We start from the raw sequence: 72,089 nt of genomic DNA, 5'->3' as shown, positions 1-72,089 counted from the left end.
CTCTATATAAAGGAAGTGAAGACTTGGAGATTGAGAGAGACATCACAAGTTAAAAAGCGCACAAACTCTGCCAAAATTGTTTCTCAAAAGCACTTTGAATTTCTGCATTGATTTGATATATCTTAGAAATTCTAGAGAGTCTTTTATTGCATTGTATTGAGAACACCACTGATTGTATATCAAGTGTTCATTGTCAAACAATTTTATGTGTAATTTTGTTTGAATAGAAGTCTCTTGCTTTAGTGCTTGAGCATTGGAAGTCTCTTGCCTGCGTGTTTGAGCATTTGAGAAGTCTCATACATGATAGTATTGAACAATTGTAATCTGTGAGATTATTGATTTAGTGAAAATCTCCTTGGAAGTGCAAGGGGGACTGGACTACTTCCGGATTGTGGAAGGAACCAGGATAACTGCTTGTGTCTCTCTTTCTTTTCTCTGCTCTGTTCTTATTCCGCTGCATATCTAATTCTGAACATCATCAGAAGCATTCCTAACCAGCTTATGAAGAGTTATCAGAAGAAAGATTTTACAAGAGAAAAAGAAAACACAATTCAACCCCCCCTTCTTGTGTTTTTCTCACCTTCAATTGGTATCAGAGCTTGCTCTGTTATCATAGCACTTAACCGTGTTACAGTTCAAGATCTGAGAAAAACATGTCTGCTGAAGCTGAATCCACTACATCTACAAGATACACAAGTGTTGGTCATAACTATGACACTACTGAAAAGAAAACAGAGTCTGGAAAAGCTCCAAAGTTTAATGGAGATCCAGAAGAGTTTTCTTGGTGTAAAACCAATATGTACAACTACATCATGGGATTAGATGAAGAGCTGTGGGACATTCTTGAAGATGGAGTGGATGATTTGAATTTGGATAAAAAAGGAGCTGTTGTTGACAGAAAGATTCATACCCCTGCTCAAAAGAAGTTATACAAAAAGCATCACAAGATCAGAGGAATCATTGTTGCCTCTATACCTCGCACTGAATATATGAAAATGAGTGATAAATCCACTGCGAAAGCAATGTTTGCATCACTCTGTGCTAACTACGAAGGTAGCAAGAAGGTTGAGGAAGCAAAAGCTCTTATGCTTGTTCATCAGTATGAGTTGTTCAAGATGAAGGATGATGAGAGTATAGAGGAGATGTACTCAAGATTTCAAACCTTAGTATCTGGACTTCCAATACTGAAGAAAAGTTATGTTGCTTCTGATCATGTGAGCAAGATTCTGAGAAGCTTGCCTTCTAGATGGAGACCCAAAGTAACTGCCATTGAGGAAGCTAAGGATCTAAACACCTTGTGTGTTGAAGATCTTGTCAGTTCCCTCAAGGTACATGAAATGAGTCTGAATTAGCATGAATCCTCTAAGAAGAATAGATCTATTGCTCTACCATCTAAAGGAAAGTCTTCCAAAGCTTACAAAGCCAGTGAATCTGAAGAAGAATCACCAAATGGAGATTCTGACCAAATGGAGATTCTGATGAAGATCAATCTGTGAAGATGGCTATGCTGTTTAACAAGCTTGAGTATCTGGCAAGGAAGTAGAAGAAGTTTTTGAGCAAGAAAGGAGGTAACAAGAATTTCAAGAAGGAAGATCAAAAGGGATGCTTCAATTGTAAGAAGCCTGGTCATTTCATTGCTGATTGCCCTGATCTTCAGAAGGAAAAGTCAAGGAGCAAAACTAAGAAACCAAGTTTCAGCTCTAACAAATTCAGAAAGCAGATAAAGAAGAGTTTGATGGCAACCTGGGAAGATCTGGATAGTGAATCTGGCTTTGATAAAGAAGAAGCAGATGATGATTCAAAAGCAGCCATGGGGTTAGTGGCAACTGTATCATCAGAAGCTGTATCAGAATCAGAATCAGATTCAGAAGATGAAAATGAGGTATATTCCAAACTTCCTAGACAAGAACTTGTTGAGTCTATTAAAGGACTTTTATCACTGTTTGAACACAGAACCAATGAGTTGTCTGATTTAAAAGAAAAATATGTTGATTTAATGAAACAACAAGAGACAACTCTATTGGAACTAAAAGCTTCTGAAGAAGAACTTAGAGGGTTTAACTTTACATCTTCCACATATGAAGAAAGACTCAAGATTCTTTGTCAGAAGCTACAAGAAAAGTTGCCTCTATGATTTACAGCATTTACAAAAACAATGGCAAAGGGATTGGATATTCTGAAGGGAAACCTAAAGAATATAGTCTCAAAAACTATTGTGATTGTATCAAGGATTGATTGAAATCCACTTTTGTACCTGAAGGCTCTGTAGCTGATACTGTTGTTCAGTCAGAACCTGAAGCTTCTAGTTCTAAAGCTAAGATTATCTCAAAGCCACAGAATTTCAAGACTAAGGTAATGATAGAGTCTGATTTTAAGACTACAAAAATCAAGATTCTGAAGAGGTCAGAACCTGTGCCTCAGAATCTGATCAAATCAGAATTTTGTATTCTAAAGTCAAAGGGTCAGAAGAACAAAACAGTTGTTGCTTCTAAGAAAACAATACCCAAAGGTGTGAAACCTAGAGTATTGTATGATCAGAAGCTACCTAGCACTCAGCCTAAGGTACAAGGGAGGAAGAGTAAAACCTCCAGAGCTAACCCAAAAGGACCCATGAAGATATGGGTACCTAACTCTGAATTAATAAAAAATGCAGGTGTGTCTAAGGGCGAAAGAGAAACAAAGGTCTTGGTATCTAGACAGCAGGTGTTCAAAGCATATGACAGGAGAAAAAGCTTTGTTCCTTACCCTTACCATGAAAGATGGAGGAGAAGTGAAGTTTGGTGGCAACCAAACTGGAAAAATCATTGGTACAGGTACTATTGGTAATTCCTCTATCTCAATAAATAATGTTTGGCTTGTTGATGGTCTGAAGCATAACCTATTGAGCATCAGTCAATTTTGTGACAATGGGTATGATGTTATGTTCAGTAAGACCAATTGTACTTTAGTCAACAAGAATGACAAATCCATTACCTTTAAGGGAAAGAGAGTTGAGAATGTCTATAAGATTAATTTCTCTGATCTGACTGATCAAAAGGTAGTTTGCCTTCTATCAATGAATGATAAAAAATGGGTATGGCATAGAAGGTTGGGGCATGCTAATTGGACATTAATTTCTAAACTTAGCAAGCTACAACTTGTCAAAGGTCTGCCTAACATTAACTATCATTCAAATGCACTTTGTGGTGCGTGTCAGAAAGGAAAAATTGTTAAAAATTCTTTCAAATCCAAAGACATTGTATCAACTTCCAGACCCTTAGAGTTACTTCATATTGATTTATTTGGACCAGTTAACACTGCATCTTTATATGGTAGTAAATATGGATTGATCATTGTTGATGATTATAGCGGATGGACTTGGGTAAAATTCATTAAGAGTAAAGATTATGCATGTGAAGTGTTTAGCAACTTCTGCACTCAAATACAATCTGAAAAAGAATGGAAAATTTTGAAAGTCAGAAGTGATCATGGTGGAGAATTTGAAAACGAGCCATTTGAATCTTTTTGTGAAAAACATGGAATTTTCCATGAATTCTCTTCTCCTAGAACTCCACAATAAAATGGGGTTGTAGAGAGAAAGAACAGAACTTTACAAGAAATGGCTAGAACCATGATCCATGAAAACAATTTACCTAAACATTTCTGGGCAGAAGCAGTTAATACTTCATGTTATGTCCAAAATAGGATCTATATCAGACCTATGATGGAGAAAACTGCATATGAACTTTTTAAGGGAAGAAGACTCAATATCTCTTACTTTCATCAATTTGGATGTACATGTTACATTCTAAATACCAAAGACTCTCTGAAGAAATTTGATGCCAAGGCTCAAAGAGGAATCTTTCTAGGTTACTCTGAAAGGTCAAAGGCATACAGAGTGTATAATTCAGATACACATTGTATTGAAGAATCTATGCATGTTAAATTTGATGATAGAGAGCCTGGAAGTAAAACTCCAAAGCAGATTGAAAGTACTGCAGGTATAAATGATTCAGAAGATGCATCAGAGTCTGATCATGCTTCTGATTCTGAAAAGAATTTAGAAGATAAATCAAGTCCAGAAGCTGAATCAAGTTCACAAGCTCAACCCACATCAGAAGCTGAACCAGACTCAGAAGCACAAGATGAAAATGCTTCTGAGAACATTCAAGATAAATTTCAGCAAGTAGCTCAATCAAAATTCAAGCATAAATCATCACATCCTGAGGAGCTAATAATTGGAAGTAAAGACAGTCCTACAAGAACAAGATCTCATTTCAGACAAGAAGAATCTCTTATAGGAATGCTGTCTATAATTGAACCAAAAACAGTTGATGAAGCTCTCTCAGATGATGGATGGATAATAGCTATGCAAGAAGAGCTCAACCAATTTCAAAGGAATGATGTGTGGGATTTGATACCCAAACCTAGTCAGAAGAACATTATTGGAACAAAATGGGTATTCAGAAACAAGCTCAACGAAAAAGGAGAAGTAATCAGAAATAAAGCCAGACTTGTTGCTCAAGGGTACAGTCAACAAGAAGACATTGATTACACTGAGACATTTGCTCCAGTTGCAAGATTGGAAGCAATCAGGTTTCTTCTTTCCTATGCTATTAATCATGATATCACCCTATATCAAATGGACGTCAAGAGTGCATTTCTTAATGGTGTCATTGAGGAAGAAGTGTTTGTCAAACAACCACCTGGTTTTGAGGATGTTAAGCATCCTGACCATGTTTATAAGCTTAAGAAATCATTATATGGCTATCAGATTAATGCTAACAGTATTCCCATCTTTTGTGATAATATTGCTGCCATTTGTTTGTCAAAGAATCCAATTCTACATTCAAGAGCAAAACATATTGAAATCAAACACCATTTTATCAGAGATTATGTTCAAAAAGGAGTTTTAGATATACAATTCATTGATACTGATCATCAATGGGCTGATATATTTACAAAACCTTTAACTGTTGAAAGATTTGATTATATTAAGAAAAATTTGAACATGCATTTTATGTCTAATTAAAGCTTGCTTTCCTCTGAATAAGAAGTTTGGTTCTGAAGTCTATTCAGAAGCTTTTGATCCATCAGAAGCACTTAACTGAGATTCTGAGAAAAATGTGCTTCTGAAGGTGACGTCAGCACTAATACTTCAGAAGCTGTATTCTTTACTTCTAAATAGCAGGGTTAGTGGAATCCTTGGCAGTTACGTTTTAAAGACACCTGTCCCTCTAACCAAGGTTATTAGTCTGAAAAGTTATGACGTGGTCTATTTGTATTGGCGTATAACTAAAAAGGGCAATGATGTTTTATATGCTTTTAAATGTACTTTCACGCGCCCCCAATTTGTCATTAATGCTATGTTTGTTTGTCCCCTACCTGAATTGCAAACGTTTTACTAAAACACTTAGACAAACACACACTACTCACTTCACAACAAACACTCGTTTTTTTTTAATATTCATATTATCTGCGAAGTAAGCGCAACTCAACCAAAACCCTGTTAGAACAAATTATGTTTTATAATAAACCCTAATAAGTTTTGATGATAACAAGGTATTAAAAATTGTCAATTGGTTATTGCTAATATTTGTTCAACTGTACAGGACCATAGGCAAAGGTTTTAATTTAAATAGGTCTTGGAAGAACAAAAGAGAGCAAAGAAACCATCAGAAAGAGGAATCTAAAGCATCTGAAGAAAAACTGCGTCTGAAGCTTAGAAGTGCTTTTGAAGTTTCAAGGGTCTCTGAAATGATGACGTCATCAGAAGCAGAAGTCATCAGAAGCCAAATTTCACCGGAAGCTACAATTGATCAAAAGAGTGTTTCTTGGACATAAACCTTATCTAAGAGAACGAAAGATCAAAAGGGAAGTGGCAACGGTCATTTGAAAAGCACTGGGTGCTTGTCTTTTTTAAGAGTTGACAAAGTACAAATGTACAACCACGACCTCCACGAACTCTGAGTGTGTCCTCGCTACAGGACAAGATAACAGCTCTGCCTGCAGATTTGTTCCTTCAAGATAGGAATGAATTTTAAGTTAATTCTTTAAAGGACTACATCCAAATCAGGCAAAAGTTTAATGGTGAAAGATCAAAGGTTTCTCAACGACTCTATAGTGCAAGAAAATCTCAACGTCTCTCTACTCTCTCTATATAAAGGAAGTGAAGACTTGAAGATAAATAGAGACAGATCACAAGTTAAAAGCGCACAAACTCTGCCAAAATTGTTTCTGAAAAAGCACTTTGAATTTCTGTTTTGATTTGATATATCTTAGAAATTCTAGAGAGTCTTTTATTACATTGTATTGAGAACACCACTCATTGTATATCAAGTGTTCAAAGTCAAAAAAATTTCTGTGTAATTCTGTTTGAATAGAAGTCTCTTGCTTTAGTGCTTGAGCATTGGAAGTCTCTTGCCTGCGTGCTTGAGCATTTGAGAAGTCTCATACCTGATAGTATTGAGCAGTTGTAATCTGTGTGATTATTGTTTAGTGAAAATCTCCTTGGAAGTGCAAGGGGGACTGGATTACTTCCCGATTGTGGAAGGAACCAGGATAACTGCTTGTGTCTCTCTTTCTTTTCTCTGCTCTGTTTTATTCCGCTGCATATCTAATACTGAACTTCATCAGAAGCATTTTTAACCAGCTTCTGAAAAGTTATCAGAAGAAAGATTTTAAAAGAGAAAAAGAAAATACAATTCAACCCCCCCTTCTTGTGTTTTTCTCACCTTCAATTGGTATCAGAGCTTGCTCTGTTATCATAGCACTTAACCGTGTTACAGTTCAAGATCCGAGAAAAACATGTCTGCTGAAGCTGAATCCACTACATCTACAAGATACACAAGTGTTGGTCATAACTATGACACTGCTGAAAAGAAAACAGAGTTTGGAAAAGCTCCAAAGTTTAATGGAGATCCAGAAGAGTTTTCTTGGTGGAAAACAAATATGTACAGCTACAACATGAGATTAGATGAAGAGCTGTGGGACATTCTTGGAGATGGAGTTGATGATTTGAACTTCGATGAGGAAGGAGCTGATGTTGACAGGAAGATTCATACCCCTGCTCATAAGAAGTTATACAAAAAGCATCACAAGATCAGAGGGATCATTGTTGCCTCTATACCTCGCACTGAATATATGATAATGAGTGATAAATCCACTGTGAAAGCAATGTTTGCATCATTCTGTGCTAACTACGAAGGTAGCAAGAAGGTTAAGGAAGCAAAAACTCTTATGCTTGCTCATCAGTATGAGTTGTTCAAGATGAAGGATGATGAGAGTATAGAGGAGATGTACTCAAGATTTCAAACCTTAGTATCTGGACTTCAAATACTGAAGAAAAGTTATGTTGCTTCTGATCATGTGAGCAAGATTCTGAGAAGCTTGCCCTCTAGATGGAGACCCAAAGTAACTGCCCTTGAGGAAGCTAAGGATCTAAACACTTTGAGTGTTGAAGATCTTGTCAGTTCCCTCAAGGTACATGAAATGAGTCTGAATGAACATGAATCCTCTAAGAAGAATAGATCTATTGCTCTACCATCTAAAGGAAAGTCTTCCAAAGCTTACAAAGCCAGTGAATCTGAAGAAGAATCACCAGATGGAGATTCTGATGAAGATCAATCTGTGAAGATGGCTATGCTGTCTAACAAGCTTGAGTATCTGGCAAGGAAGCAGAAGAAGTTTTTGAGCAAGAAAGGAGGTTACAAGAATTTCAAGAAGGAAGATCAAAAGGGATGCTTCAATTGTAAGAAACCTGGTCATTTCATTGTTGATTGCCCTGATCTTCAGAAGGAAAAGTCAAGAAGCAAAACTAAGAAACCAAGTTTTAGTTCTAACAAATTCAGGAAGCAGATAAAGAAGAGTTTGATGGCAACCTGAGAAGATTTGGATAGTGAATCTGGTTCTGATAAAGAAGAAGCAGATGATGATTCAAAAGCAGCCATGGGGTTAGTGGCAACTGTATCATCAGAAGCTGTATCAGAATTAGAATCAGATTCAGAAGATGAAAATGAGGTATATTCCAAACTTCCTAGACAAGAACTTGTTGTGTCTCTTAAAGGACTTTAATCACTGTTTGAACACAGAACCAATGAGTTGTCTGATTTAAAAGAAAAATATGTTGATTTAATGAAACAACAAGAGACAGCTCTATTGGAACTAAAAGCTTCTGAAGAAGAACTCAGAGGGTTTAACTTTATATCTTCCACATATGAAGAAAGACTCAAGATTCTTTGTCAGAAGCTACAAGAAAATTGTGATAAAGGTTCTGAAAACAAACATGAAATTGCTTTAGAAGATTTCATAATGACTGGTATTGATAGAAGCAAAGTTGCCTCTATGATTTACAACATTTACAAAAACAATGGCACAGGGATTGGATATTCTGAAGGGAAACCTAAAGAATATAGTCCCAAAAACTATTGTGATTGTATCAAGGATGGATTGAAATCCACTTTTGTCTCTAAAGGCTCTGTAGCTGATACTGTTGTTCAGTCAAAACCTGAAACTTCTAGTTCTAAAGCTAAGATTATCTCAAAGCCACAGAATTTCAAGACTAAGGTAATGACAGAGTCTGATTCTAAGACTACAAAAATCAAGATTCTGAAGAGGTCAGAACCTGTCCCTCAGAATCTGATCAAATCAGAATTTTGTATTCTAAAGTCAAAGGGTCAGAAGAACAAAACAGTTGCTGCTTCTGAGAAAACAATACCCAAAGGTGTGAAACCTAGAGTATTGTATGATCAGAAGCTACCTAGCACTCAGCCTACGGTACAAGGGAGGAAGAGTAAAACCTCCAGAGCTAACCCAAAAGGACCCATGAAGATATGGGTACCTAAGTCTGAATTAATCAAAAATGCAGGTGTGTCTAAGGGCGAAAGAGAAACAAAAGTCTTGGTACCTAGACAGCGGGTGTTCAAGACATATGACAGGAGAAAAAGCTTTGTTCCTTACCCTTATCAGGAAAGATGGAGGAGAAGTGAAGTTTGGTGGCAACCAAACTGGAAAAATCATTGGTACAGGTACTATTGGTAATTCCTCCATCTCAATAAATAATGTTTGGCTAGTTGATGGTCCGAAGCATAACCTATTGAGCATCAGTCAATTTTGTGACAATGGGTATGATGTTATGTTCAGTAAGACCAACTGTACTTTAGTCAACAAGAATGACAAATCCATTACCTTTAAGGGAAAGAGAGTTGAGAATGTCTATAAGATTAATTTCTCTGATCTGACTGATCAGAAGGTAGTTTGCCTTCTATCAATGACTGATAAGAAATGGGTATGGCATAGAAGGTTGGTCAAAGGCCTGCCTAACATTTATTATCATTCAGATGCACTTTGTGGTGCATGTCAAAAAGGAAAAATTGTTAAAAATTCTTTAATATCCAAAGACATTGTATCAATTTCCAGACCCTTAGAGTTACTTCATATTGATTTATTTGGACCAGTTAACACTGCATCCTTATATGGGAGTAAATATGGATTGGTCATTGTTGATGATTATAGCAGATGGACTTGGGTAAAATTCATTAAGAGTAAAGATTATGCATGTGAAGTGTTTAGCAGCTTCTGCATTCAAATACAATCTGAAAAAGAATTGAAAATTTTGAAAGTCAGAAGTGATCATGGTGGAGAATTTGAAAACGAGCCATTTGAATCTTTTTGTGAAAAACATGGAATTTTCCATGAATTCTCGTCTCCTAGAACTCCACAACAAAATGGGGTTGTAGAGAGAAAGAACAGAACTTTACAAGAAATGGCCAGAACCATGATTCATGAAAACAATTTACCTAAACATTTCTTGGCAGAAGCAGTTAATACTTCATGTTATGTTCAAAATAGGATCTATATCATACCTATGTTGGAGAAAACTGCATATGAACTTTTTAAAGGAAGAAGACCCAATATCTCTTACTTTCACCAATTGGGATGTACATGTTACATTCTAAATACCAAAGACTATCTTAAGAAATTTGAAGCCAAGGATCAAAGAGGAATCTTTCTAGGTTACTCTGAAAGGTCAAAGGCATATAGAGTGTATAATTCAGATACACATTGTGTTGAAGAATCTATGCATGTTAAATTTGATGATAGAGAGCCTGGAAGTAAAACTCCAAAGCAGATTGAAAGTATTGCAGGTATAAATGATTCTGAAGATGCATCAGAGTCTGATCATGCTTCTGATTCTGAAAAGAATTTAGAAGATAAATCAAGTCCAGAAGCTGAATCAAGTTCACAAGCTCAACCCACATCAGAAGCTGAACCAGACTCAGAAGCACAAGATGAAAATGCTTCTGAGAACATTCAAGATAAATTTCAGCAAGTAGCTCAATCAAAATTCAAGCATAAATCATCACATCCTGAGGAGCTAATAATTGGAAGTAAAGACAGTCCTACAAGAACAAGATCTCATTTCAGACAAGAAGAATCTCTTATAGGAATGCTGTCTATAATTGAACCAAAAACAGTTGATGAAGCTCTCTCAGATGATGGATGGATAATAGCTATGCAAGAAGAGCTCAACCAATTTCAAAGGAATGATGTGTGGGATTTGATACCCAAACCTAGTCAGAAGAACATTATTGGAACAAAATGGGTATTCAGAAACAAGCTCAACGAAAAAGGAGAAGTAATCAGAAATAAAGCCAGACTTGTTGCTCAAGGGTACAGTCAACAAGAAGGCATTGATTACACTGAGACATTTGCTCCAGTTGCAAGATTGGAAGCAATCAGGTTTCTTCTTTCCTATGCTATTAATCATGATATCACCCTATATCAAATGGACGTCAAGAGTGCATTTCTTAATGGTGTCATTGAGGAAGAAGTGTTTGTCAAACAACCACCTGGTTTTGAGGATGTTAAGCATCCTGACCATGTTTATAAGCTTAAGAAATCATTATATGGCTTGAAACAAGCTCCCAGAGCTTGGTATGATAGACTAAGTAATTTTTTAATCAAAAATGATTTTAAAAGAGGTCAAGTTGACACAACACTCTTCAGAAGGACTCTTAAGAAGGACATTCTGATTGTTCAGATATATGTAGATGATATCATATTTGGTTCTACTAACGCATCTCTTTGCAAAGAATTTTCTAAGTTAATGCAGGATGAGTTTGAAATGAGTATGATGGGTGAATTGAAGTTCTTCCTAGGAATTCAAATCAACCAAAACAAAGATGGTGTGTATGTTCATCAGACAAAGTAAACCAAAGAGCTTCTGAAGAAGTTCAAGCTGGAAGATTGTAAAGAGATGAACACACCAATGCATCCAACCTGCACTTTAAGCAAAGAAGATACGGGAACTAAAGTAGACCAGAAGCTTTACAGAGGTATGATTGGTTCTCTGTTATATCTCACTGCATCTAGACGTGATATTTTATTTAGTGTATGCTTGTGTGCAAGATACCAGTCAGATCCTAGAGAATCTCATTTAACTGCTATTAAGAGAATCTTCAGGTATTTGAAAGGAACAACTAATCTTAGACTCCTTTATAGGAAATCCCTAGATTATCAGTTGGTTGGATTCTGTGATGCTGATTATGCTGGTGACAGGATTGAAAGAAAATCAACCAGTGTAAATTGTCAATTCTTAGGAGAAAATCTGATATCCTGGGCAAGCAAAAGACAAGCAACTATTGCTATGTCTACAACAGAAGCAAAATACATTTCAGCTGTAAGTTGTTGTACACAACTACTTTGGATGAAACATCAGTTGGAAGACTATCAGATAATTGCTAATAGTATTCCCATCTTCTGTGATAATACTGCTGCTATTTGTTTGTCAAAGAATCCAATTCTACATTCAAGAGCCAAGCATATTGAAATCAAACACCATTTTATCAGAGATTATGTTCAAAGAGGAGTTTTAGATATACAATTCATTGATACAGATCATCAATGGGCTGATATATTTACAAAACCTCTAACTGTTGAAAGATTTGATTTTATTAAGAAAAATTTGAACATGCACTTTGTGTCTGACTAAAGCTTGCTTGCCTCTGAATAATAAGTTTGGTTCTGAAGTCCAATCAGAAGCTATTGATCTATCAGAAGCTCTTAAACTGAGATTCTGAGGAAAATGTGCTTCTGAAGATGACGTCAGCACTAAAACTTCAGAAGCTGTTTTCTCTGCCTCTGAATAGTAGTATTAGTGGAAACGTTAGGAGTTACTTTTTAGTAACACCTGTCCCACTAACTTAGCAACGTGCCTGAAAAACCTCTGACATGGTCTATTGGTATTGGCGTATAACTAAAAGGGCAATGATGATTTTATTTAGTTTGAATGTACTTTCACGCGCCCCCAATTTGTCATTAATGCTGTGTTTGCTTGTCCCCTTCCTGAATTGGTAACGTTTTTACTTTAAACACTTTTACAAAAACGCACACCACTCACTTCACAACTTACACTTAAGTTTTCTCAAACTTTCTCTGCGAAGTAAGCGCATTTTTCTTCTCAAAACCTTAGAAACCCAAAATCTCCATAATCTATTCATGGCTTCTTCTAGTTCAAATCAAACCATCAAGATCAACACAAACAAATCATACGTTCTAAAGGAAAGAACTGTTACCGTTCCTTTGGAGAGACTGGATGTCCAAATTGAGAGTCCTGTGGATTTTGACTCTCTAAAAAGAAATGGTGTTGATATTCAAGGGTTCTTCAAAACTCAGAACATGCTGGAATTCTTCAAGATGCTCAACCTTCCTTCCTACATGAACTTGGTGAAGGACTTCTGGGTTAGGGCAGAGGTTTTCGATAGAAGGTCAGCAGAAGAAGAAGAAGAAGAGTTGATAAAGAAAAACCCTGAGCTGAAAGGGAAATCTAGACTGGAAATGGGTCTGAGACCGTTTAGAGGAGTGGAGATTAGGTCTTCAATGATGGGTATGGAAATCATCATCACTGAAGAAACCATCACCAAAGCTTGCAGATGTGAGAATGATGGTCTCTTTCAAAAAGATGCTGTCAAAACTCAGTGGACAGACAAGATCAATGCAGTCCTATACAATGGCAATCCTAAGGGAAAGAAAGCTGATTTGTCAACTGTTCATAGGATGCTTCTGAAGATTATGAATGATTGCATCTTTCAGAAGGGAGGAGGAACTGACTACTCCTCATTTGATCACAAGTTGGTACTATGCTGCCTTGCTACCTGCAAGAAGGTCAACATCCCAAAGTACATTCTACATCATATGTGCTGGGCTCTGAAGGAGAGTCAAAACAATTTAAGAAGACAGATTCCTTTTGGAAGGGTTCTATCTGAAATTTTTGTTAAAGGGAAGCTGTTAGAACATCTGAGGAACTCTGAAGTTTCTTCAGATGATGAGCTTGGAACCGTTGTTGGGAAGATAATCAATGGGAAGACTCTTCAATCAATGAATATTATCAAAGCCTTCAAATCAGATGAGAAGGATCTGAAGCCAGAATTTGTTGAATCAGAACTAATGAGGGATTTTTCTCCTATCTCCAGGGAAGATAATTCAGAAGTTCTGTATCAATTTATAAAAGCACACTTTGAAGATTCTGGAAAAATAATCAGCATTGCATCAATTCCTGAGAAAATGGGAGGAGCCCCTCTCAAGGTCAAAGAAAAAAGGTCAAGGATTATTAAGTCAGCAGATGCAGCCCCTCCTAAATCCAAAAGGTCTAAAAGCTGAAGACATTGTAGAGGATTTAGAAGGAGAAGAAGAGCCTCTGAAGAAAAGGGCTAAAAAGCCTCTAGATCTAGTGTCACCAATGTTTGTTGTCACTGAGGCTCAAGCACAAATGGCCAAGGAATATGCTGCCAATAAGATAGTTGAGAAGAAACGGTTGGCTGAGCAGTATAGGAAGGAAAGGGATGAGAAGCTGAAAGCTGCAGGATTTGCTGAGTCTGATCCTCAGGGTGCAGAGACAGCTGATGAGATAATGGCTTTGACTGAAGAAGTCAAAACAAAGACAGTCAAGGAAGCAACAGGTCTTTTAAAGGAGGCCTTAACGGATAAAGGACCTTCAGAAGCTTCAAGATCTGCATCAGAAGCTGCTGAATCAACTGCATACTCTTCAGGTAATCCATTAGAATCTCAAGCTCATGTCAATACTCAGACTCTAGACTCTATCCCCTCTTTCTCATCTAGTCCCTCATCCTCAACAGACTCTGACTTTATCCCTTTAAACCAAATAATTAGAAAGCCTAGAACCTTAACCAAAACTAAAACCAAAACCAAAACCAAAACCAAAGTCAAATCCAGATCAACCATAAACACTAATATGTCTTCATATGTAGATGAAACTATCAAAAACCTTTCAAAAAGGCATGTTGAAATTGCACAAAAATTGCCTTCTGATCATTGGTTTCAACCACCTATCATTCCACCTTTAAACATGCAATTACCAGAAACCAACCCAGAACCACAAAGAGCCTCTGAGGTAGTTTTAGAAGAAACTATGTCAGAAAACCCCCATCAACAACATCAACCATCTTCTCCATCTACACTACCTTCTTTAGAAAAACACTTAGGTGGTGAGATGTCTGACACTCCACAAAAAGCCTCTTCAGCAGCCCCTAAAAAGACTGCTTTAGAAAATCAACAACCATCAAATTCCCCTAAAACAAATGAACCACAAATTGAAACCTCTCATATTCCTGAACCTCACCCTAAATCAGAATCCCAAACTCATCTTGAAACTCTTCAACTTTATTCTGATCAACCTCAAATAGCTGAGCCTTCTAACCTTAACCAGCAAAATGCCTCTGACCAACCATCCACCTCAACTCAGAACATAGACTCTCATGAACCTTTACAAAATATCCCAGAGTCTGAAATTGATACTGAGCTTCTGAGAATCAATGAAGAAGTTAGGGAACTTATTCTTCTTAGGAAGGTTCCTATACTTTCCCTTCATTATGAGGAGCAGTGGGTGAATCTGAAGAAAAGATCTTCTGTCCTGTTGAATAGGATAAGCCAAACTTGTATGAAAACTCAAGCCAAGGCTCTTCAGAGGTGTCTGACAGCAGCTCACAAGCCAGATGTGGAAATTTCAGATGGACCAACTTTGTGCCTGGCTAATGCTCCTTTCTACCCAGAAAGTGAGTATGTTACAAAGGAATCCAAGCTTATTCCGTATCTTCAGAAGAAGCTTATGATCACTCAAGCTGTGGCTCAAGAGAAAGAAGAAGAACTTCAGAAGATGAAGCAGAAGCAAGAGGTTCTTGAAAATGTTGTATGCAAACAGGCTGAAGATATGAAGAAGCAAGCAGAAGAAATGTAGAAGCTCTCAGAACAAGTTAAGACTTTGATGGAACTAGCCTCTAGACAAGCCCAACCTTAGTTGCACACCTTTTTTTTTGCTTGTGTAGTTTTTATTTCCATCTAATCTTTTGAACCTTCTGAATTTAAATTATGTATCTTATGCTGTTATGCTTATTACATCAATTAATTGTCTTCTGAATATTTAACTGCTTTAATTTTTTTTGCTATGATATTTATCTGCTTCTTACTTTGAACTTTCTCTTTTTGTCTTTTCATTTTTTTTGTCGATGACAAAAGGGGGAGTAGGTGTTTAGTATGTAAAAAACTCTGAGCCCCAATTAAATTAATTTTAACCAAATTAAAATTAATAGAACCAAGCTCTGAACTTTTATATATTAAAGTGAATAAGTTTTGAACTTAAATGATGAATTTAATTAACATGGATAGAACTCAGGGGGAGCTTCCAAACCTCACCTTTAGAGTACTATTAGACTCAGGGGGAGCTTACAAACCTCACACCCAAAAGTCAATGTGTTAATTAGGTTAACAACAATTGAACATTGTTTTAAATACTATTGTTTGTCATCATCAAAAAGGGGGAGATTGTTGGAACAAAATGTGTTTTACAATAAACCTTAATAAGTTAGGGGGAGATTGTTAGAACAAATTATGTTTTATAATAAATCCTAATAAGTTTTGATGATAACAAGGTATTAAAAATTGTCAATTGGTTATTGCTAATATTTGTTCAAGTGTAAAGGACCATAGGCAAAGGTTTTAATTTAAATAGGTCTTGGAAGAACAAAAGAGAGCAAAGAAACCATCAGAAAGAGGAATCTAAAGCATCTGAAGAAAAACTGCGTCTGAAGCTTAGAAGTGCTTCTGAAGTTTCAAGGGCCTCTGAAATGATAACGTCATCAGAAGCATAAGTCATCAGAAGCAGAAGGCATCAGAAGCAGAAGTCATCAGAAGCCAAATTTCACCGGAAGCTACAATTGATCAAAAGAGTGTTTCTTGGACATAAACCTTATCTAAGAGAACGAAAGATCAAAAGGGAAGTGGCAACGGTCATTTGAAAAGCACTGGGTGCTTGTCTTTTTTAAGAGTTGACAAAGTACAAATGTACAACCACGACCTCCACGAACTCTGAGTGTGTCCTCGCTACAGGACAAGATAACAGCTCTGCCTGCAGATTTGTTCCTTCAAGATAGGAATGAATTTTAAGTTAATTCTTTAAAGGACTACATCCAAATCAGGCAAAAGTTTAATGGTGAAAGATCAAAGGTTTCTCAACGACTCTATAGTGCAAGAAAATCTCAACGTCTCTCTACTCTCTCTATATAAAGGAAGTGAAGACTTGAAGATAAATAGAGACAGATCACAAGTTAAAAGCGCACAAACTCTGCCAAATTGTTTCTCAAAAAGCACTTTGAATTTCTGTTTTGATTTGATATATCTTAGAAATTCTAGAGAGTCTTTTATTACATTGTATTGAGAACACCATTGATTGTATATCAAGTGTTCAAAGTCAAATAATTTTCTGTGTAATTCTGTTTGAATAGAAGTCTCTTGCTTTAGTGCTTGAGCATTGGAAGTCTCTTGCCTGCATGCTTGAGCATTTGAGAAGTCTCATACTTGATAGTATTGAGCAGTTGTAATCTGTGTGATTATTTTTTAGTGAAAATCTCCTTGGAAGTGCAAGGGGGACTGGACTACTTCCGGATTGTGGAAGGAACCAGGATAACTGCTTGTGTCTCTCTTTCTTTTCTCTGCTCTGTTCTTATTCCGCTGCATATCTAATTCTGAACTTCATCATAAGCATTTCTAACCAGCTTCTGAAAAGTTATCAGGAGAAAGATTTTAAAAGAGAAAAAGAAAACACAATTCAACCCCCCCCCCCCCCTTCTTGTGTTTTTCTCAGCTTCAAACCCTAGAAACCCTTTCATCCTCAATCAAATCTATGGCATCTTCTAGTTCTGTTCCTGGATCATCTTCAAGCAATCGTCAAGAAACTCCTGCTTACGAAATAAAGGGAAGAACCATGTTCTTGGAGGAATGGGATCTTAAGATTCAAACAGAATGTCCAGTAGATTTCGTCTCTTTGGCTGCTCATAACTGCGACATTGGCAAGTTTTATAATGATCAAGGTTTGGGAAGTTACTTCAACTTTCTAAACGGACCAACTTATCAAACGCTGGTGAGACATTTCTGGGTCAGGGCCAGCATATTTGATAGAGAAGCAGCAAAGATAGAAGAAGATGAGAAGGTTCTTCTTCATCCGGAATTGAAGGGAAAGACGAGAGAGGAAATGGGTTTAGAACCTTACTCAGGAATGCAAATAAGGTCAAGCATAATGGGAATCCCTGTTTGCATTAATGAGGAAGTTGTTGCTTATGTCCTCAGAAGGCCAGCTACAGGAGATTACAAAGCTGGTATTACAATAGTTAAGGATAGTCCTTGGAATGCGGTTGTAAATCAAACTATCTACAACAAAGCAACAAAGGGTACGTCTTCTGATATGACTGCCCAAACCAGGATGATGCTGAAGATTCAGAACGAGAATTTACTACCAAAAGGTGGTGGTAGTGATCAGCCGTCATTGGATCACAAAATTCTCCTTCATTACTTCATAACTGGTGTGAAGGCAAATGTGCCCAGATACATCTTCAGGCATATGGTACAACAGCTCAGAGAGAGCCAGCTGAAGAATAGGTGCTGGGTGCCCTATGGAAGGCTTCTATCAGAAATCTTTCATCAAAGAGGTCTTATTGATCTTCTTGAGGAAGTAGATTTCTTCATTGATAATCAGTTGGGAACTGTTACAGGAAAGATCATAAATGCAGAAACTCTGAGGTCCATGCATCTGATAAGTGCAAAAGATGTTAAGAAGTTGAGCACAGATATGACAGAATCTAATGCAAAATCAGCCCTGATGAAGGACTTCCCTCCAATCTGCAAACAAGACCCTCTGGATGTTCAGATGCACTACATCAGAGAACACTTTGAAAAAACAAAGGTCAAAATCAGCTTGAAGGAAGTTCCTGAACAGATGTATGGAGGAGCTCTTCCTGTTGCCAAGAGCAGAAAGACAAAGAGCAAACCTTTGACCAACGAAGAATACTTGGTGGAAGAAGTCCCAAGTAAAGCTTATAAGAGATCAAAGGCTGCTGATAAGGATGGTGAAGCTGCACCTAAATCCAAGAAGGCTAAGACTGACAAGACTGAAGGTTCATCTGTCTCTACTTCTGAGGAAGTTATTCAGAAAAAGAGAAACAAAGAGCCTGACGTTCGAGATGCTGCTAGGGAAGCTGCTCTTCGTGAAAAGGATCTCCAACCTATCAGAAGCACAAGAGCAAAAGGAGAGAGAAGTGTTCAGGAGCGTCTGAGGGAAGCTACTGAACAAACCAGAACTGTTTCTAAAGAGCCTAGTCCAAAGAAGGCTAAGAAATAAGTGCCTTTGGAGATGCCTTGTTTCAGAGTCACTCCTGAACAAGAGCAATAGGCTAGAGAGTTTGCTAAAAAGGAGATTGCAAGGAGAAAGCAATTGGCTGAACTCTACAGAAAAGAGAGAGATGATAAGCTAAAAGCTGCTGGATATGAAGTGGATGCTGAAAAAGCTGATTTAATCAACTCCTTAGCTGCTGAATTGGAGAAGGAAACTATCAAGGAAGGAGCTGCTTTGTTAAAGCAGGCCCTGAAAGCTAAGACTATTTCAGGAGCAACATCGCCAGAAGCTGCTAGACCAGAAGCTCCTAGATCAGAAGCTCCCAGAACAGAAGCTGCAAATCCTAAAGTTCATCCATCAGGTATTCCTTCAGTTTCTAAAGCTTCTATCAATATTCAGACTTTCTCCCCTCCATCTTCACCCTCATCATCTTCATCTTCCAATGACTCAGATGACATTCCTCTGAGTCAGCACCTCAAACAAAATCTACCCAAATTCAAACAATCAACAACCTCTTCTGAAACAGACCTTGAGCAAGTTCAAATTAATTTCTCCAAACATAGGGTAGAAATCTGTGAGAATCTGCTTGAGGATCATCCTTTCCAACCACCTAACTACAAACCTTTAAACGTCATTTACCTAGAAACCAACCAAGAAACTAACCAAGAAACCAACCCAGGAACCAACCAAACTCCACAAAAAGCCTCTGAAGTAGCTACAGACGCAAACTACTTCAGAAGACCCCCAACAACATGAAACCTCAACACTTCACAACCTAGAAAAACATTTAGGAGGTGAAATGCAACCAACCCCCACAAAGGCCTCTAAAACAGTCCCTGAAAAGACTGTCTTAGAAAACCAACCTGAAACATCAACCAGCCAAGAGCAAAGTGTTCTTGAACAAACTGTTCTTGAACAAGTTGCCTCTGAACTACCTCAAACAAACCAACCAACAGAAAACCTTAACCACTCACCAATTCCTGAGCAACCAACTACTTCTGACCAACCCTCTTCATCTCATTCACCACAAATTCCTAAATCAATACCTATCTCAGATACCATCCTTGAGTCTGAATTTATTGATGAGGAACTTCAAAGGATTTGTGATGAAATTCAAGGACTTGTTCTTCTCAGAAAAGTTCCTTCACTTTCAGTTCACTATGAAGACCAATGGATGAATCTTAAAGCTGGTCTCAAGAAGGATTTTGCTGAGTTGCTGGAACTAATAAGTGAAAAATGCATCACAACTCATGCTGAACTACTGCAGAAGCGTCTGGATGAATTTCACTCTACTGAGAGAGAGGAAGGGCAAGAATCTGTACTTCTGTTAGCCAACACTCCCTTCTTTTCAAAAGATGATTATGTATCAAGAGGAGACAGAATTCGTCAAGGGCTGAAAAGAAGACTGAGAGCTAAGGATGAAGAAACTCAAAAGGCCAAGCAGAAGTCTGTTACTTTGGAAGAAGTAGTGAATAAGAAAGTAGAAGAACTCAAGCATCAAGATGAACAGATCAAGTATTTGATGGAACAAGTCACTAAACTAGCCAACCCTTAGTTGCACACCAATTTTTTTTGCTTGTTTAGTTTTTGTTTTCAATATTAACTTGCTTTGCTTATGTACCTTAACTTGCTCATTATGTATAAATTGCATGTATTCATTACTTCTGAATCAGTTCTATGTTAATCTCTTATGCTTATGATTTTTTTTAAGTTTAGATTCATGTGCTCTGTTGCCTATTTTCAAACTTTTTCTTTTGTTTTATTTATTTTTTTTGTTGATGATAAAGGGGGGAGTAGTTGTATAATATTTTTAGGCTCTGAGCCCCATTAAATTAACTTGATTAAGTTAACTTTTTGCTCTGAACCTTTTCTTTTAATACTTCTGAAAGTTCAATAATTACCCTTTTGCGGATTATATTGAAATTTAATTAACTAGTATAGAATTTAGGGGGAGCTTTCAAACCTCACCTTAAAGGCTATTAGACTCAGGGGGAGCTTACAAACCTCATACCCAAAAGTCAACGTGTTAATTAGGTTAACAACAATTGAACATTTTTAAATACTATTGTTTGTCATCATCAAAAAGGGGGAGATTGTTGGAACAAAATGTGTTTTACAATAAACCTTAAAGAGTTAGGGGGGGATTGTTAGAACAATATGTGTTTCACAATAAACCTTAATGAGTTTTGATGATAACAAGGTATTAAAAATTGTCAATTGGTTTTTGCTAACAATTGTTCAAGTATACAGGACCATACACAAAGTCATTAAATTACAATAGGTCTTGGAAGAACAATGAAGAGCAAAGGAATCCAAAGCCTCTGAAGAAAACTGCGTCTGAAGTTAGGAAGTGCTTCTGAAGTGTTTAAGAGCATCTGAAGTTGTGACGTCATCAGAAGCTAGAAGACATCAGAAGCAAGATATCATCAGAAGCTATATCATCACCAGAAGCTTCAAGTGATCAGTTGTTTCAAACTAAAGATTTAAAGGAGCTGTTTTTCGGTTCGTCCTCGTCTAGAAGAACGAAGAATTGCAAGGGAGGTATCAACGGTCTTTTGCAAAGCACTGGGTACTTGTCTTTCGTTTTCAGCGTTGACAAAGTACAAGTGTACAACCACTACCTCCACTACTTTGTTCTTGTCCACGCTACAAGACAAGACAACAGCTCTGCCTGCAGAATTTGTTCCTTCAAGATGGGAATGAATTTGAAGTTAATACTTCAAAGGACTTCACCCAAATCAGGCAAAAGATTACTGGTGGATGATCAAAGGAACTCAAACGACTCTTTAGACGTGCTAAAAATCTCAACGTCTCTTTCACACCTCTATATAAAGGAAGTGAAGACTTGAAGATTGAGAGAGACATCACAAGTTAAAAAGCGCACAAACTCTGCCAAAATTGTTTCTCAAAAGCACTTTGAATTTCTGCATTGATTTGATATATCTTAGAAATTCTAGAGAGTCTTTTATTGCATTGTATTGAGAACACCACTGATTGTATATCAAGTGTTCATTGTCAAACAATTTTCTGTGTAATTCTGTTTGAATAGAAGTCTCTTGCTTTAGTGCTTGAGCATTGGAAGTCTCTTGCCTGCGTGCTTGAGCATTTGAGAAGTCTCATACTTGATAGTATTGAGCAATTGTAATCTGTGAGATTATTGATTTAGTGAAAATCTCCTTGGAAGTGCAAGGGGGACTGGACTACTTCCGGATTGTGGAAGGAACCAGGATAACTGCTTGTGTCTCTCTTTCTTTTCTCTGCTCTATTCTTATTCCGCTGCATATCTAATTCTGAACATCATCAGAAGCATTCCTAACCAGCTTCTGAAGAGTTATCAGAAGAAAGATTTTACAAGAGAAAAAGAAAACAGAATTCAACCCCCCCCCCCCCCCCCCCCCCCCTTCAATTAGGCAGTACCTCGAGTTTATCAAAGTCTCTAATGGAAAGTTCATTGAGAGTATACATGCTATACACAATTTCCCTCAAAAAAGATGCACCATCATCGTTGCAATTTTCAGTTACCCAATCAGCATTAAGAATCTCAACAGATGGATGGGATGGCAATGCAAGATTGGGGATACCTTCAACGCATAATTAATTCAATAAGTTGTGGTAACATCTCAACTCTTTCAGCTTCCAATATCCTCTCTAAGTTCGGTAAATCATACATAGTCAATTACTTCAATAAAAAAAAACCTTCTCAGTCATAGATTCATATAAGTCATCATCAATGAAACAAACACATTCTTGTTTTTCTTCGTCACAAAAGATATGCACACCGAAACACAGATATGAATGTATTTTCTCATGGTGATGATTAGTGAGTGAATTAAAAATTTTAAATTTGATTACATTACTTAAATTTGATTCTATCATTTTCGGTCTTTCGGTAGGAGATGAGTGCATCCTTGCATATGCACCTCTTTTCTCACGGTCATGAGTGAATTAAAGATCTAAAATTTGATTATATTATTTTCAGTCTTTCAGTAGGAGGAGATGAGTACATCAAGGTGAAATATTAACTTGTTTTGTTTAAGAATTCTTTTTTTGTAATAAAACAAATTGCTTTATTTAGATGCATATACATAAATTTTTATTTTCAATTTAGATATTTTATAAACGATGTCTATATTATTTAATTATTGTATCATGCATGTATCAATGTTAATGTCCAATGTTTTTGACACATTAGTAGTGTCGATGTGTCAATGTCGTATTTGTGTTATAGTTTGTGCTTCGTATGCTTTGTAGCTTATTCATGTTGCTGATGCACCGAGATTTTGTTTTCTTGACAGAAACTTCAATCAAAGATGTGGTTAATTCTCTACGTTGAATTGCACCCTGGGATTTAACAAATTTTTAATGTTGTTTTTTTTTTTTTTTTGTGTAAATGGACTGGTAGGGTGATATTTATATGGAGGAGGAGCAAAGGGATTATGGAGACTGCAGCTGTTGAACCTTCCTGCCAATATATAGATAATTACTACTTTCCGGGTAGTGCGACTGACAGTGGTGACGGGTATGTTGAAAGACGCGTTGTTAAATCGAAAAAAATTAAGTGTGTTTGGATGAGATGGTTTCTGTTGCCGATCAATTGAAGAATGCCATAGACAATGACTTGGAAAGGTTGCAAGAGAGCTTTGACAATATCAACAAACAGCTTGAGAAATTCATGCGTCTTTCCGAAAAGGCCCCTAAACTTTACAACAGGACTCTTGGAATGCTATAAGATTTCTTGGCCAGGGATTTTTCATTTAAGGATGCTAAAAAGATGATTCATAAATTGAAGAAGAATAATATGCAGTATGAGGATTTGATTAACAAGTGCAGGCAGAATCCTGAGAGTTACGGTAGGGACTTTGACGAAGAATATGAGAGCTTACGATTCGATTATCGATGCTGATCCGTCGATCACATGGCACACTGTTAACAAGAAGTTCAAACAGCTTGTGGCGGCTAGGGGAAGGAAGAAATCTGGAAGGCTTGAGCAAGTTGAACAGCTTACCTACCTAGCTAAATTGGCTAAAACAGCTGTGCAAAAGCTGTCAAATTTTCTTGAAGAGCCTGAAGTTCCTCATTCATTGCTTTAATCCAGCGAACATCTTTAACGGCTTGTGAGTAACAAGTAGGAATGGATATGCTAGAGAGTGAGGCAGTCAGAGAAGTATGTTTGGAATCATACATGTCTGGTGAAAAAGCAAAGAGCGAGTTACATCAAGATCGTTGAGAGTTGAGGAGTATATGGACAAGATCGTTGAGACAAATTACCTTTTTGTTGAAGATATTCCTGAAACTCATTAGACATATACTCACCACCAGAGTCAGAGCGAAATTTTTTAACACTTGCTTGAAATTCAGTTTCAACATATGTCAGAAATTTCTTAAACATAGAAAACATTTCAGATTTAGACCGAAGAAAATATATCCAGGTAAACCGACTGTAATCATCAATAAACATGATAGAATATTTATATTGAGCATGAGAAACTACAGGAGACATACCCCACACATCACTATGAATCAACTCATAACAAGTGGAAGCACGATGGGCACCAGATGGGAAAGGAAGTGTTTTACTTTTAGCCAATTTGCAAACAGAACATGACACAGAGGCATTAGAAACAATATTTTTACTACGTACCCAATAAACCAGATTTAAATAAACGAGACAAAACAACAGAATTTGGATGACACAATTTTCTATGCCAATCCTCATAAGAATTCAAAACATTGTTACAAGCAAGAGATAACTGATTGGAAATAAATTGGAGTGGAAACAACCTTCCCACTTTAGGCCCCTTTGCGATCACTTTCCCCGACACCTGCTCCTACACAAGAAAACCATGACGCGAAAACTTAACATTACAATTATCATCTACCAATTGACCAACAGTCAATAGGTTGGAAGCAAGTCCAGGTGATACAAGCACATCTCGAAAATCAGAGTTTATGTTACCAACATTAGTGATCGATAGAAAGGGTATTACCATCATCAATTTGAATTTTCACCAGACAGGTATGATTCCAAACATACTTCTTTGACTGCCTCACTCTCTAGCATATCCATTCCTACTTGTTACTCACAGGACATTAAAGATGTTCGCTTGAAACAAGCAGGAATATGGAATTGATTATGATGAGACATTTGCACCGGTTGCCAAAATGACAACTGTTCGCACGATACTCTCCATAGCTACATCTAATGGGTGGTCTCTTCATCAAATGGATGTCAAGAATACTTTTCTTCATGGTGACCTGACTGAAGATATTTATATGACTCCTCCTCAAGGTTTATTCTCTTCATCTAAGGGTGTATGCAAGCTTAAATGCTATTTATACGGTTTGAAACAAGCGCCTAGAGCATGGTATGAAAAATTCCGCTCCACTCTACTTGGGTTCTCTTAGTCAGAGTCAATATGATTCATCTCTATTTATTCATAGCACGTCTACATGAATTGTCCTGCTTCTTTTATATGTTGATGATATGGTCATTACTGGTTCTGATATTGCTTCCATTCAAAGACTTAAAGAACAGTTACAGGCCTCCTTTCATATGAAAGATCTTCGTAACCTGCATTATTTTCTTGGTCTTGAGGTTCATTCTACATCCAAGAGTATCTTCCTCCATCAACACAAGTATGCCACAAATTTGATTGACATGGCTGGTCTCCATTCGGCTAATCCAGTGGATACTCCTCTTGAGGTTAATGTTAAATATCATCGCGATGATGGAGATCTCTTGTCTGATCCTTTATTATATTGACTGTTGTGAATTTGATGAAAATCACACCAATAAAAACTTGATGCATGGAGCAAATTAATACCAAGTAATCAAATCAAGCGGGTAGCAAATAATCCAAACAAAAACAGCAAGAAATAAAAGGAAGAGAGAGAGAGAAAGAACACAAGATATTTGTTTACCCAGTTCGGTCTAATGATGACCAAGTCTGGGGGAGAGAGCAGCTCTCCGTTCCACTATAATGATATGAGTTTCTTTACAAAGAGATATTGAGTTCCAAGTGTAACACTCCGTTTTCCCAACATGAAAATTTCTTAAAAACATATATCAGAGTAACATCATAAACAACGGGATATCACATATAAACGTAATCCAAACAGTTAAATAAGAATTTAACCCAATAACTTAAACATTGCAGCGGAATTTATATCATAATCATAAAACGTTTTGGCACGCAGGCCCCATCAAGATAATCTCAAAAGAGTTAGTTCAATATCATAAAACATAAACATGATAGTCACGTAAAAGAATGAAGCATGCATATAACCCCATCTCGTTACGTATCAGAGCGACCTAGACGACACAGTGAGGCAAGGCCACTCACGACGGCAAACTGCACACTAAGCACGATCACCTGCAAGTTACCCATACGAAGGGCAACATTTTCAAGCAGAAGGGATGAGATTTCATAACAAAATAACATTAATCAATGTAATTACGAATCATAAATTAACATCATAATCATTTCTTAAACAACTTTGCATAATTGCTAAACAGTTATCACGTAATCATATATTCAATTATCATGAACAACATAGCATATTTGATAAACACTTATCACGTAATCACATATTCAATCATTATCAACAAGACATCTTAATCATGACAATGCGACAATACTCTTAGACTCCTTATATGCATGTGGTACCAATCGTCATCATAAGTATAAATATACTTTAAACGTGCGGAGGACAAAGCTCCTAATAAACGTGCGGAGGACAAAGCTCCTAATAATTGTGGTGAGGACTAAGCTCAATGATATGCTATGCATGGACTCTTATCAACAAAACACCGTAATCATCATATCAATGTGCATCCAATAATTTGGAGCTAAACGTCATCTTTTTCATCATACATAGACATTATGCACTTAGTTAAATAACAGCAGCAGCATAATCAAGTCACATAACAGGATGATATCATTATATCAATAGCAAATCATTTGCATCATAATTAAACTTTCATATCTTACATATTGCATAATACACTAATCATGCTCAATTCATAACGACATATCTTAAAGGCTTTACAGATTCCGTTAAACGTCATCATTAGGTCTCATTACCAATTAGGGGTTCACTCTTGATCAAAACGTGCGACACAGATCGCACAACACTCAAACAACCTACATTCTGGATGTGCTCGCGAGGCGAGAGTTCTCACTCGTCATGGCAAGTACCACTTAATTCCCAAACTAATGTTGTTCTGGGTTCAATCCTGTCCTACATTCATTCCTAATCAATACTAGGTATGTTCAGGCACTCAAAGACACTCAAGGTCCAACTAAAAAGTCAAAAATGCAATTTCTAACATGCGCTCTGTCCTAGCTCGCTATGGGGAGTAAAGTTGCTCGCTGTGGCGAGCTGCATTGTGCAACTCGCGAGGCGAGGGAAAAGGATTCGCGAGGCGAGTGATGAATGTTTATCACTCGCGAGGTGAAACTCATAGCTCGCTGTGGCGAGCGATGAATGTCGCTACGGCCAGACTTCCTATTTTCACAAAAAACCAACGATTCTCAAGGTTCTAAGCCTAACATTGATTCCAAAGTTCGTCCTAAACATTATCTAAGGTCTAGGAACACTTTCTACATCAATTAAACCAATTCCTACCGTTTGATCATCAATTCTAGGATTTGACCTAGTTTTCGTTTTCTCCGAATTAATCCTAATCCTTGCTAACTAATCATCAAAATTACAATCAATTAACGTTATTGAATTATTAGTCTCACCCTTACCTTAATTGAAGAAATCGCAGCTCTCCTCTTGATTCTCACTTCTCTTAGCTTTTTCTCCCTTTTCCAAAAGTTTTCATGTACAATAGTTTTTCTTAAAATATTAGGTCTTCCCTATTTATATCTTTTTCTAATAACTTATCTTATTTCACTTTCTCCCCCAAAACTCTCTAAAATCTCAAAACAACCATTAACTAAATATTTTATATTATTTTCAAATCTTTATTTTATTTAACAATAAAATAAATCTCATATCCTTATCAAAGCCTTCAAAATTCATAACTTAACACGTCATCAACCAAATCATCTAAATCATCGTAAATCATCAAAACATACCAAAATCATGCATATATTATATAATTATAATATAATCGCCTAAACTCGATTAAATAAACGATTAAACGAAAGTGGGCGTTACACCAAGGATTAGTCTTCAAACCTAATTCTACCCAAGTCCCAGCCTCTTCCCGTGACCAAGAGACTCAATCCTAATAGTGCTTTGTTCAAGGTGAATCAAAACAATCCCAACCCTAGTGTTGTTGCCAAGAGAAATTCTCTATAAACCCTAGTTTGTATGTTGGTTTCTAAACCCTGTTTTTCTACACACTTTTATCATCTGATACAAGGCTGTATTTATAGTGGAAAGTAAACCCTTAAAAAACTGAAACAAATCTAACTGAAAATACGTTTTTATTTTATCTTCAGCGCGACCATCGTGGCACGAAATTTCCAGTAGCTTCCCAGGAATCTTACTTCAACAATCGTGGCGCGATGCTTCTCCATCGTGGCACGATTCTCCAGATTTCTGATTTTAAGTTAACTCTCACAATTCTCCACCTTGACTTCAAATCAGTGATGATGCCAGTTTAACCATCAGTCACTTTGTTGCTCTCTCCAACCTTCATCTATGCTTCGATGAAGTTAATCAAAGCCAAGCAATGCTTGAACCTTGATCTTGGTAATGATTTGGTGAACATGTCTGCTGGATTTTCTTCCGATGCCACTTTCTCTACCATGATCTCCTTTGTCTCAATCATGTCTCTGACGAAGTGCAAACGAATGTCAATGTGCTTTGTCCTTTCATGATATACCTGATGATTTGCCAAATGAATGGCACTTTGGCTATCACAATGTATCTTCACACACCCTTGACTAATCCCCATCTCTCCAATCATACCTTTCAACCATATGGCTTCCTTGACCCCTTCAACAAGGGTTATGTACTCTGCTTGAGTTGTTGAAAGAGCTACAACTGATTGTTGATTTGCCTTCCAAGTTACCGCTGTACCGAACAATGTAAACACAAATTCTGACAAAGATTTTCTAGTGTCTATGTTACCTGCATAGTCCGCATCCACATATCCCTCCAAAGCATCCCTTCCTGGTTGTGACCTTGTATACCTTAGACCACCTTTCAAAGATACATTCAAATATCTCATAACCCACTTCAAAGCTTGCCAGTGCACTTGACCCGGATTTGCCATAAACTGACTTATCACACTTATTGCATAGGATAAGTCCGGTCTACTACAAACCATACCATACATGATGCTTCCAACCCCACTTGCATAGGGAGTACCCTCCATCTTGCTTTTCTCTTCATCAGATTGAGGACACTGCTTTATTGATAGGTTTGTGTGATGACCAAGAGGAGTGCCAACGACTTTAGAATCTTTCATTCTAAACCGCTCCACCACTTTCCTCAAGTACACCTGCTGAGATAAGAACAACTCACCTTTGTTTCGGTCCCTCATGATATCCATACCAAGTATCCTCTTTGCATTACCAAGATCCTTCATCTCAAATTCATCATTCAATCTTTCCTTGAGCTTCTGAATCTCTTGCTTATCAGAACTTGCCATAAGAATATCATCTACATAAAGGAGAAGGTAGAGAATGACTTTCTCATTCCTTCTCATCATGTAAACACAACTATCATAGTTGCTTCTCACAAAACCAGCCTTTACTAGGAACTCATCAAACCGACGATACCACTGCCTTGGACTTTGCTTCAACCCATACAAAGATTTCTTCAACAAACACACTTTTGTATCATCTTCTACGAAACCTTCTGGTTGTTGCATATAGATAGTTTCTTCCAACTCTCCATGTCGAAATGCGGTCTTCACATCCATTTGTTCTAACTCAAGATCATACATGTTAACAATCGCCATAAGTACCCTTATAGAACAATGTTTTACCACCGGTGAGAAGATTTCATTGTAATCAATCCCTTCCACCTGAGTAAAACCCTTTGCTACAAGTATTGCCTTATACCTTGGTGCTTCGACCCCTGGTATACCTTCTTTCTTCTTGAACACCCACTTGCTTCCCACTACCCTTTGATTTTTAGGTAATGAAACAAGTTTCCAAGTCTGGTTCTTCTCCAATGAAAGCATTTCCTCATTCATTGCCTTCAACCAGTCCTTGTTTTCATTGCTTTCTAATGCTTCCCTGAAGTTCTTTGGTTCCGAGTCTTGCAATTCTTCAGCTGCATTCAAATCATAACAAATCAGGTCAGCATAACCGTATCTCTTAGGTGGATTAATATGTCTCCTCTCCCTATCCCTTCCTAGTTGATAGTCAGGATTCATTATTTCTTGGCCTTCACTCTTGTAACACCCCGTTTTCCCGATATAAAAATTTCTAAACATTTATCAAAGTAAACATCATAAACAACGGGATATCACATATAAACGTAATCCAAAACAGTTAAATAACAATTTAACCAAATAACTTAAACATTGCAGCGGAAATTATATCATAATCCATAAAACATTTTGGCACGCAGGCCCCATCAAAATAATCTCAAAAGAGTTAGTTCAATATCACAAATAACATATATATTCACGTAAGAGAACGAAGCATGCATAACATATAGCCCCATCCCGTTACGTATCAGAGCGACCTAGACGACACAGTGAAGGCAAGGCCACTCACAACGGCAACTGCACACTAAGCACGATCACCTGCAAGTTACCCATACGAAGGGCAACATTTTCAAGCAGAAGGGGTGAAATTTCTTAACAAAATAATATTAATCAAAGTAATTTGAATCATAATTAACATCATATCAATTCTTAAACAACTTTGCATATTTGATAATCATTTACCACGTAATCACATATTCAATCATCATCAACAACATAGCATCTTAGACACGACAATGCGACAATGCTCTTAGACTTCTTATATGCATGTGGTACCAATCGTCATCATAAGTATTAATATACTTTAAACATGCGGAGGACAAAGCTCCTAATAATCGTGTGGAGGACAAAGCTCCTATCATGGTGAGGACTAAGCTCAATGAATGCTAATGCATGGACTCTATCAACAAAACATCGTAATCATCATATCAATGTGCATCCAATAATTTGGAGCTAAACGTCATCTTATTCATCATATATAGACATTATACACTAGTTAAATAACAGCAGCAACATAGTCAAGTCACAATAACGGATGATATCAATATATCAATTGCATTTCAATAGTGTAACACCCACTTTCGTTTAATCGTTTATTTAATCAAGTTTAGGCAATTATAATATAATTATATAATATATGCATGATTTTGGCATGTTTTGTCGATTTACGATGATTTGGATGATTTGATTGATGACGTGTTAAGTTATGAGTTTTGATGGTTTTGATAAGTTATGAGTTTTGAAGGCTTTGATAAGGATATGAAATTTATTTTATTGTTAAATAAAATAAAGATTTGAAAATAATATAAAATATTTAGTTAAGGGTTGTTTTGAGATTTTAGAGTTTTGGGGGAGAAAGTGAAATAAGATAAGTTATTAGAAAGAGATATAAATAGGGGAAGACCTAATATTTTAGAAACTCATTGTACGTGAAAACTTTTGGAAAAGGGAGAAAAAGCTTAGAGAAGGGAGAATCAAAGAAAGCTGCGATTTCTTCTTCATAACCAGGTATGGGTGAGACTAATAATTCAATAACGTTAACTGATTGTAATTCTGATGATTAGTTAGCATGAATTAGGATTGTTTTGGAGAAAACGAAAACTAGGTCAAATCCCTAGAATTGATGATCAAACGGTAGTAATTGGTTTAATTGATGTAGAAACTGTTCCTAGACCTTAGATAATGTTTAGGACGAACTTTGGAATCAATATTAGGCTTAGAACCTTGAGAATCGTTGGATTTTTGTGAAAATAGGAAGTCTGGTCGTAGCGAGATTCATCGCTCGCCTCGCGAGTTGTGCAATGCAGCTCGCCACGGCGACCAACTTTACTCGCCATAGCGAGCTAGGACAGAGTGCATGTCGGAAATTGCATTTTGGACTTTTTAGTTGGACCTTGAGTGTCTATAACTGCTTGAACATACCTAGTATTGATTAGGAATGAATGTAGGACAGGATAGAACCCAAAACAACATTAGTTTGGGAATTGAGTGGTACTCGCCATGGCGAGTAAGAACTCTCGCCTCGCGAGCACATCCAGAATGTAGTTGCTTGAGTGTTTGTGCGATCTGTGTCGCACGTATTGATCAAGAGTGAACCCCTAATTGGTAATGAAACCTAATGATGACGTTTAATGCAATCTGTAAAGCATTTTAAGCTATGTTGTTATGAATTGAGCATGATTAATGTATTATGCAATATGTAAGATATGAAAGTTTAATTATGATGCAATTGAATTGCCTTTGATATAATGATATCATCCTGTTATGTGACTTTATTTTGCTGCTGCTGTTATTTAACTAAGTGCATAATGTCTGTTTATGATGAATAAGATTACGTTTAGCTCCAAATTATTGGATGCATGTTGATTACGATGATTACGGTGTTTTGTTGTTAAGAGTCCATGCATAGCATATCATTAAGCTTAGTCCTCACCACGTTTATTAGGAGTTTTGTCCTCCGCACGATCTATTAGGAGCTTTGTCCTCCGCACGTTTAAAGTATATTTATACTTCTGATGACGATTGGTACCACATGCATATAAAGAGTCTAAGAGCATTGTCACATTGTCATGTTTAAGATGCTTTGTTGATAATGATTGAATATGTGATTACGTGATAAATGTTTATCAAATGTGTTATGTGCTGATGACGAATGGATATGTGATTACGTGATAATTGTTTATCAAATATGCAAGTTGATTGAGATTGATATGATGTTAATTATGATTCAAATTACATTGATTAATGTTATTTTGTTATGAAATCTCACCCCTTCTGCTTGAAAATGTTGCCCTTCATATGGGTAACTTGCAGGTGATCGTGCTTAGTGTGCAGTTTGCCGTCGTGAGTGGCCTTGCCTCACTGTGTCATCTAGGTCGCTCTGATACGTAACGGGATGGGGTTATATGAATGCTTCATTGCCTTACGTGACATTTATGTTATTATTATGATTGTTGGAACATTTTGCTGGGGCCTACGTGCCAAAAATGATTTATGATTTCCGAACTAATATTCCGCTGCTATGTTAAGATATTATGTGAAAGTTAAATTATTATTTAACTGATTTTGGATTACGTTTCTATGTGATATCCTGTTTATGGTTTTTACTCTGATAATTGTCTAGAAATTTTTATATTGGGAAAACGTGGTGTTACAATTGGTATCAGAGCAGGTCGGTCCGTCCGGTCCATTAGAAGAGTCTTGTCGAGTCTTAGTAATATTTATATTACTATCTTATGTTGTTGTTGCTACTTTTGTAGAATATCAGAAATGGCTGGAAGAAATGATGCTGCGTTAGCTGCTGCTCTACAAGCTGTTGCCCAAGCTGTGGGACAACAACCTAACGTGAATGCTGGTGTTAATGCTGAGACGAGGATGTTGGAGACTTTCTCGAGGAAGAACCCTCCAACCTTCAAAGGAAGATATGACTCGGATGGAGCCCAGACGTGGCTTAGAGAGATTGAGAGGATCTTTCGTGTGATGCAGTGCACCGAGGATCAGAAAGTACGTTTCGGTACTCAGCAGCTAGCTGAGGAAGCTGAGGACTGGTGGGTTAGTCTGCTACCTAACCTTGAGCAAGACAGAGCTGTTGTAACTTGGGCTGTTTTTAGGAGAGAGTTCCTGAGAAGATACTTTCCGGAAGATGTTCGCGGGAAGAAGGAGATCGAGTTCCTTGAGCTGAAGCAAGGAAACATGTCTGTGACTGAGTATGCTGCCAAGTTTGTTGAGTTGGCGAAGTTTTATCCGCACTATGCTGCAGAGACTGCTGAGTTTTCGAAGTGTATCAAGTTCGAGAACGGTTTGATGTAACACCCCGTTTTCCCAATATACAAATTTCATAAACAATTATCAGAGTAAAAACCATAAACGGGATATCACATAGAAACGTAATCCAAAAATAGTTAAATGATAATTTAACCTTCACAAATATCTTTAACATAGCAGCGGAAAATCATAAACATAAATCATAAACGTTTTGGCACGCAGGCCCAACAAGTATCTCAAAAGAGTTTATCAAAGCATAAATTATCATGGCAGTTCACGTAAAAAAATGAAGCATGTTATAGCATTAACCCCATCCCGTTACGTATCAGAGCGACCTAGACGACACAGTGAGGCAAGGCCACTCACAGAAGCAACTGCACACTAAGCACGATCACCTGCAAGTTACCCATACGAAGGGCAACATTTTCAAGCAGAAGGGGTGAGATTTCATAATAAAATAACATTAATCAATGTAATTGCGAATCATAAATTAACATCATAATCATTCCATTATTAACTTTGCATAAATGCTAAACAGTTATCACGTAATCATATATCCAATCATTATAAACAACATAACATAATCAATGAACACTTATCACGTAATCACATATCCATTCATCATCAACAAGGCATCTTAATCATGACAATGTGACAATGCTCTTAGACTCTTTATATGCATGTGGTACCAATCGTCATCATAAGTATTAATATACTTTAATCGTGCGGAGGACAAAGCTCCTATAAAATGTGCGGAGGACAAAGCTCCTAATTTTCGTGGTGAGGACAAAGCTCAATGATATGCTATGCATGGACACATATGAACGAAACAACGTAATCACTTATCAACATGCATCCAATAATTTGGAGCTAAACTTCATCATATAATTATGCACTTAGTTAAATAACGGAAGCAGCATAAACAGGTCATATAACAAGATGATATCATTATATCAAGCACATAAATTGCATTATTATCACATCTTCTCATTTTGCATGAATATACAATACAATAGTTCTTAACCAATTAATATTAATATAACTTAAACAACTCTACAGTCTGCATTAAACAACATCACTAGGTCTCATTACCAGTTAGGGGTTCACTCTTAATCAACAAGTGCGACACAGATCGCACAAACACATAAACAAGTTCATCCTGGTTGTACTCGCGAGGCGAGAGTACTTACTCGCCATGGCGAGTACCACTCAACTCCCAAACTAAGGTCGTTCTGGGTTCCCTCTGATCCTACATTCATTCCTAATCAATACTAGGTATGTTCAGGTACTCAAGGGTATACAAGGTTCAACTAAAAAGGTCGAAACACGAAACATGACATGCACTCTGCCTGAGCTCGCGAGGCGAGAAAGGGTTGCTCGCCATGGCGAGTTGCATCAAACAACTCGCGAGGCGAAGGAAAGGGGCTCGCGTGGCGAGCGATGAAGTTCATCACTCGCGAGGCGAGGATCATCACTCGCCGTGGCGAGCGATGAACAGAAGCACGGGCAGACTAGGGTTTTTCTCAAAAATCCATCACACAACAGGGTTCAAAGCCTAATTTTGATTCCAGAATTCATCCTAAACATATTTTAAGGTTAAAGGACGGTTTCTACATCAATCTAAACAAGTTTTACCGTTTGATCATCAATTTTTTTAGGGTTTTGACCTAATTCCAAAACTTCTCTAAATCAATCCTAACTTTGTCAACTAATCATCAGAATTACAGTAATTAACATTATTGAATTATTAGTCTCACCCTTACCTTGAATGAAGAAAATCGCAGCACTCTACCTTGATTCCTCTAGACTTGGCTTTTCTCCCTTCTTCCAAAAGTTTTCACGTACAATGAGTTTCTAAAATATTAGGTCTTCTCCTATTTATATCTTTTTCTAATTACTTATCTTATCTCACTTTCTCCCCCAAAACTATCTAAAATATCAAAACAGCCCTCAACTAAATATTTTATATTATTTTCAAATCTTTATTTTATTTAACAATAAAATAAATTCTCTAATCTTATCAAATCCTCCAAAACTCATAACTTAACACGTCATCAATCAAATCACCACAAATCATCAAAACATATCAAAATCATACATATATTATATAAATATAATATAATCACCTAAACTCGATTAAATAAACGATTAAACGAAAGTGGGCGTTACAACTCTCCCCCACTTAAAAGATTTTCGTCCTCGAAAATTTACCTTAAGTAAACAACTCTGGATAAGACTCCAGCATCTTACTCTCAAGCTCCCACGTCAAGCTTTCACCAGTCGCTCCCGACCAAACGACTCTCACGAGAGGTATCTCCTTGCCTCTCAACGTCTTCACTTTACGATCATCAATCCTCAACGGTAAAGTTTCTACCGTAAGGTTGTCTCTAACTTGCACATCGTCACTTTGGATCACATGAGATGGATCCGGAACATACTTTCGAAGTTGCGACACATGGAAAACGTTGTGCAAATTCGAAAGATGCGGTGGTAAACCCACTCGGTAAGCCACCGTTCCAACTCTTTCCAATATCTGATACGGACCAATGAACTTCGGGGTCAACTTCTTTGACTTCAAAGCACGTCCTACACCAGTCATAGGAGTGACTCTCAAAAACACGTGGTCTCCTTCCTGAAATTCAAGATCTTTTCTACGCTTATCATGATAACTCTTTTGTCGACTCTGCGACGCCTTCATTTTCTCTTGGATCATCTGAACTTTCTCAGTAGTTTGCTGAACAATCTCTGGTCCTAAGACCACTCTTTCTCCTGATTCAAACCAACACAACGGAGTTCTGCATCTCCGACCATACAAAGCCTCGAACGGTGCCATTCCAATACTAGAATGATAACTATTATTATAAGTGAACTCGATCAACGGAAGATGACTATCCCAAGTTCCTCCTTGCTCAAGAACACAAATTCTCAACAAATCCTCTAGCGACTGAATTGTCCTCTCCGACTGACCATCTGTCTGTGGATGATACGCCAAACTCAATCTCAACTTCGAACCCAAGGCCTCTTGCAAACTTTTCCAAAATCTAGAAGTAAATCTCGGATCTCTATCTGACACAATGCTCGAAGGAACACCATGCAACTTCACAATCTCCTTGATATAAATCTCTGCCAACTGAGCAACAGGGAAACTAATATTAATAGGTAGAAAATGAGCTGACTTCGTCAACCTATCAACAATAACCCAAATTGCGTCGTTCCCTCTAGGAGTATTCGGCAAACTCGTCACAAAATCCATCGATATACAATCCCATTTCCATTCTGGCACGTCTAAAGGTACCATCATTCCAGCAGGTTTCTGATGCTCAACTTTCGACTTCTGACAAACTAAACAGGAATACACAAACTGTGCCACATCTCGTTTCAAACCAAACCACCAGAAAATCTTCTTTAAATCATGATACATCTTCGTAGCTCCCGGATGAATACTCAAGCTACTTCTATGACTCTCTTCAAGAATCATCTTCTTAATCTCTTCATTGTCTGGGATACAAATTCTTCCTCGGAATCTCAACACACCTTGATCATCGATTTTAAAATCACTGTCTTCAGTCTGATCTCTAGCAACCAACAAGTCCACAAACTTTACATCAACTTTCTGTGCTTCCTTGATACTTTTCAGAAATTCACTATCAATCTTCAGCATACCCAATTTCACACTCTGAGGTGACCATTCGCAAACCAAACTCATATCTCTAAACTGTTCAAGCAATTCGAACTCTCTGACCATCATGGCGGACATATGCAATGTCTTCCTACTCAAGGCATCTGCAACAACATTAGCTTTACCTGAATGATAATTCAAACCAAAGTCATAATCTTTCAACAATTCGAGCCATCTTCGCTGTCTCATATTCAATTCCTTCTGATCGAACAAATACTTCAAACTCTTGTGATCACTAAACACCTCAAATCTCGAACCATACAAGTAATGTCTCCATATCTTCAATACAAAGACTACAGCTGCCAACTCGAGATCATGCGTAGGATAATTCTTCTCATGAATTCTCAACTGTCTTGAAGCATAAGCTACCACTTTACCTTCTTGCATAAGTACACCTCCTAAACCCAACTTGGACGCATCACAATAAACCACAAAAGGTTCATCTGACTTCGGCAAAATTAACACTGGAGCAGTCGTCAAACGCTTCTTCAATTCACCGAAACTTTTCTCACAATGGACGTCCCAGACAAAAGTTTTACCTTTACAAGTCAACTGTGTAAGCGGAAGAGCTAACTTAGAAAACCCTTCAATAAACCTTCTATAGTAACCAGCTAAACCCAAGAAACTTCTAATCTCTGTAACGGACTTTGGAGTCTCCCACTGTGATACCGCTTCAACTTTAGACGGATCCACTGCAATACCATCACCAGAAATAACATGGCCTAGAAAACTCACTTCTTTCAACCAGAATTCACACTTAGACAATTTGGCATAAAGTTTCTTCTCTTTCAACACTTGCAAAACAATCTTCAGATGCTCGGCATGTTCTTCTTCAGTCTTGGAGTAAATCAAAATATCGTCGATGAACACAACTACGAACCGATCCAAAAATGCATGGAAGATGCGATTCATATACTCCATAAACACTCCAGGTGCATTGGTAACTCCAAAAGGCATAACTTTATATTCATAGTGACCATAACGCGTTCTGAAAGCTGTCTTTTGCATATCCTCATCCTTTACTTTAATCTGGTGATAACCTGACCTCAAATCAATCTTGCTGAAAACTCGTGCACCCACTAGCTGATCCATCAAATCATCAATTCTCGGAAGTGGATACCTATTCTTGATAGTTACCTTGTTCAACTGTCGATAATCAATACACAACTGCATACTACCATCTTTCTTCTTTACTAGCAAAACCGGCGCTCCCCAAGGTGAAACACTTGGTCTAACAAACTTCTTCTCAAGCAAGTCTTCTAACTGTTTCTTCAACTCAGATAACTCAGAAGCAGACATACGATAAGGTGCCATCGAGACCGGCTTCGTTCCAGGAACAAGATCAATAGAAAACTCAACTTCTCTCTCTGGAGGCACATCAGGAATCTCATCTGGAAAAACTTCAGGAAATTCACACACCACCGGTAACCTATCAATCACCGCTTGATTCTCAATAGATATAGTAGCCATTAACGAAAACATCAAGATACCGTCGCGTTCCAGTTGCTTCAGCTGCTTAGTAGATAAAACCATTATCAGAGTAAAAACCATAAACGGGATATCACATAGAAACGTAATCCAAAAATAGTTAAATGATAATTTAACCTTCACAAATATCTTTAACATAGCAGCGGAAAATCATAAACATAAATCATAAACGTTTTGGCACGCAGGCCCAACAAGTATCTCAAAAGAGTTTATCAAAGCATAAATTATCATGGCAGTTCACGTAAAAGAATGAAGCATGTTATAGCATTAACCCCATCCCGTTACGTATCAGAGCGACCTAGACGACACAGTGAGGCAAGGCCACTCACAGAAGCAACTGCACACTAAGCACGATCACCTGCAAGTTACCCATACGAAGGGCAACATTTTCAAGCAGAAGGGGTGAGATTTCATAATAAAATAACATTAATCAATGTAATTGCGAATCATAAATTAACATCATAATCATTCCATTATTAACTTTGCATAAATGCTAAACAGTTATCACGTAATCATATATCCAATCATTATAAACAACATAACATAATCAATGAACACTTATCACGTAATCACATATCCATTCATCATCAACAAGGCATCTTAATCATGACAATGTGACAATGCTCTTAGACTCTTTATATGCATGTGGTACCAATCGTCATCATAAGTATTAATATACTTTAATCGTGCGGAGGACAAAGCTCCTATAAAACGTGCGGAGGACAAAGCTCCTAATTTTCGTGGTGAGGACAAAGCTCAATGATATGCTATGCATGGACACATATGAACGAAACAACGTAATCACTTATCAACATGCATCCAATAATTTGGAGCTAAACTTCATCATATAATTATGCACTTAGTTAAATAACGGAAGCAGCATAAACAGGTCATATAACAAGATGATATCATTATATCAAGCACATAAATTGCATTATTATCACATCTTCTCATTTTGCATGAATATACAATACAATAGTTCTTAACCAATTAATATTAATATAACTTAAACAACTCTACAGTCTGCATTAAACAACATCACTAGGTCTCATTACCAGTTAGGGGTTCACTCTTAATCAACAAGTGCGACACAGATCGCACAAACACATAAACAAGTTCATCCTGGTTGTACTCGCGAGGCGAGAGTACTTACTCGCCATGGCGAGTACCACTCAACTCCCAAACTAAGGTCGTTCTGGGTTCCCTCTGATCCTACATTCATTCCTAATCAATACTAGGTATGTTCAGGTACTCAAGGGTATACAAGGTTCAACTAAAAAGGTCGAAACACGAAACATGACATGCACTCTGCATGAGCTCGCGAGGCGAGAAAGGGTTGCTCGCCATGGCGAGTTGCATCAAACAACTCGCGAGGCGAAGGAAAGGGGCTCGCGTGGCGAGCGATGAAGTTCATCACTCGCGAGGCGAGGATCATCACTCGCCGTGGCGAGCGATGAACAGAAGCACGGGCAGACTAGGGTTTTTCTCAAAAATCCATCACACAACAGGGTTCAAAGCCTAATTTTGATTCCAGAATTCATCCTAAACATATTCTAAGGTTAAAGGACGGTTTCTACATCAATCTAAACAAGTTTTACCGTTTGATCATCAATTTTTTTAGGGTTTTGACCTAATTCCAAAACTTCTCTAAATCAATCCTAACTTTGTCAACTAATCATCAGAATTACAGTAATTAACATTATTGAATTATTAGTCTCACCCTTACCTTGAATGAAGAAAATCGCAGCACTCTACCTTGATTCCTCTAGACTTGGCTTTTCTCCCTTCTTCCAAAAGTTTTCACGTACAATGAGTTTCTAAAATATTAGGTCTTCTCCTATTTATATCTTTTTCTAATTACTTATCTTATCTCACTTTCTCCCCCAAAACTATCTAAAATATCAAAACAGCCCTCAACTAAATATTTTATATTATTTTCAAATCTTTATTTTATTTAACAATAAAATAAATTCTCTAATCTTATCAAATCCTCCAAAACTCATAACTTAACACGTCATCAATCAAATCACCAAAATCACCACAAATCATCAAAACATATCAAAATCATACATATATTATATAAATATAATATAATCACCTAAACTCGATTAAATAAACGATTAAACGAAAGTGGGCGTTACATTTGAGGCCCGACATTAAGAGGGCGATTGGGCATCGACAGATTAGAGTTTTTCCGGATTTGGTTAATAGCTGCCGAATATACGAGGAAGATACTAAGGCTCATTACAAGATGGTGAATGAGAGGAAGGGCAAGGGACAGCAGAGTCGTCCAAAGCCGTACAGTGCCCCTGCTGATAAAGGGAAACAGAGGATGGTCGAGGATAGGCAGCCTAAGAAGAAGGATGCTTCTGAGATTGTGTGTTTCAACTGTGGTGGGAAAGGCCACAAGAGCAATGTTTGTCCAGAAGGGATCAAGAAGTGTGTCCGGTGTGGCAAGAAGGGTCATATAGTGGCTGATTGCAAGCGTCAGGACATTGTATGTTTTAACTGCAATGAAGAGGGACATATTAGTTCTCAGTGTACTCAGCCTAAGAGGGCGCCGACTACTGGTAGGGTCTTTGCTTTGACTGGAACTCAGACAGAGAATGAGGATCGTTTGATCAGAGGTACTTGCTATATTAATAATACTCCTTTAGTTGCTATTATTGATACTAGTGCTACTCATTGCTTTATTGCTTATGATTGTGTTTCTGCTTTGAGTCTTGATTTGTCTGATATGAATGGAGAGATGGTTGTCGAAACTCCAGCTAAGGGTTCGGTGACTACTTCTCTCGTATGTTTACGTTGTCCTTTGTCTATGTTTGGTCGTGATTTTGAAATGGATTTAGTTTGTCTACCTTTGAGCGGTATGGATGTAATTCTGGGTATGAATTGGTTGGAGTACAACCATGTTCTTATCAATTGTTTTAGCAAGTTAGTGCATTTCTCTTCCGTCGAAGAGGAAAGTGGTGCAGAGTTTTTATCTACTAAGCAGCTGAAGCAAATGGAACGAGATGGCATTTTGATGTTTTCGTTGATGGCGTCTTTATCTATTGAGAATCAAGCAGTGATTGATAAGCTACAAGTGGTATGCGATTTTCCTGAAGTTTTTCCAGATGAAATTCCTGATGTGCCTCCAGAGAGGGAAGTCGAGTTTTCTATTGATCTTGTTCCTGGAACGAAGCCGGTGTCGATGGCACCTTATCGTATGTCTGCTTCCGAACTATCAGAGTTGAAGAAACAGTTGGAAGATTTGCTTGAGAAGAAATTTGTTAGACCAAGTGTTTCACCTTGGGGAGCGCCGGTTTTGCTAGTAAAGAAGAAAGATGGTAGTATGAGGCTGTGTATTGATTATCGTCAGTTGAACAAGGTAACTATCAAGAATAGGTATCCACTTCCGAGAATTGATGATTTGATGGATCAGTTAGTGGGTGCACATGTTTTCAGCAAGATTGATTTGAGGTCAGGTTATAACCAGATTAAAGTAAAAGATGAAAATATGCAGAAGACAGCTTTCAGGACGCGTTATGGTAATTATGAATATAAAGTTATGCCTTTTGGAGTTACCAATGCACCTGGAGTGTTTATGGAGTATATGAATCGCATCTTCCATGCATTTTTGGATCGGTTCGTAGTTGTGTTTATCGACGACATTTTGATTTACTCCAAGACTGAAGAAGAGCATGCTGAGCATCTGAAGATTGTTTTGCAAGTGTTGAAGGAGAAGAAACTTTATGCCAAATTGTCTAAGTGTGAATTCTGGTTGAAGGAAGTGAGTTTTCTTGGCCATGTTATTTCTGGTGATGGTATTGCAGTAGATCCGTCTAAAGTTGAAGCGGTATCGCAATGGGAGACTCCTAAGTCAGTTACAGAGATTAGAAGTTTCTTGGGTTTAGCTGGTTACTATAGAAGATTTATTGAAGGGTTTTCCAAGTTAGCTCTTCCGCTAACACAGTTGACTTGTAAAGGTAAAGCGTTTGTGTGGGATAGTATATCAATGGATTTTGTGACGAGTTTGCCAAGTACTCCTAGAGGGAACGACGCAATTTGGGTTATTGTTGATAGGTTGACGAAGTCGGCTCATTTTCTACCAATTAATATTAGTTTTCCTGTTGCCTAGTCAGCAGAGATTTACATCAAGGAGATTGTGAAGTTACATGGTGTTCCTTCGAGCATTGTATCAGATAGAGATCCAAGATTTACTTCTAGATTTTGGAAAAGTTTGCAAGAGGCTTTGGGTTCGAAGTTGAGATTGAGTTCGGCGTATCATCCACAGACAGATGGTCAGTCGGAAAGGACAATTCAGTCGCTAGAAGATTTGTTGAGAATTTGTGTTCTTGAACAAGGAGGAACTTGGGATAGTCATCTTCCGTTGATCGAGTTCACTTACACTAATAGTTATCATTCTAGTATCAGAATGGCACCTTTTGAAGCTTTATATGGTAGTTATCGTGTTTTTGAGAGTCACTCCTATGACTGGTGTGGGACGTGCGTTGAAGTCAAAGAAGTTGACCCCGAAGTTTATTGGTCCGTATCAGATATCGGAAAGAGTTGGAACGGTGGCTTACCGAGTGGGTTTACCACCGCATCTTTCGAATTTGCACGATGTTTTCCATGTGTCGCAACTTCGGAAGTATGTTCCGGATCCATCTCATGTGATCCAGAGTGACGATGTGCAAGTTAGAGACAACCTTACAGTAGAGACTTTACCGGTAAGGATTGATGATCGTAAATTGAAGATATTGAGAGGCAAGGAGATACCTCTCGTGAGAGTCGTTTGGACGGGAGCGACTTGTGAAAGCTTAACGTGGGAGCTTGAGAGTAAGATGCTGGAATCTTATCCAGAGTTGTTTGCTTGAGGTAAATTTTCGAGGACGAAAATCTTTTAAGTGGGGGAGAGTTGTAACGCCCACTTTCGTTTAATCATTTATTTAATCGAGTTTAGGCAATTATATTATAATTATATAATATATGCATGATTTTGGCTTGTTTTGTTGATTTACGATGATTTGGATGATTTGATTGATGACGTGTTAAGTTATGAGATTTGATGGTTTTGATAAGTTATGAGTTTTGAAGGCTTTGATAAGGATATGAAATTTATTTTATTGTTAAATAAAATAAAGATTTGAAAATAATATAAAATATTTAGTTAAGGGTTGTTTTGAGATTTTAGAGAGTTTTGGGGGAGAAAGTGAAATAAGATAAGTTATTAGAAAGAGATATAAATAGGGGAAGACCTAATATTTTAGAAACTCATTGTACGTGAAAACTTTTGGAAAAGGGAGAAAAAGCTTAGAGAAGGGAGAATCAAAGAAAGCTGCGATTTCTTCTTCATAACCAGGTAAGGGTGAGACTGATAATTCAATAACGTTAACTGATTGTAATTCTGATGATTAGTTAGCATGAATTAGGATTGTTTTGGAGAAAACAAAAACTAGGTCAAAACCATAGAATTGATGATCAAACGGTAGTAATTGGTTTAATTGATGTAGAAACTGTTCCTAGACCTTAGATAATGTTTAGGACGAACTTTGGAATCAATATTAGGCTTAGAACCTTGAGAATCGTTGGATTTTTGTGAAAATAGGAAGTCTGGCCGTAGCGACATTCATCGCTCGCCATAGCGAGCCATGAGTCTCGCCTCGCGAGTGATGAATCTTCATCGCTCGCCTCGCGAACCTATTTCCCTCGCCTCGCGAGTTGTGCAATGCCACTCGCCACAGCGAGCAACTTTACTCGCCGTAGCGAGCTAGGACAGAGTGCATGTCGAAAAATTGCATTTTGGACTTTTTAGTTGGACCTTGAGTGTCTATAACTGCCTGAACATACTTAGTATTGATTAGGAATGAATGTAGGACAGGATTGAACCTAGAACAACATTAGTTTGGGAATTGAGTGGTACTCGCCATGGCGAGTAAGAACTCTCGCCTCGCGAGCATATCCAGAATGTAGTTGCTTGAGTGTTTGTGCGATCTGTGTCGCACGTATTGATCAAGAGTGAACCCCTAATTGGTAATGAAACCTAATAATGACGTTTAATGCAATCTGTAAAGTCTTTTAAGCTATGTTGTTATGAATGGAGCATGATTAATGTATTATGCAATATGTAAGATATGAAAGTTTAATTATGATGCAATTGAATTGCCTTTGATATAATGATATCATCCTGTTATGTGACTTTATTATGCTGCTGCTGTTATTTAACTAAGTGCATAATGTCTGTTTATGATGAATAAGATTACGTTTAGCTCCAAATTATTGGATGCATGTTGATTACGATGATTACGGTGTTTTGTTGTTAAGAGTCCATGCATAGCATATCATTGAGCTTAGTCCTCACCACGTTTATTAGGAGCTTTGTCCTCCGCACGATCTATTAGGAGCTTTGTCCTCCGCACGTTTAAAGTATATTTATACTTCTGATGACGATTGGTACCACATGCATATAAAGAGTCTAAGAGCATTGTCACATTGTCATGTTTAAGATGCTTTGTTGATAATGATTGAATATGTGATTACGTGATAAATGTTTATCAAATGTGTTATGTGCTGATGACAAATGGATATGTGATTACGTGATAATTGTTTATCAAATATGCAAGTTGATTGAGATTGATATGATGTTAATTATGATTCAAATTACATTGATTAATGATATTTTGTTATGAAATCTCACCCCTTCTGCTTGAAAATGTTGCCCTTCGTATAGGTAACTTGCAGGTGATCGTGCTTAGTGTGCAGTTTGCCGTCGTGAGTGGCCTTGCCTCACTGTGTCATCTAGGTCGCTCTATGATTGTTATTATTATGATTATTATGATTGTTGGAACATTTATGTTATTATTATGATTGTTGGAACATTTTGCTGGGGCCTACGTGCCAAAAATGATTTATGATTTCCGAACTAATATTCCGCTGCTATGTTAAGATATTATGTGAAAGTTAAATTATTATTTAACTGATTTTGGATTACGTTTCTATGTGATATCCCGTTTATGGTTTTTACTCTGATAATTGTTTAGAAATTTTTATATTGGGAAAACGAGGTGTTACAAATAGCATCATAATATTTCATTCATATCTTACATAATGTATAGTACATTAATTCATGCTCAATTAATGTCAACATATCTTAAACGGCCTTACTGATTGCATTTAACATCATCATTAGGTTTCTTTGCCAATTAGGGGTTCACTCTTGATCAAAACGTGCGACACAGATCGCACAAACACTCAATGCACTCCAATCTGGAAGTGCCCGCGAGGCGAGTACAAGCCAACTCCCCAACTAATGTTGTTCTAGGTTCAATCTTGTCCTACATTCATTCCCAATCATTACTAGGTATGTTCAGGCACTCAATGGTACTCAAGGTCCAACTAAAAAGTCGAAATTGCAAAATCTTACATGCTCTCTGTCCTAGCTCGCTATGGCGAGTAAGGTTGCTCGTTGTGGTGAGCTGCAATGTGCAACTCGCGAGGCAAGGAGAAAGGGCTCGCTAGGCGAGCGATGAATGTTCATCACTCGCGAGGCGAGACTCATTGCTCGCTATGGCGAGCGATGAATGTCTCTACGGCCAGACTTGCTATTTTCACAAAAATTCAACGATTCACATGGTTCTAAGCCTAACGTTGATTCCAAACTTCATCCTAAACATTATCTAAGGTCTAGGGACACTTTCTACATCAATTTAACCAATTCCTACCATTTGATCATCAATTCTAGGGATTTGACCTAGTTTTCGTTTTCTCCAATTCAATCCTAATTCTTGCTAACTAATCATCAGAATTACAATCATATAACATTATTGAGTTATTAGTCTCACCCTTACCTTAATTTGAAGAAATCGCAGCTCTCCTCTTGATTCTCCCTTCTCTTGGCTTTTCTCCCTTTTCCAAAAAATTTCACGTACAATAGTTTTTCTAACAATTAGGTTTTCTCCAATTTATATCTCTTCCTAAAATCCTATCTTATTTCACTTTCTCCCCCAAAACTCTCTAAAATCTCAAAACAACCCTTAACCAAATATTTTATATTATTTTCAAATCTTTATTTTATTTAACAATAAAATAAGTCTCATACTCTTATCAAAACATTCAAAACTCATAACTTATCACGTTATCAACCGAATCATCAAAATAGTCGTAAATCATCAAAACACATCAAAATCATGCATATATTATATAAATATAATATAATTGCCTAAACTCGATTAAATAAACAATTAAACGAAAGTGGGCGTTACAACTCTCCCCCACTTAAAAGATTTTCGTCCTCGAAAATTTACCTCAAGCAACCAACTCTGGATTAGATTCCAGCATCTTACTCTCAAGCTCCCACGTTAAGCTTTCACCAATCGCTCCCGTCCAAACGACTCTCACGAGAGGTATCTCTTTGCCTCTCAACGTCTTCACTTTACGATCATCAATCCTCACCGGTAAAGTCTCTACCGTAAGGTTGGCTCTAACTTGCACATCGTCACTCTGGATCACATGAGATGGACCCGGAACATACTTTCGAAGTTGCGACACATGGAAAACATCGTGCAAATTCGAAAGATGCGGTGGTAAACCCACTCGGTAAACCACCGTTCCAACTCTTTCCGATATCTGATACGGACCAATAAACTTCGGGGTCAACTTCTTTGACTTCAGTGCACGTCCTACACCAGTCATAGGGGTGACTCTCAAAAACACGTGGTCTCCTTCCTGAAACTCAAGATCTTTTCTACGCTTATCATGATAACTCTTTTGTCGACTCTGCGACGCTTTCATTTTCTCTTGAATCATCTTAACTTTCTCAGTAGTTTGCTGAACAATCTCTGGTCCTAAGACCACTCTTTCACCTGACTCAAACCAGCACAACGGAGTTCTGCATCTCCGACCATATAAAGCTTCAAAAGGTGCCATTCCAATACTAGAATGATAACTATTATTGTATGTGAACTCGATCAACGAAAGATGACTATCCCAAGTTCCTCCTTGCTCAAGAACACAAATCCTCAACAAATCCTCTAGCGACTGAATTGTCCTCTCCGACTGACCATCAGTCTGTGGATGATACGCCGAACTCAATCTCAATTTCGAACCCAAAGCCTCTTGCAAACTTTTCCAAAATCTAGAAGTAAATCTTGGATCTCTATCTGATACAATGCTCGAAGGAACACCATGCAACTTCACAATCTCCTTGATATAAATCTCTGCCAACTGTGCAACAGGGAAACTAATATTAATCGGTAGAAAATGAGCCGACTTCGTCAACCTATCAACAATAACCCAAATTGCGTCGTTCCCTCTAGGAGTATTCGGCAAACTTGTCACAAAATCCATTGATATACTATCCCATTTCCATTCTGGCACATCTAAAGGTACCATCATTCCCGCAGGTTTCTGATGCTCGACTTTCGACTTCTGACAAACTAAACAGGAATACACAAACTGTGCCACATCTCGCTTCAAACCAGACCACCAGAAAATCTTCTTGAAATCATGATACATCTTCGTAGCTCCCGGATGAATACTCAAGCTACTTCTGTGACTCTCTTCAAGAATCATCTTCTTAATCTCTTCATTGTCTGGAATACAAATTCTTTCTCGGAATCTCAACACACCTTGATCATCGATTTTAAAATCACCATCTTCAGTCTGATCTCTAGCAACCAACAAGTCCACAAACTTTACATCAACTTTCTGTGCTTCCTTGATACTTTTAAGAAAATCACTATCAATCTTCAGCATACCCAGTTTCACACTCTGAGGTGACCATTCACAAACCAAACTCATATCTCTAAACTGTTCAAGTAATTCGAACTCTCTAACCATCATGGCGGGCATATGCAATGTCTTCCTACTCAAGGCATCTGCGACAACATTAGCTTTACCTAGATGATAATTCAACCTAAAGTCATAATCTTTCAACAATTTAAGCCACCTTCTCTGCCTCATATTCAATTCCTTCTGGTCGAACAAATACTTCAAACTCTTGTGATCACTAAACACCTCAAACCTCGAACCATACAAGTAATGTCTCCATATCTTCAATACAAAGACTACGGCCGCCAACTCTAGATCATGCGTCGGGTAATTCTTCTCATGAATTCTCAACTGTCTCGAAGCATAAGCTACCACTTTACCTTCTTGCATAAGTACACCTCATAAACCTAACTTGGACGCATCACAATACACCACAAAAGGCTCATTAGACTTAGGCAAAATCAAAACTGGAGCAGTCGTCAAACGCTTCTTCAATTCACTAAAATTATTCTCACAATGAACATCCCACACAAAAGCTTTACCTTTACAAGTCAACTGTGTTAGCGGAAGAGCTAACTTGGAAACCCTTCAATAAATCTTCTGTAGTAACCAGCTAAACCCAAAAAGCTTCTAATCTCTGTAACTGACTTAGGAGTCTCCCATTGCGATACCGCTTCAACTTTAGACGGATCCACTGCAATACCATCGCCAGAAATAACATGGCCAAGAAAACTCACTTCTTTCAACCAGAATTCACACTTAGACAGTTTGGCATAAAGTTTCTTCTCTTTCAACACTTGTAAGACAATCTTCAGATGCTCAGCATGTTCTTCTTCAGTTTTGGAGTAAATCAAAATGTCGTCGATAAACACAACTACAAACCGATCCAAAAATGCATGGAAGATGTGATTCATATACTCCATAAACACTCCAGGTGCATTGGTAACACCGAAAGGCATAACTTTGTACTCATAGTGACCATAACGCGTTCTGAACGCTGTCTTCTGCATATCTTCATCTTTTACTTTAATCTGGTGATAACTTGACCTCAAATCAATCTTGCTGAAAACAGTGCACCCACTAACTGATCCATCAAATCATCAATTCTCGGAAGTGGATACCTATTCTTGATAGTTACCTTGTTCAACTGTCGATAATCAATACATAACCTCATACTACCATCTTTCTTCTTTACCAACAAAACCGGCGCTCCCCAAGGTGAAACACTTGGTCTAACAAATTTCTTCTCAAGCAAGTCTTCTAACTGTTTCTTCAACTCTGATAATTCGGAAGCAGGCATACGATAAGGTGTCATCGACACCGGTTCGTTCCAGGAACAAGATCAATAGAAAACTCAACTTCCCTCTCTAAAGGCACATCAGGAATTTCATCTGGAAAAACTTCAGGAAAGTCGCATACCACTTGTAGCCTATCAATCACTGCTTGATTCTGAATAGATAAAGAAGCCATTAACGAAAACATCAAAATACCATCACGTTCCATTTGCTTCAGCTGTTTAGTAGATAAGAACTCTGCACCACTTTCTTCTTCAGTAGAAGAGAAATACACTGACTTGCTAAAACAGTTAATATGAACATGGTTATACTCCAACCAATTCATACCCAGAATCACATCCATGCCGCTCAAAGGTAGACAAACTAAATCCATTTCGAAATCACGACCAAACATAGACAAAGGACAACGCAAACATATGAGATAAGTAGTCACCGAACCCTTAGCTGGAGTTTCGACAACCATCTCTCCATTCATGTCAGACAAATCAAGACCCAAAGCAGAAACACAATCGAAGGCAATAAAATAATGCGTAGCACTAGTATCAATAATAGCAACTAAAGGGGTATTATTAATATAGCAAGTACCTCTGATCAAACGATCCTCATCCTCTGTCTGAGTACCAGTCAAAGCAAAAACCCTGCCAGTAGTCGGCGCCCTCTTAGGCTGAGTACACTGTGAACTAACATGTCCCTCTTCGTTGCAGTTAAAACACACAATGTCCTTACGCTTGCAATCAGCTACAATATGACCCTTCTTGCCACACCGGACACACTTCTTAATCTCTTCAGGACAGACATTGCTCTCGTGGCCTTTTACACCACAATTGAAACACATGATCTCAATAGCATCCTTCTTCTTGGGTCGCCTATCATTGACCATCCTCTGTTTCCCTTTATCAGCAGGGGCACTATACGGCTTAGGACGACTCTGTTGTCCCTTGCCCTTCCGCTCATTCACAATCTTATAGTGAGCCTTCATATCCTCTTCATAGATCCTGCAGCTATTAACCAAATCCGGAAAAACTCTAATCTGTTGGTATCCAATCGCCCTCTTAATGTCGGGCCTCAAACCGTTCTCGAACTTGATGCATTTCGAAAACTCAGCAGTCTCTGCAGCATAATACGGATAAAACTTCGCCAACTCAACAAACTTGGCAGCAAACTCAGTCATGGACATATTTCCTTGCTTCAACTCAAGGAACTCGATCTCTTTCTTCCCGCGAACATCTTCCGAAAAGTATCTTCTCAGGAACTCTCTCCTGAACACTGCCCAAGTAACAACAGCTCCTTCATGCTCAAGGTTAGGCAGCAGACTAACCCACCAATCATCAGCTTCCTCAGCTAGCTGATGCGTACCAAACCGCACTTTCTGATCTTCGGTGCACTGCATAACACGGAAAATCCTCTCAATCTCTTTACGCCACGTCTGGGCTCCATCAGGGTCATATCTTCCTTTGAAAGTTGGAGGGTGATTCCTCATGAAAGTCTCCAACATCCTCGTCTCAGCATTAACACCAGCATTCGCGTTAAGTTGTTGTCCCACAGCTTGGGCAACAACTTGTAGAGCAGCAGCTAATGCAGCATCGTTTCTTCCAGCCATTTCTGATATTCTACAAAAGTAGCAACAACAAAATAAGATAGTAATATAAATATTACTAAGACTCGACACGACTCTTCTAACTGGCCGGACGGACCGACCTGCTCTGATACCAATTGTAACACCCCGTTTTCCCAATATAAAAATTTCTAAACATTTATCAGAGTAAACATCATAAACAACAGGATATCACATATAACCGTAATCCAAAACAGTTAAATAACAATTTAACCAAATAACTTAAACATTGCAGCGGAAATTATATCATAATCCATAAAACATTTTGGCACGCAGGCCCCATCAAAATAATCTCAAAAGAGTTAGTTCAATATCACAAATAGCATATATATTCACGTAAGAGAACGAAGCATGCATAACATATAGCCCCATCCCGTTACGTATCAGAGCGACCTAGACGACACAGTGAAGGCAAGGCCACTCACAACGGCAACTGCACACTAAGCACGATCACCTGCAAGTTACCCATACGAAGGGCAACATTTTCAAGCAGAAGGGGTGAGATTTCATAACAAAATAATATTAATCAAAGTAATTTGAATCATAATTAACATCATATCAATTCTTAAACAACTTTGCATATTTGATAATCATTTACCACGTAATCACATATTCAATCATCATCAACAACATAGCATCTTAGACACGACAATGCGACAATGCTCTTAGACTCCTTATATGCATGTGGTACCAATCGTCTTCATAAGTATTAATATACTTTAAACGTGCGGAGGACAAATCTCCTAATAATCGTGTGGAGGACAAAGCTTCTATCATGGTGAGGACTAAGCTCAATGAACGCTAATGCATGGACTCTATCAACAAAACATTGTAATCATCATATCAATGTGCATCCAATAATTTGGAGCTAAACGTCATCTTATTCATCATACATAGACATTATACACTAGTTAAATAACAGCAGCAGCATAGTCAAGTCACAATAACGGATGATATCAATATATCAATTGCATTTCAATAGCATCATAATATTTCATTCATATCCTACATAATGTATAGTACACATTAATTCATGCTCAATTAATGTCAACATATCTTAAACGGCCTTACTGATTGCATTTAACATCATCATTAGGTTTCGTTGCCAATTAGGGGTTCACTCTTGATCAAAACGTGCGACACAGATCGCACAAACACTCAATGCACTCCAATCTAGAAGTGCCCGCGAGGCGAGAGTACCTACTCACCATGGCGAGTACAAGCCAACTCCCCAACTAATGTTATTCTAGGTTCAATCTTGTCCTACATTCATTCCCAATCATTACTAGGTATGTTCAGGCACTCAATGGCACTCAAGGTCCAACTAAAAAGTCGAAATTGCAAAATCTTACATGCTCTCTGTCCTAGCTCGCTATGGCGAGTAAGGTTGCTCGTTGTGGCGAGCTGCAATGTGCAACTCGCGAGGCGAGGAGAAAGGGCTCGCTAGGCGAGCGATGAATGTTCATCACTCGCAAGGCAAGACTCATTGCTCGCTATGGCGAGCGATGAATGTCGCTACGGCCAGACTTGCTATTTTCACAAAAATTCAACGATTCACATGGTTCTAAGCCTAACGTTGATTCCAAACTTCATCCTAAACATTATCTAAGGTCTAGGGACACTTTCTACATCAATTTAACCAATTCCTACCGTTTGATCATCAATTCTAGGGATTTGACCTATTTTTCGTTTTCTCCAATTCAATCCTAATTCTTGCTAACTAATCATCAGAATTACAATCAATTAACATTACTGAGTTATTAGTCTCACCCTTACCTTAATTTGAAGAAATCGCAGCTCTCCTCTTGATTCTCCCTTCTCTTGGCTTTTCTCCCTTTTCCAAAAGTTTTCACGTACAATAGTTTTTCTAACAATTAGGTTTTCTCCTATTTATATCTCTTCCTAAAATCCTATCTTATTTCACTTTCTCCCCCAAAACTCTCTAAAATCTCAAAACAACCCTTAACCAAATATTTTATATTATTTTCAAATCTTTATTTTATTTAACAATAAAATAAGTCTCATACTCTTATCAAAACCTTCAAAACTCATAACTTATCACGTTATCAACCGAATTATCAAAATAGTCGTAAATCATCAAAACACATCAAAATCATGCATATATTATATAAATATAATATAATTGCCTAAACTCGATTAAATAAACAATTAAACGAAAGTGGGCGTTACAACTCTCATCAGATACTGGAGTCTGATCCTCCTCTTCCCTTTCATCAGTGATAGGCTCCACCTCAAACTGAATTTTCTCTTCCTCCGTTTCTGAGCTTGTATCCAGGTCTTTGCACTTCATCCCCATACGGGTCTCATCAAAAGTGACATCCCTGCTTATAATAAATTTTGATCCTCCAGGTTCCATCTTCCACAGTCTATAACCTTTCACAGCTTCAGGATAACCCATGAAAATACACTTCACAGCTCTAGCATCAAGTTTGTCCTGTCTAACATGGGCAAACGCTAAAGCTCCGAAAACTTTCAAATTAGAGTAGTTTGCCGGCCTCCCACTCCAAACCTCCATAGGTGTCTTGAGATCTATCCCTGTTGATGGACATCTGTTAATCAAATATGCTGCAGTACTAACAGCTTCTCCCCAGAAATTCTTGGACAATCCAGCTCCCAACAGCATACACCTCACACGTTCCAACAAGGTCATGTTCATTCTTTTAGCATGACCATTCTGTTGAGGTGTGTATGCCACGGTTCTATGCCTCTTTATACCCTTTTTCCTGCAAAACTCATTAAACTGCTCTGAAACAAACTCCAGGCCATTGTCAGTTCTCAACACTTTCAGTTTAGTTCCAATCTGATTTTCTACAAGTGTATGCCATTCTTTGAATTTTTCAAAAGTGTCACTTTTATTCTTCAGGATGTACACCCATACTCTTCTAGAATAATCATCAATAATGGACATGAAATATGAACCTCCCCCATGAGTTTTAACTGATGCTGGACCCCAAAGATCCGAATGAACATACTCAAAAGGCCTACTAGATTTATGCACACCCACCCCAAACTTCACCTTGTGCTGTTTGCCTAAAGTGCAATTATCACAGAAATATAGTTTGTTCAATTTTTCATTCCCTAGCAAACCTTGTTTAGCTAGCTCAACCAAACCTCTTTCACTGACATGACCCAACCTCAAATGCTAAAGTTTAGTTATGTCCAAAGTGTCTACACTAGCAACCGATGCATGAGCTATTACAGTGGAACCTTCTAAAATATATAAACCATGTATTTTAGACCCTTTAGCTATAACTAATGCACCATGAGAGATTCTCATCACTCCACGTTCAATTCTAGTGCAATATCCTAGACCATCAAACATGCTTATGGATATTAAATTTCTCTTAAGTTCAGGAATATACCTCACATCTTTCACAAGGAAATCACGGTCATCAAACATTTTGAGACGGATAGTACCCATACCTTGAATTTTACAAGCCTTATTATTCCCAAGGCGAACTACTCCACCTTCTTTCAGCTCTAACGTTTCAAAGTACTCCTTTCTCGGACAGATGTGATAAGAGCATCCAGAGTCCAAGACCCAGCCCTTTTCAGGTTCCCAACTTGTCACAGTTAGTGCTCTAGCACTTTCATAACCTTCCTCTGTACTTGCAATCTGAACGGATGGATTACCACTTCCATTGCCCTTTCTCTCCGGACAATCCTTCTTGAAGTGACCTGGATTGTGACAAATAAAACATTTGTACTGTGTTTTATTATCACCACCCTTCGACCTAGACTTTGACCTGGAATTCTTGCCTTTCCCTTTTCCTCTGTTTTGACTTCTCCCCCTTGAGACATTCAAGCCTTCTCCACTATCATCAACCTTCAAATCTTTGAACTTGGTCAATTCTTTGGTTCTCAAAGCTGCTTGAACTTCCTCCAAAGTAATAGTGCCCTCTTTGCCATAGAGCATAGTATCCTTGAAATTCTCAAAGGACCTAGGTAAAGCACACAGTAGGTGTAAGGCTTTATCCTCGTCTTCCAGATTAACATCTATGTTCACCAAATCATCAATAATCTTATTGAACTCCGTCAGTTGCTCCATTATAGGTTTTGATTCCACCATTCGGTAAAAGTAGAGTTGTTGTTTCAGACATTGTCTATGTGCCAAAGACTTGGTCATGTATAATGAATCAAGCTTATTCCATATAGACACAGCAGTAGTCTCCCTTGATACTTCTCTCAACACCTTGTCCCCAAGACACAGAATGATAGCACTGGCCGCTTTATCATTCATCTCCGTCTTCTCAGCAGGTGTCAGATGCGCAGGCATCTGTGCTTCTCCTCTTAATGCTTCAACACACTTTTGTTGAATTAGAATTGCCCTCATCTTTACCTTCCACAACCCGAAGTCGTTACTACCGGTAAACTTTTCAATATCTCACTTCGAACCCAAGATACCTGGTTATTGATTTGACCTTCGCCCCACGATGGGCGCCAATTGTTGTGAATTCGATGAAAATCACACCAATAAAAACTTGATGCGTGGAGCAAATTAATACCAAGTAATCAAATCAAGCGGGTAGCAAATAATCCAAACAAAAACAGCAAGAAATAAAAGGAAGAGAGAAAGAAAAAGAACACAAGATATTTGTTTACCCAGTTCGGTCTAATGATGACCTAGTCTGGGGGAGAGAGCAGCTCTCCGTTCCACTATAATGATATGAGTTTCTTTACAAAGAGATATTGAGTTCCAAGAATTAGTCTTCAAACCTAATTCTACCCAAGTCCCAGCCTCTTCCCGTGACCAAGAGACTCAATCCTAATAGTGCTTTGTTCAAGGTGAATCAAAACAATCCCAACCCTAGTGTTGTTGCCAAGAGAAATTCTCTATAAACCCTAGTTTGTATGTTGGTTTATAAACCCTGTTTTTCTACACACTTTTATCATCTGATACAAGGCTGTATTTATAGTGGAAAGTAAACCCTTAAAAAACTGAAACAAATCTAACTAAAAATACGTTTTTATTTTATCTTCAGCGCGACCATCGTGGCACGATGCGGGGCCATCGTGGCACGAAATTTCTAGTAGCTTCCCAGGAAGCTTGCTTCAACAATCGTGGCGCGATGCTTCTCCATCGTGGCACGATTCTCCAGATTTCTGATTTTAAGTTAACTCTCACATTGACAACTTGTGGGTAGTCTTAATTATTTGACTATTACTCGTTATAACATATCTTTTGCAGTTCAACAAGTAAGTCAATTCATGCATTCTCCGCGTCATCTTCATTTGGCAGCAGTTCTCCGTATTATTCGTTACTTAAAGGGAAGCTCTCATCGTGGCTATTCTTTTCCATTGGAAATTCTCCTAAGTTGAGGGCTTATAGTGATGCCGATTGGGCAGGATGCCCAGATACTCGACGCTTTGTCACCGTTGGTGTATGTTTCTTGGCTCTTCATTGATCTCATGGAAAAGTAAGAAACAAGCAAGAGTCTCTAAATCTTCTACTGAATCTGAGTAGCGTGCCATGTTGGCACTTGTTCAAAAATAATTTGGCTTCGTGGTCTTTTGGCTGAACTTGGATTTCCTCAAACAGAGCCAACCTCACTTTATGCTGACAATACAAGTGCCATCCAGATCTTTGCAAACCCTATTTTCCAGGAGCGCTCCAAGCATATCGAGGTTGATTGTCATTCAATTCGTGACATCTATGATAACCGAATAATATCCCTTCCTCATGTCAGTACTCAGTTGCAAATTGCAGATATTCTTACTAAAGTTTTTCCTCACCCACGTCATCAGTTTCTTGTTGGCAAATTGATGCTCATCGACTAGCCGCATCAATTTGAGGGGGGATTTGAATAAGGAGTTGATTTGTTCTCCTTATTATATTTATTAGCTTATTCCTAGAAATAAGGGACATAAATTAGAAATTGATTTGTTTCCATTATATGTAATTATTTAGTGTAATTATATGTATAGCCTTGTAACCTCTATATATACACAAGGAATAACAATGAGAAAGGTATCAAGCCATTATCTGTGTCCAAAGCTACATATTCTTTTCAGAGTGGTTTCCGCTCAGTTTGATGTTAATCCAAGCCTCATTGGTGGGCATATGCATATAAATATGTGGAAAAAATTTGTGCAGAATTTGATTGTCATTCTCAATATTCTTCGGCAGCATCCAAACATAACTGTTGATGATTCACAGGAGCCAGACGTAACGATTTGTGTTTGGGGAAACTTAGTTGCTTTCTTAGAAAAAATAAACGCCAAGTTTTTCAAGAGCCTGCAACGCATAGATCCTCACACACGTGAATATGTTGAGAGGCTCCAAGATGAACCTATGTTTGTTATTCTTGCACAGATGGTCAAGGAATATCTTGAAAGGATTGGAGATTTCAAAGGTTCTTCTAAGGTTGTCTTGATGAAGGTTGATGGTTGAACTCATTTACTACAAACCTCAAGATGTTTACGAGGCAATTAGAACATTGGCTGAGCCGGAGAATAGCAGGACCTTAATGGATATATTAGTGACACTAATCTACAAATACGCAGACGACTGCACTAAAGCACGTGCAATGCTTAGTGATATATATCACCATGTTCTTCATGATGAGTTCGCTAAACCCCGTGATCTGTTGCTTATGAGTCATTTGAAAGAAAATGTGCACCACATGGACGTTTCAACACAGATACATTCTAACAGGGCTATGTCACAATTAGGTGTATGTGCTTTTCGTGATGGGATGGTTTCAATAATTGTATTATTATGGTTTTAATATTCAAAAGTTGATGTTTGTGTTTCAGAAAAATCATAATACCCTATATGACATGCCAAGTGGTTCTCTACCTATTCAACTTGAATAAGCATTTCCTAAGGATAAGTAAAAGGACGCAGTGAATGCAAATGGTGTCAAAAGTGATAAGGAAGTTGATAGTATTGAGAAGGAAAGGGAACTAGTTGTGGATCAAAGTCTCTTAGGCATAATGAAAGTCACTCCAAGATCAATTGAAGCAGCAGAGATAAAATTTACTGAAGGGGAGAAGCATACCACTGCAGCTCCAACATCCAAAGATGTAACATCCCGTTCTAAATCTGAAACTTCAAACACCACCCTTTCATCAAAATTTAGTGAATGCTTTAATTGAGAAGCATTAAGCAGTACAACAAATTTCTTGAAGTATTAAAGCAACTATATATCAATGTATCCCTTTTATGGAAGCATTAGAACAAATGTCAAACTATGCGAAGTTTCTGAAGGATATCATTAAAAAAAGGAATAGACTATGAGATTTTAAAGTCGTGGTTATGGAAACTAAAAGCACCATGTTGATATAACATAAAATTCCAACAAAGATGAAAGATTGAGGGAGCTTCATTGTTCATTGTTCTATAGGTGGAGTTTATTCGGGTTAAGATCTTTGTGACTTAGGCTCTAGCATCAATTTAATGCTTCAGTCAATTTTCAACAATTGGAAATAGGTAAAGTCGGGCCTACTGCTTTTAAGCCGCACTTGTTGATAGATCTTTAGTGCAACCAGAATGAAGGATAAAGGATGTTCTTGTGCACCCAAAACCTGAACTCACACTTGAAACCCAACAATCTCCTCCTCGAGTGTGAATCACCCACTTAGCTAGCCTGATAACATCGTGGACCACTAAGAGACTTGACACCACATCTCTATCATAAACCTTAAAGCATTAGGTATATGGGTCACCTCTCTTTTAAATCTAACATTTCCTCCATTTCTAGTCGATGTGTGACTTAATCATTCACACTTGATTTCCAACATTTTCATTGTCCTCCTCTTCCAAATCGGCGTTATCTTTATCTATAAGAGCTTTTTCACGATAAATGTTCATGTCAGTTTATGTCTTCATTGCACTCTAAATTTCGCATTTCAATTTGTTTACCATTAGATGTACCAACAATATTTTTGCCAACATATGTTTCTTTTCTTGTTTCATCAATTTTATCAAGATCCACGAGTATAGCAGTTTTTCCCTAATCATATCTTCCCTTATTATATTGCCCTTTTTATTTTCATTGATTTCATCTTGAACATCCTCCTTGGTAATATTTTTACAAATCGACAAATGTGCCCAATGTTTTTGCAATAAGTACAAAAAATCTAGTAAGTTACCGCAATCAAGTTCAACAAAATATGCAAATCCTTTTCTCTCCACTAAGACCTTGTATCTCAAAGTGTGAGTTACATCCATATGAAGCAACACTGTATTGAACAAAGCTTATATCCACAATAGGCTTTGTGGAAGCAGCATCAAAGGCTAATGTGTTGGAACAAGGTTTTGATGATAACAAAGTATTGAAGAACAATTGACATTACTAATAATAATAATAATTAGGAAGTCAAAAAGATGATGCAGAAATTGAAGAATAATAATAAGCAGTATGAGAACTCTGACAAAGAGGAAGGAATAAAACTTTTAACAAGAAGTTCAAGCCTCATTGGTGGGCATATGCTTATAAATGTGTGGAAAAAATGTGAGCAGAATATTTTGGTAATTCTAGATATTCTAGCGCAGCAACCAAACATAAAGGCTTATGATTCAGTTGAGCCTGATGAGAATTAAACTAAGAAAGGGTCCGACTAATAACGTACCAATTCGTGTTTGGGGAAGCTTAAATAATTTCTTAGAAAACAATAAATGCTGAGTTTTACCAGAGCCTGCAATGCATAGATTCATACATGCGTGAATATGTTGAAAGGGTCCAGGAATATCTTGTTCAAAGGTTCTTCTAATGTTGCCTTGTCGAGGGTTGAACTCATTTACTACAAATCTCAAGAGGTTTAAGAGGCAATGAGAACATTGGCTGACCCGGAGAACAGCAGGACCATGATCTGTTGCTCATGAGTCATTTGCAAGAAAATGTTCACCACATGGACGTTTCAACACAGATACGTTTTAACAGGGCTATGTCATAGTTAGGCCTATGTGCTTTTCGTGCTGGGCTGGTTTCTGAAGCACATGACTGTCAGTCTGAACTTTATTCCGGTGGAAGGTTGAAAGAATTGCTCATACAAGGAGTTGCACAGAATCGTTATCATGAAAAGACTCTAGAACAGGTACTAAATCCCATCTTTTTTAAAATGTATGTGCTTACAATATATGGTGTTCAGTAATATATAATTTTAATAGATCAAATGTCACTGGTTTAAAGATATTCCTGTTTGATTTTTCATAGAAATGATTTAAAATCAATGTTGATCTGAATTGCAGTTTAGGCACATTATTACTCTTTACACGGTTGATCAGTTTTGAACAGAAATTTGATTTGAATATTAACTGCATATTGCCCTGTTCTCTTTTCTGCTGAATCAATTACATTTGAAATTTTGTCAATGCTTTGTATTTTATGTGATTAGTGATTACATTATGCGTTAAACATCACAAAGGCTTGAACACCTTGTTCCTTTGGATTAATCAATGCTTGATTTCTTTAGAAACATTCTGTAGTACCCTTCCTAAATCCTTTATATGCTTTGATGAAAATTGTAAATTTACAGATTCATTTTTAGCATCTTCTAACAATCTCACTGTCTTCGATTCTTATAGTCTTCAATTATTAAGTTTTCTTTCATTTGAATCATCATATTCAATTGAGTACATCTCTTTTGTAATTCGTTGCTAACCTAAGCATGCGTTTATTTAACATAACAATTAACTCTTTATTTACTTATCTTTCAGGAAAGGTTGGAAAGAAGCATGCAGATGCCATATCATATGCATATAAATCTCGATCTCCTAGGATCAGTGTATCTAGTATCTGCTATGCTACTGGAAGTTCCCAATATTGCAGCCAATGTTCATGATGCGAAGCATAAGATCATCAGTAACAATTTCCTTCGCTTGCTCGAGATCAGTGACAAAAAAACATTCAACGGTCCTCCTGAAATGTTAAGGATCATGTCATGGTTGTCACAAGGCTTCTTATCAATGGAGACTTCCACAATGCTTTTGACTATATTGCATCTCTTGGCATATGGAAATTTGTAAAAAACCACGACTCCGTGCTCGAAATGCTGAAGGACAAAATCAAAGAGGTGGCACTTAGGACATACTTATTTACCTCCTCTTCATCATACGATTCTGAGCGTGGATCAGCTAGAAAATTATTTCGACCTCTCTCCTCTTCGTGTTCATGCTATTGTAATTAAGAGTTTAATGAATGATGAGCTTCATGTCAGCTGGGACCAACCATCTGGATGCATTGTGTTCCAAAATGTTGAACACTCAAGGGTGCAGGCTTTGTCGTTCAAGTTGACTGAGAAATTATCTATCCTTGCAGAGTCGGTTGGATCTTACCGCCGCTCCTTCAGGTGGCAGAGGTCAAGACATGTCCTATTCTCAGACGCTTACGGGATTTTGTGCTTAACATTGCATTTGCTTCACATACTCACTATCATCATTTTATTTTTGTTTTCTATTTCGTCCAGTTTACTATGCACTTCATTTACATTATGTTTTTTTACGAGGGCTTGAAACTAGACAAATATTGTTTCTGTCTAGAGTATTAAAGAAAGACGCCAAGAAAGGATACCTATTATTTTGAGATAAACAATAGTGCATGAAAGTAACATAATAGATATAGTTGAAATTTCATATTCCTGACCAAACAGCTAAATTATACACTTGCTCCACTTGCACTTGAGGTACACTGCCAACTTGAAATATTAAATAATTAGTATTACAATTATATGGTATTGGATTCTCTTTGATGAAATCTAGGCCACACAAGAACAAATGAACGGGCATGATGTTGTTACATAAGATAAGTTTTCCAATTTTTTTTTTTTCCTTTTCATGGCCATGTGCCTTCACAACTTGTTTTTTGCCACTGTCATTCACTAATTATTTAATTTTCTATAGCAGTCAATTTTGACATGTTGCAAAAGAACTACATCCACTGATTTAATATATAATCTTTGAAAACAAATAACAACGCATATTTCATCTTCCAAACAACTTTGATTCATTTCTGTTCTCATATCTGAAAATGGCTGATGCTTTACTTGGAATCTTGATTCAAAACCTCGGATCATTTGTACAAGAGGAGTTTGCTACCTATTTGGGTGTTGGAGAATTGACCCAAAGCCTATCTAGAAAGCTCACTTTAATCCGTGCTGTCCTAAAAGATGCTGAAAAAAAGCAAATAACAAACGATGCTGTCAAAGAGTGGCTACAGCAACTGCGTGATGCTGCTTATGTGCTTGATGATATATTGGATGAATGTTCAATAACCTTAAAAGCACATGGCGACAACAAGCGGATCACTCGTTTCCATCCTATGAAGATTTTGGCTCGTCGCAACATTGGAAAGAGGATGAAGGAGATTGCTAAAGAGATTGATGATATTGCTGAAGAAAGGATGAAGTTCGGATTACAGGTGGGGGTCATGGAGCACCAACCAGAAGATGAAGAGTGGCGGCAAACTACCTCCTTCATCACTGAATCCATAGTATTTGGAAGAGACAAAGATAAAGAAAAAATTGTTGAGTATCTTCTGAGGCATGCTAGCAACAGTGAAGATCTCTCTGTCTATTCCATTGTTGGCCTAGGTGGATATGGAAAAACAACACTTGCTCAATTGGTTTACAACGAAGAAAGCGTAACCACCCATTTTGATTTGAAAATATGGGTTTGTGTTTCAGATGATTTCAGCATGATGAAAATCCTACACTCCATCATAGAATCTGCCACTGGACAAAGTCATAATTTCTTGACTTTGGAATCGATGCAAAAAAAAGTTCAAGAAGTTTTGCAAAGCAAAAAGTATTTACTTGTACTCGATGATGTGTGGAACCAAGAACAAGTAAAATGGGAAAAGTTGAAGCATTATTTGAAGAGTGGAAATACAACGAAAGGTGCATCTATTTTAGTCACAACACGACTTGATATTGTTGCATCCATCATGGGAACTCACCCTGCTCACCATTTGGTAGGTTTATATGATGACGACATTTGGTCATTATTTAAACAACATGCTTTTGGACCTGATGGGGAAGAGCGTGAGAAACAATAGGCAAGGAGATTGTGAGAAAATGTGTGGGTTCACCTCTTGCTGCCAAAGTATTGGGAAGTCTTTTGTGCTTTAAAAGTGAGGAACATCAATGGCTCTCTGTCAAGGAAAGTGAGCTTTGGAATTTAACTGAGGATGATCCTATCATGTCTGCTTTGAGACTAAGCTACTTTAATTTGAAATTGTCCTTGAGACCATGTTTTACTTTTTGTGCTGTTTTTCCTAAAGATTTTAAAATGGTGAAGGAAAATCTCATTCAACTTTGGATGGCTAATGGACTTGTTACATCTAGAGGAAATTTACAGATGGAGCATGTTGGTAATGAGGTATGGAATGAATTAAACCAAAGGTCATTCTTTCAAGAAGTCAAATCCGATTTTGTAGGTAACATTACTTTCAAAATGCATGATTTAGTCCATGATTTAGCTCAATCTGTTATGGGAGAAGAGTGTGTGGCTTCTGAGTCTTCAGGCTTGACTAATCTGTCAACTAGAGCTCACCATATAAGTTTCTTATCTTCAAAAGTAAATTTGAATCTCTTAAAAAAAATTGAATCATTGCGAACCTTTCTTGACTTTGAATCACCACCCTTCATGGATTCATATGTGTTGCCATTGATCACTCCTCTCCGAGTTTTACGTACAAGGTCTTGCCATCTCTCTGCATTGAAGAGTTTAATGCATTTGCGGTACTTGGAACTTTACGATAGTAATATCACAACCTTGCCCGCGTCTGTTTGTAAACTGCAGAAATTGCAAACACTTAAACTTGAATATTGTCTTCATCTTTCTAGTTTTCCAAAACAATTGACAAAACTACAGGACCTTCAACATCTCATGATTAAAAATTGCATATCATTGAAATCAACTCCTTTTAGAATTGGGGAGTTAACTTGTTTGAAAAAATTGACCATTTTCATTGTTGGTTCAAAAACTGGGTATGGTTTAGCAGAGCTACAAAACTTACAATTAGGAGGCAAGCTACACATCAAACGCCTTCACAAAGTGTCAAATGAAGAGGATGCAAGAAAAGCTAATTTGATTGGCAAGAAGGACTTAAATCGCTTATATTTGTCATGGGGTGATTATATTAATTCACAGGTTAGTAGTGTTGATGCCGAGCGAGTACTAGAAGCTCTTGAGCCTCATTCAGGTCTTAAGAGTTTTGGGGTGCAGGGTTATACAGGAACACAATTTCCTCCTTGGATGAGAAATACTTCTATTCTAAAAGGTTTAGTTCATATTATTCTCTATGACTGTAAAAACGTCAGGCAGCTTCCTCTATTTGGTAAATTACCATGTTTAACTTATCTTTATGTGTCTGGAATGAAAGATTTAAAGTACATTGATAATGACTTACATGAACCTGCGACTGAGAAGGCTTTTACATCATTGAAAAAGTTGACTTTGTCCGATTTACCAAATTTAGAGAGGGTGTTGGAAGCCGAAGGAGTAGAGATGCTACCACAACTTTTGAAGTTAGATATAACAGATGTCCCTAAACTTGCATTGCAGTCCCTTCCATCTGTGGAGTCACTTTCTGTTAGTGGAGGAAATGAAGAATTATTGAAGTCCTTTTTTTACAACAATTGCAATGAAGAAGTAGCTTCCTCTTCACGAGAAATATCAGGTAACAATCTTAAGTCACTTTGTATATCGAAATTTGCCAAACTCATGGAATTACCTGTTGAACTCAGTAGACTTGGTGCTTTAGATAATCTTAAAATTGCACATTGTGATGAAATGGAGTCATTATCAGAGCACTTGTTGCAAGGTTTGAGGTCTCTTCGAACTTTGGCCATTCATGAATGTGGTAGATTTAAATCCCTTTCCAACGGTATGAGACACCTAACTTGTCTTGAGACACTTGAAATCTATAACTGCCCACAGTTAGTTTCTCTAGATAACATGAACAGTCTAACTTCCCTCCGTCGACTGGTACTCTGGGAGAGTAATGAAAACATACTAGATGGCATAGAAGGCATCCCCTCACTACAAAAATTGAAACTGTTCAATTTTCCATCTCTAAAATCCTTGCCGGACTGTTTGGGTGCCATGACTTCACTTCAAGTATTAGACATCTATAACTTTCCAAAGGTAAAATCACTACCAGACAACTTTCAGCAACTCCAAAACTTGCAAAGCTTAAGGATTTGTGGTTGCCCTATGTTGGAGAAGAGATGCAAGAGAGGAATAGGTGAAGATTGGCATAAGATAGCTCACATTCCTCAAATTGAGTTGAATTTCGAATTGCAATCTGATGCAGAACCAACAAGTAGTGGTGGTAATTTAATTGAATGAATCTCTTAATTTTATTTCTTTCGCTTTTTTCATACTATATCAAATATGGTGTGATTTTAGACTTATATTGAACAATGTGTGCAGAGGATGATATAGCAACATGGATGCAAGTTATGAGTCACGTTCCAACGATTGATGGTAATTTAATTGAATGAATCTCTTAATTATATTCCTTTCTATTATATCTTACTATATCAAATATGGTGTGATTTACGAAATATATTGAACAATGTCTGCAGAGGATAATCTGCCAGCATGGGCGCAATATATGAAAGTTCTTACGATTAATAACCCAATAATCAAGGAAGAAAAGGAATGGGAGCGAGTTTCGAAAGTTCTGGATTACATTCGTCACAAAGATTTTGACAGCATGATTGAAGATATAGACGTGTAACGCTCAGATGTGTAACGCTCTGATTGAAAGATTTGCTGTATTTATTTGTATCTTTATTTATTTATTTTTAATAATCATGTATCCATTCTTTTTTCTCTTTTTAGTGGAAAATATTTGGCCAAATTCTTTGTTAGGAATTTGAAACTTCAACTATCTATCGAAGACGTATCCTACATATATGGGATATTATATAATATACATTCATAAATTGAAGTTTAATTTCATAACAATAAAATATTATTTCAAAAGAGGTGCCTTGTATATGGGATCTTAGAAAATATTTTTTCATAAAAAAATAATTTATTTTATTGTTTATTAGAATCATACTAAATTAGTTGGGATTTTCTTTTTGCAGATAATTAACATGATTTGATTTGGGGTTGTATTATGATTGAGTTGGATAGGGATATGAATCATTTGATATTTTTATACTAACATTATACGAACCCTCAAGCAACAACTATATCGACAAAGACACACCTTATCTCACTTAAACCAATTGACTTTACTAGCTTCCGCACTCTCTCCACACTAAAAATAATAAGGATTCAATAAAATAATGTTTACTTAAGTAAGCCTTGAAGAATGAAAGAAATTAGACCAATTGTGGTGGATATTGAAGGGGAATACAAAGATACATTAGAAGAACATTGAATTGAATTCGAATGGGTGAAATCTATTTGTTTTCATTTTTAATATATAATACATTATGATATTTAATTATTATTTTAATTATTTGTCAATTAATTTTTAAGAGATATCAGTTTGAACGTACTCTTTTTTCTATCTTCCGGTAAATTTAAAAAGGCGAATCTGACAATTTTGTTGCAAAAGTTAAGTTGTTCCTAGGTAAGTATTTATAACTATCAACTTGATTATTTAATACCATTAAAACGTACATATTTATTCATTTACTTGAACCATTTTATTTGTTTCTTTAGAGATTGGAAAACGATGTTACAAAATTCTTCTCAATCAACTGAGATCAAATTCAACAGTTAAATTATGGAGGCAAAAAGAACTAAAGAAAATGTATGCTTAATTTGATGAAGCATATTTTTTTTTCCACAATCCTTTTAGTAAATACATTTTCTAATAAATGGTAAAACAATTACCTTTATTTTTAGTTGCCTGATCTATCCCACATTAACATACCAGAAGAATTTTTTAATCTTACTCTTAGGATCACCATTGGAGTCGAATAACTTGCATAAAATTGAGTGGGTTGACATATCTCCTACCTTTTTCTTCCCCATGTTTGAGGGAGGTTTTAGTTTGTGGATTTCGATTAGGAACATTAAGAAGGAGGAAGTGTGTGCTTGGAAAAAAGGGGAAACGATGAATTGGAAATCATAACTACACTAAAACATAACGAAATTAGGTTAGATTGTTATAATTTGTGACCCTTGATCTCTAGTTAAAAAAAATGAAGAGAGGAGATTAAATAAGATTGTTTTCTCAAATTTTTCTCACTAGAGATAATTTGCTTCCGAGAGAAATACTCTCTCCAATATTTTTTTAGGGACTCTCTCCAATCTTAGATATAACAAATAAACAACTACATTTTATTATCTTAGATTAAAAAATATATATAACTTAGTTTCACTCTATTTAATGTTATTTATCCTAATATTCATTTTAATTTATGTAAGTTTTATTTTTAATATTTTTTTATTCTCATGAAACAAGTTACAATAGATGGTACTTTTCATAATTTTATATTTTTTTAGAAATATTCGAAAAAACTAATTGCATATAAGTAAATTTTTGAACTTAGATACTTTTTTTCATAATTGAAATCCAAGAGAGTGATTAAATAAAAAAAGTAATAGCTTTATTCAATGTGGTAGATTTTTTATTATATTTTTATAAGACAAGAGCAAAAAGAATAATCTCAATTAAGTTGGTACCCTACTTTAATCGATTTTCAATTGCTCATATATATTATTAAAAAAAGGAAAAAATTATATAAAACCTGGGAGGACAAAAAATATGATCCAGTCAATCCAAGTGGATCCACCCTAATGGGTAATACATAAAAAAAAAAAAAAAAATCAGCAAAGTGGATTCAACGCTAATTAATTCTAACAAACTAATACCATTAACGATAGACGTTTGTGAGGGCAAATCGGGTCTATAATTTGGCGAATTGATCGATCTTCAATACAAAATCGGATCACGTGCTATCAACTCCCTACAACAGCGTCAACAAGCATTAACGACTCTTTCAAGTCCACACAGTCTCATGTCAATCAAGGATTAATGGGATACGAAACACATACATATTCTTGAGAGTGGAGAGAAGATTCAACCGCCAACACGGTAATTAACAAATTCACACGCACTAACTGTTTATTTCTATGATCAACATCAAATTAACAGTCATTTCTGGCCCAACATAGAACCGCAACCACCTCCAAAGAAAGGGAGGAGACGACGGATTCGAATGACCCACCATAACCAATCCACACGACAGCGAAAAAGGTCTAAAACGGTGGCAAAATAGAGGATAAAGAACGGACCCTTTCGGGTTTCAACCAAACCAACGCAGGGTTCTGCCATTGAGAAGCCAACACACAGAACCAAACAAGATCGCCGGTGACAACCAACAATTTACGAATACCAACAACTAAGCAACCACCACCCGTAGCAGATGCGGTATTGGTTGAAATGGAAACCAACGACACGAATTGTTGTGGGAACCGGAAAAATGGTGGTGCAGGGGGACGACGCCACTCATCGCACCATCGTTGCATGTTGGTACATCGTAAGTGATGAAGGTTTCGAAAAAGGGGGCGAGGTGGTGGAAGATTTCTAAAGAGAGGGCAGAACCATAATGGTATATTATAACGGAGGTAATCATACCTCTTATTAATTAGATATATTTTTAAGAATATAGTAATTATTTATAGTATTTTTATATTTTAAGCATAGTTGTACTTTTTCTCAATATTTTAAGCAGAGTTGGCATGTCCCTGCCAACTCTGTCTCAATTTTAAATATGAAGATAAAGTAATACATAATATCAAAATTCTGAATGAAATCAAACTAAAAAAAGTCAAATAATATCTAAAAAACTTATTTATGTATAATAATTCAGCATCATATAACATCATATTCATCAACTTATACATTCACATAATAATCCAACATCATATAACATCGTATTCATCAACCTGTACATTCACATAATAATTCAACAATCATGAACAACGTCATATTCATCAACATATATATTCACGTCAAACCAAGTTAGATTCATCACAACATAGGTTAAATACTCTTAAACACCCTAATTGAACTCATAATACTTCTAGTTTTGAGTTTTGGAATTATTCCATAAGTTTTGGATTAACAGAAGGGAAGGCAGATCTTATATTGCGCAATGTCTTGACAGAGCTATTTGCAATGAGCAATGGTTAACTCACTGGAGCATCTCTACTTGCAATACTCTATCTAAATATCAATTTGATCATGCCCCTCTCCTTATGACTCTGGAAGTTACCCCCACTCTGTCTATTGTTCCTAGATTCAAATTTCACAAATTATGGACTGATTATGCTATCTGTGAAGAGCTTATAGCTTACCACTGGCTGGATGTAGTTACAGGCACTCCCATGCATATTTTACATTTTAAGAATGGGCAACAACTTCCTATGTTTTATTTTCAATGGTGGGATGCTCCCCCAAATTTTGTAATTTCTATTTTGCATAGAGACAGTATAGGTCTCTCCTTTTCTAGGATTGTAATGAACTGATTTGTAAACAGGTTCAGACTTCTCCTGCTTTTATTTCATTACTTTATAAAAAAATAAAAAAAAACTTAGAAACAATTATGCTGAATTTTCATAAGATTTTACTAAGACCTCCTTGGACTATTTTCATCATAACTCAAAAACCAAAAATCATTTTCAAGTCAAATCAAAGCAACTGGAAAGCTAACACAATTATCTAAAACTTTCATGTTTACACCAAAAGCAAATTCAAAACAGAAAAGGGTGAAAATTATGAATATTTTCCAGATTTTCCTGACAGAAAATCGTGGGCCGATTTTCGTCGATCTAAAGTTGGAAAATCAGCTCAGAAATCGGTGGCCGATTTTGAGCTTCACATCAGTTCAAAAATCAACTTAATAATGCGTTTTTCACTATTTTGCACGTAAAATTCAAACCGTTAATCGAATTTTGATGCCGTCTTCGCCTACACGCTCCTGACACTTGGCTCTATCATAATCTACAGCAATTTCAAGTCTCAACCATCCCAAGAAGAATTTTCCCAAACCTCACATAATCCCTTATTTGCAAAAACGTTTAGACACTGACTTTTCAAGCAAAAATCCCAATTTTCATCAACCTAAACCTAAAAACTGATTAGGAAACTTAACCTATGATTATTCTACAACATGAACACCACTTATTACCTTAATTCATCAGATTATCTACTTCTTCCAACAATCTAATCTTCAAATCTAACCCTAATTCCCAAATCCCTAAACAACAACATGTTAAATTCAATTTCAGAATTATACCACTTAGAATTAGAGAAAGTTAGTCCCACCCACACCTTAGTGTTAATCGATCGAAGCTTCTTCCCCTTGGTTCTTCTCTTATCTTGTTTCCTCCCTTTTTCTCCAAAACTTGTTTCACGTGAAAACTTTCTAAACCTAGTTTCTCCTATTTATCTCTCCAATCTATTTTATCTTATTTCCTCTTATTCCACTAAACTCTTCTAAATTCCAAAACAGCCCCACATCTCAATATTATTTTATTTTCAAATCTTATTCTATTAAATAATAAAATAAGGCCACTTAATAAAATAACAATACATCACATAATCATTTAAATCGCATAAATCATATAAATAGACTCTAAACCCAATAAAATAATCAAATAATTAAATAGGGCGTTACGCTTTTAATATATAAGAATTGTTTGCATCTCCTCCTCAATCGTGACCATGATTAAACTAACACTTTTACTTTTTTTTTTTTGCAGGATCAGCCGGGATGGCACGACTCACTAAGGAAGAGCGTCGTGCTGCTAGGGCTCAACAAGCTGTGGTGCAGGGGATCGCTCACTCCAGCCCTAGACAAGACAAGCACATTGGATGTTCTATTGGTCACCCAAAAGATCCACCTTCAAAGACGAGCTCCAAAAAACGTCGTCCAAATTCTTCTATGGTAGTGACCCCTGAAGTCGGTTAGGAACATGTTGAGCCAGAGGCTTTGGAGCCTGCTCCTTACGTGGGTTCACTTGGAACTTGGCGATCCGAGCTAGCGAATTTCAAGTCTGGAGCTGAGGACTCCTAATTGTGGGATGTTGAATTTCCCTTTAACCATGTTTTGAATGAGGTATCCAACCAAGGAGACAAAGCAAAGATGAAAAAGCTTGGAATGAGTCTCTGAAAGCCATGAGAGCATAAGATCGCCCCACTTGAGGAACGGTGCGAGGAATTGGTAAATTCATATAACCGTACTACTAGTAAGTTGGCAAAGGCCGAGTCGGATTTGCAAATCTCGAGTGAGAAGTATCAGGCTCTAGAGAAAGCCAAAACTAAAATTCAGTCTCTTATGGTCTCCACCGAGGAAGAGCGAGACAAGGCGCAAGCTAGGGTCTCTGGATTGACAAGTCAGGGGGTAGTTGATTATGACAACGGCTTTCATGATGCCCTTGTACGAGTTCATGAGAAGTTTTCGAGCCTAGATCTTGACGGGGTCCATCCAGACTAGCGGAGACGTTGTGGGGTCTTAGGAAGGCTGACGTTTAGAGTGTTGTATTTGGACTTATATTATTTCATTTTCCTGTAAGGTCGTTCCGACCATTGCATTAGGCCACTTTTGGGCCAACCTATGTTGTACTATTTCACTTTCCTGTAAGGCCGTTTCGGCCATTGCATTAGGTCACTTTTGGTCCAAACTATGTTGTACTATTTCAGTTTCGAATTACTATGGTG

At 37.3% G+C, this 72,089-nt stretch overlaps 2 pseudogenes; both read left to right on the top strand.

The window, feature by feature from the left end:
* Positions 1–22,206: 22,206 nt before the first annotated feature.
* LOC25480743 (eukaryotic translation initiation factor 3 subunit C-like) lies at positions 22,207–62,181 on the top strand (annotated as a pseudogene).
* A 174-nt stretch (positions 62,182–62,355) lies between these two features.
* On the top strand, positions 62,356–66,345 carry LOC25480742 (putative disease resistance protein RGA1; annotated as a pseudogene).
* The last annotated feature ends 5,744 nt before the right edge of the window (positions 66,346–72,089 follow it).

The sequence above is a fragment of the Medicago truncatula genome, chromosome 6, assembly GCF_003473485.1.
Source record: "Medicago truncatula cultivar Jemalong A17 chromosome 6, MtrunA17r5.0-ANR, whole genome shotgun sequence".
Classification (NCBI taxonomy): domain Eukaryota; kingdom Viridiplantae; phylum Streptophyta; class Magnoliopsida; order Fabales; family Fabaceae; genus Medicago; species Medicago truncatula.
This window is presented reverse-complemented; position numbering and strand designations above follow the sequence as displayed.